A 72,089-nucleotide genomic window follows, 5' to 3' on the forward strand; every position below is an offset into this window, starting at 1 on the left:
ACCCTAACTGATAACGATATAGCCTCCCCACCATGCAGTTAAGAAGGTACTTTGTAATCTTCTCCCCCACCCTTAAAAAGGTACTTCATAATATTCTCCCCTGCCCTTAAGAATGTACTTTGTATGCCTATCCCAAACCTATAAGAACTAATGATAATCCCACCACCTTTTGCTGACTCCTTTTTCGGACTCAGCCCACCTGCACCCAGGTGAAATAAACAGCCTTTGCTCAAATAAAGCTTGTTTGGTGGACTGTCTTCACACAGACATGCGTGACAGTCTATTTACTCTGATGATGATTTCTTTTGCTGTACAGAAGCTTTTTAGTTAAATTAAGTCCCATTTATTTATTTTTATTGTATTTGCTTTTGGGGTCTTACTCATACTAATAATGATTTTTTTAGACCTCAAAAGGAAACTAAAAAATAGAATATTGGCTGGGTGTGGTGGCACATGCCTGTAATCCTAGCACCTTGGGAGGCTAAAGCAGGAGGATTGCATGAGGCCAGGAGTTTGAGTCCAGCCTGGACAACACAGCAAGACCCTGTCTACAAAAAAATGAAAAATTTAGCCAGGCATGGTGGCACTCACCTGTAGTCCTAGCTACTCAGAAGGCAGGCAGGAGGATCACTTGAGCCCATAAGTTTGAGGCTGCAGTGAGCCATATCATGCCACTGCACTCCAGCCTAGGTGACAGAGCAAGACCACATCTCTAAAAATTAAAAAAGTAAAAAATAAACAAAGAAAATAGAATCGTTTCTTTTAAAATCTTGATGCTATATCTCAAAATATTCCAAAATCAAATTCTGTTTGCTCTATGAGTTACCAGCATTTTGAATTTTGGGCTTAATGGTCTATAATAGTTTTCTATTTCTGCTATAACAAAGTACCCAAAGCTAAACGGCTTAAACAACACAAATTTTTTATCTTACAAGTCCAGGGGTCAAAAGTTTGACATGAGTCTCACTGGGTTACTATGAAGGTGTCTGCAGAGTTGCATTCTATTCTGGAGGCCCTACGGGATAATATATTCCCTTGCCTTTTCTAGCTTCTAGAGGTCACTGTATTCCTTGGCTTGTGGACGCCTTCTTCCATCTTCCAGGCAAACACTGTTAGGTCGATTCTTTTTACATTGCATTTATCTTACCCTTTCTCCATTGTTACGTTTCTCACCACAGCCAGAAATGTTCTCAGATTTTAAGAACTCATGTAATTACATTGGGTCCACCCAGATAATCTAGTATGATCTCCATATCTCAAGGTTCAAAACCCTAATTACATCTGCAAAGTCCCTTTTGTCATGTAATAAAGCACATTTACAGATTTCAAGAATTAGGACATAAACATTTCGAATAATGTGACTATTGTGGCTGGGCACAGTGGCTCACGCCTATAATCCCAGCACTTTAGGAGGCTGAGGCAGGTGGATCACGAGGTCAAGAGATCAAGAGCATCCTGGCCAAAATGGTGAAGCCTGTCTCTACTTAAAAAAAAAAAAAATACAAAAATTAGCCGGACGTGGTGGCAGGCACCTGTAAACCCAGCTACTCGGGAGGCTGAGGCAGGAGAATGGTGTGAACCCAGGAGGTGGAGGTTGCAGTGAGCCGAGATCACGCCACTGCACCCCAACCTGGTGACAGAGTGAGACTCTGCACTCCAGCCTGGTGACAGAGCAAGATTCTGTCTTAAAAAAAAAAAAAAAGAAGAAGAAGAAGAAGAATATGACTATTGTTTTCTACCTTCCAGAAGGACTTTCACTTAGAAGACTAGAAGGCCTCGGCTGGACAAACCCTGCTTTCTGCCATCTCACAGATGAACAAGTAGAGAGGTGAAGTGATTTACTCTGTGTCGCACTGCTAATTAAGTTTAGAGCTGAGATTGAATCCCAAGTCTCTTGGCTCTGAGTTCAGAGCCCTTTTTAGAATGCTGCGACCCAATATGTGGTCAGCACTGACATCATCTTGAGCTTGTTAGAAATGCAGACTCTCAGATCCCACCTTAGACCTAATGAATCAGGTTCCGCATTTTAGCAAGATTCCCAGGTAAATCTCGTACACATTCAGGGTTGAGAATCACTAGCTTATGACATCACGTGGGCTCTGAAAAGCCTCCAGGGAGGTTGCATAGGAATTGAATGGGTGACTATCTCAAGCAGTTCGGCCTCATCACTCTCTCTTGAGACCGACTGATTCTGATCTAGACTGATCAGACACCTAAAGATGCAGGCTTAGCACTATCATCATCAGTCTTTGCTGGTCTGGGGCATTCTCTGGATGCTGAGCTGACTGTTCCAATAATGTGCTATGCAGCTTTCTCTTCTAAGGAAAGAGGCAGTACAGCAGATCAGTTAAGCACCTGGACTCTGTAGACAGCCTGCCTGGCCTCAACTCCTGGCTCCACTTTAACAAATGTAAAGTTTGTGCGCTTGAATGACCTGCTCATCTTTTCTGTGCCTCAGTTTCCATATTTGTAAAATGGGGATGAAACTAACGGTACCCACTTCACAGGTGAGGATTAAATAAGTTAATAAATATATGGAAAGCACATAGATCAGTGTCTGCCACTAAGCAAAAGCAATGCAAATGGTAGTTATTTACCATTTTTCTGGGAACCCCCAGGCCTCCTCCAAGTGGCATCAAAATCCTAAATGAACTCGGTCTCTAGAATTTCTCCAGATTCTGTATCTGCAAGGGTCAGAGGCTCTGATTATGATCCTAGGTAACCAGAGTATCCACCGGTCTAGAACTATACTCTAGCCACCAAGGCATTGCGAGGAAGACCAGGGAGGAGGAGATATCCTTTTGGAAAGCATTAGTTCCCTGGCATGTGATGCTATATTGTCTGTTGCTAATATTTTTTCTAAGTAATCAAAGAACTTTAAAAAATGCCCATTGGTATAATTATAGTAAGTTTTAAAACTTTAAACCCAGATTACTACATGGCCATACTGCTTTTTTCTAATTTTTAGGCTTTCTTCAAGCCAAATGAATTTTAATTCTGATCATCTCTTAGAACCCTAAAGACTGTGGGCTTACTTGGGAATTTACAAATAAAAATTATGCTTTAAAAGCAATATTTTAAAGTTACAAATTGTGATTTGACCTTACTGAAGGACATTGAAGCAGAATTCATTCTCTTATTGAATGAGTATCTGTGGAGTTTGCAATATGGCCTTTCAAATTTTCTATTTCAGCCAGCAATGGAATCCTAAAGTTCAAAAATCTCTTAAAGTTCATTTTATCTACACCCCAAATGCATGCTTGACTCACCTTCATAACATCTTCACTGATTTTAAAATATGCTAGATCCTCACAACTTTAGAAAAATGGAGGAAGGTCAAGGATAACTTAGTAAATCCAAACTCATTATTTAAAAGATTTCTAATTTCAAATATAAGGTATGTCATAAACTAAGAAACAGCATAAATGAATACTAAAATGGAAATTACCCAACAAAAAATTTACCATCCTGCAATAATCCAACTATACAGGATATATCACAAACATTATAAGAGCTAATGGTAGAGCCTAATGGCAGGAACACATAAAAAAGATTATTTTCAGTGAACTCTTGGTTTGAAATCTACTCCTATGACCATTCTCTTGTACTGAACATAGCTTTAGTAATTCAAAAATGAATCTATTCCTAATGTTTTATTTAATAAGAGAAGGTTTATGAGATCATCTGTTGGTCCGAATTAGTGGAGTAAGAGTTATAGAATTGTAGCACTAAAAAGAGATGGTGCAAGTTATCTTTATTCCAATGAGGAATTGAAATCTTAGAGAGGCAAAATGGCATTACAATTTCAGGGTCTAAGGCAGTTTCTGAAGGATGACATCAGAAATAACAGGAAGCTCTAGGTCAGTGCCTGGCTGCCCTAGAAAAGCTTAGGCTGGGTCCCTTGACAACTGGGCCTGGTAACTGTCAATTAGCAGCATATTGCAGTGACTAAATCAAGTATGACACCGCTCAGCCCTGGCTGGCAATCAGGAGACACATTTTTCACGACAGCAGACAAACCATGTTTTACCTTGATTCAGTTCAGCAGTGGTGCCTGCTGTCAAGGTCCTCCTTATGGACTAGGAGATATTTGGTACTATGGGAAAAGGTTAGACCAAATGGCTACCTCTTCAATCCTCACTGACCACTGCTTGTGATATGTTTACTTACTGATTTTCCTCTTTAGCCTTAAAGAAATTCCAAGGCAAGGGTAGTGACATGTTTGTCATAGAGAGCCAAAGAAACAAAATTTCTAAAAGCATAAGCTCTATCTATGGTCACAGTCTTTGGCTCTACCAGTTAATAGCTGGGTGATTTTATTTAAGTTATGTAATCTCTGTATGCCTATTTTCTTAACTGTAAAATCCAGATAATTATACTATTGTCACAGTGGATTGTTATAACATTTAAGTGAGAAAATATACTGAGAGAGTAAAATTGAATACTGTTAGTAACCAGACTGCAGTATTTATAGCAGAACATCAATACAATATTTCTTTTTTTTTTTTTTTTTTTTTTTTTTTGAGATGGAGTCTTGCTCTGTCACCCAGGCTGGAGTGCAGTGGTGCAATCTCAGCTCACTGCAAACTCCGCCTCCTGGGTTCACACCATTCTCCTGCCTCAGCCTCCCGAGTAGCTGGGACTACAGGTGCCCGCCACCATGCCCAGCTAGTTTTGTTTTGTTTTGCTTTTTCCAGTAGAGATGGGGTTTCACTGTGTTAGCCAGGATGGTCTCGATCTCCTGACCTTGTGATCCACCTGCCTCGGCCTCCCAAAGTGCTGGGATTACAGGTGTGAGCCACCACGCCCAGCCCATCATTACAATATTTCCAATAGACCATACTGTGTATCACACCACTGCTGCAAAATGACTAACAGTTCCTTATTCTGAGTGATTGCTGCTTTCTTACAAACATTATGCCCACTTCCTCTCTGTTCTTCCTGTCTCTAGAACAAAGATTATCAAGATATCCAATTCCGAACTGTCCTTTCTTCGTGACAGCATCCATTCCAAAACAAGCTCCTGCTTCTCTGATGCCACCTTAAAATCACTCAGCCTTAAGTCCAAATTTCATTTCAAGCCCCTCGCAGGTCACTCTTTTGGAAACATCCTCAGACATATGCTGTCTTTTGCTGCATCAAGCTAATTAAACTCAACTTTGTATGCGTTCTTGTTTTCTCCTAGTAGTGTTGGTTGATGGGCTTCCACAATGCTGAGCACATACTCTAGCACATTACATGGATAAGAAATGTTAGTTATTGGCAGTAGCATAGAAGTCTTCTTATTCTCAACTTCTTGCATGTAGCACACCTGAAAACATGTTTGTTCAATGAAGAGCCATCCTTAAGTATCTGGGAGGCCAGGCAGCATGGCTAGAATGAAGAGATGTAGTTTTTCCTTCTAGGTTCAAAATAGTATTGAAAAGTGTCTAAGGTAACTGCAACAGCAATGAGTGGAATGAATGGACAAGCAAAGCAAAGTAAAGATTTTTTAGCCCACTAAAGTCCAAGTAGTGGCCAGAAATTGACCATTGTCTGGACCTGTTAAGCCAGGATAGCCAGATCTCTACTAAAAAGAGAAGGTTGAAATAGCTACACTTTAAAGTGCTTATTTCCAAATTTCTACAAACAGTAATCTGACAAATAAGGGAATTAGTAGAAGAATAAATGTCCTAGTCACATAGATGGTGATTAGGCTGTATCTGGAACCCAGGACAGGGGACTGTTTGTAGAGAAGGTGCATTAGCTATCTATTGCTGCATCACAAATTACCCTAAAGCTTAATGACTCCAAAAAACATTTATTTTCTCTGGCAATTTCTCCTGGTCAGGAATTCTTGAGTTGCCTGGCTGGGTGATTCAGGCTTAATGTCTTCACGAGTTGCAGCCTAGGGCTGGTGGATCCACTTCCTAGGTGGCTCAGTCATGGCTGGCTAGTTGGTTCCTCTTTCTATGTTCCTCACTGCAGAGCTGTTTGAGTGTATACAGGAAATGACGGCTAGCTTTCTCCATAGGGAGCAATCCAAGAGACAAAAACTGAAGTAACAATATGTTTTATGATCCAGCCCTGGAAGTCATACATCATTTCTATGGCTGTAGTCTATTGCTAACACATGCCAACCCTGTTTCAGTGCCAACTCTGCTCCTCTGCCAGATGTGTTGTTTTGGACCAGCCCTTAAATCCTGAGTCAGTTTCCTCATTTATAATACAAAAATAACTACTTCCTTTCAGGACCGTTTTTTATGATTAACAAATATAAGATTATCAAGCGCTGCTTAGCATAATGAGTTGTCCCACAACGGGCACTATATAGAAGTGTTTTCATTTTTCTTAGCGTCCTCAGGAAGTCTGTCCTTATTATTCTAAAGTTTAAACTCTGAACATCCCCTTTATTTTACCCCTGGAGAGGCGATTCAGTCCCCGCCCACCCGTACCTACTCCAACTCAGATCCAAAGCAGGACGACGGTGGAAGCGGAACTATAGTTTCCGGAGAGCGATTCCAGTGCCCGGAGTTCATTGTAAAACGCACCGGAAGTGGGTCCGGCGGCTTTCTTTCCGTCGCGGAGGGCAACGGCCGTAGACCATTCCGGCGACCCTTGCGACGACTTCCCCACGGCTGCTGCGTCCACGTGGCGGTGGCGTGGGGACGCTCTGAAAGCAGAGCGGCGGGGCGCCCGGAAGTCGTGAGTCGAGTCTTCCCGGGCTCATCCATGCCGGGTTGGAGGCTGCTGACCCAGCTCGGCGCCCAGGTGCTGGGTCGAGTCGGGGACGGCCTGAGTGCTGCCTTTGGCCCGGGGAACAGGTAGGAAGGTGTGAGGGTGTCCTGCCTGCACAGCCGCGTCCTGGAGCAGTGGAATGGCCTGGTGCAGTTGGGCCTCCCGTGGGTGCAGGAGGAAGGGGCTCTGTTCAAACGTGGGACACAGAAGAATAAGGGCCGTTAACCTAAGGAAGCACGTTGTAAGGGGATTAAAGTGGTTTTTTAAAAACGCTTATGAGCCAGCCCCTAGCAGCGAACGCTATTAACAGCAATGATATCTTACAATTAGTGAGCGTTTGCCAGGTACTGAGCGCTCTGCTAAGTGTATGAGGTGCCTTATGTAGCCTCACGGGAGCAAACTACTATCATAAAGATTACAGTTAAAACTGAAGGTTAGAGAGGTGAGTTAATTTGCCCAAAGTCACTCAACTAATAAGTAGAAAATTGGGAATCTAACCTGAATTTACCTGACTACAAAAGGAGAGTAGACTGCAGAAAGCTTTACTTCTGTTCTGACCCTCCATGCAAGAATTACACCCCTTCTTCCTGACCTCCACCCACTAAGGTCTTTCTTGGTACGTTCACCTGTTCAGAGATCATGCCTTTTGTGCATCTTTTAACTTTGCACACCCAGTTTCTTTACTTCTCTGAACCTAGGCCATGTCATTGCAGGGAGGAGGTGAGCTTATTAGACAAACATCAGCATGCCACCTTTTTTTTTTTTTTTGAGACGGAGTCCCGCTCTGTCGCCCAGACTGGAGTGCAGTGGCAGTGGCCGGATGTCAGCTCACTGCAAGCTCCGCCTCCCGGGTTTACGCTATTCTCCTGCCTCAGCCTCCCGAGTAGCTGGGACTACAGGCGCCAGCCACCTCGCCCGGCTAGTTTTTTGTATTTTTTTAGTAGAGACGGGGTTTCACCGTGTTAGCCAGGATGGTCTCGATCTCCTGACCTCGTGATCCGCCCGTCTCGGCCTCCCAAAGTGCTGGGATTACAGGCTTGAGCCACCGCGCCCGGCCAGCATGCCACCTTCTGCCACCTCCACTGAATGTGTAACTATTAAGGTACACGTCCAAATGGGTTAGTGGCTTCTCATGTCTATAGGTAGGATTGTTTTTTTGGGAATCTGTTTATCTGCGAGGAGAAAATGAATTTTTTTTTCTCCAGGGTAACGACAAACAGTTTAAATGTGAGCCTTATCCGAAGGAATGTGGGGATGAAGAAAAGGTTGGAGACATGAAAAAAAAGTATACAGAATCTAAGCCCTTTCCTAAGGCCCTGACTGCACTTTCCAATTTGTGACTTCCCTTTTCTATATTAAATGGAGGAAGTTTTAAAATTTGGTTTGGTTTTATTTTTTCTTTTTATAGAACACACATCTGGCTTTTTGTTAGAAGTATTCATGGAAAGAGTGGTACGTGGTGGGATGAGCATCTTTCTGAAGAAAATGTCCCATTCATTAAGCAGTTGGTCTCTGATGAAGATAAAGCCCAATTAGCAAGTAAACTATGTCCTCTGAAAGATGAACCATGGCCTATACATCCTTGGGAACCAGGTGATTATTTTGTATTTGATGAGCTCTCTTTTCCTAATTACTGTGTGGCTGGACACATTTAAAATCATAGTGACTGCTTGATAAATTTATCATTTCTTTAATTTATTTTTCATGTGCTGTGTCTGTCTGTTTTATTGTGGTTTGTTTTGCAAGTTTATTTCCAACCTCCTAGTCTAGTTTTAGTGAATGCCTGATGATAATAAAGACCTTCTTGAGAAGCTGTTTTATAGGTGAAGGGAGAATCATTCTGCATACATTCTCTTGTTTACTTCAGCTAAAAAGAATATAAGTCAGGAAAGAAAGGCTGGAAGAGTGTGATGTAAATTGTAATGTGTTGCATGGATGTTCAGTTGGGATGTTGTAGCACTGTAGATTTGGAAAGCATAACCCCTGAATCAGCTCTTGGTGTCTAGAAAGATGCTAAACCCATGTGTGGCCAGACCAAGAGGAATAAGGCCTTTTCTATTAAGTGTGTGGTCCCTGGTTAGGGTTCATTGTGACAGTTGAATTGGTTATCAGAACTTCTTAATGAGGCAACTTTACCAGTTTATGCAAAGAATCTAAGTGTCTTGTTGTAGACGTACATATTTTAGCAATATATGACCAGTTTTGACATCTCTATAGCCTCAGCTATCTTCTCAGAGTCTGAGTAATAGATGTTTTCTAATGAATAAAGTTGGGTAAGAATTGATACTAGGAAAGCAAAATGATGGATTTATCATGCCCTGTATGAATGCCATTATTTTAAAACCAGAATATATCTAACGTATGTATTTTCTTTATTTCATGTATTTATGTTTGTTCATTTTACAAATATTTATTGAGCACCAATATGTCATGCCAGGCATGGTTGAAGGCACTTAGGTCTGTAAAGAACAGTCCTATTTTACTCTGAATATATTGGCATATTTCTTTTGTGCCTGCTCCTCATACTGAAACCTGACTTTAGGAAAAACAATTTCATCATGTTGGCGAGCGTTGCAAAAGCTTTAATTCACATTGCTTTGGTTTTAATTGCCAGGTTCCTTTAGAGTTGGCCTTATTGCCTTGAAACTGGGCATGATGCCTTTATGGACCAAGGATGGTGAAAAGCACGTGGTCACATTACTTCAGGTAAGAAAGAAACAGAAGGTGTAAGAGATATCTATGTGTTTCAAGATCTGTTTGTGCAAACCTTAACAAGAACTATTCGTATCCTGAAACATGGAACTGTATGATGAAGAAAGGGGTAATGTTGAACATAAATAGTATTAAAGAACTTATGGTGGTTTCAGGAATGCCCTCACCCTTGCCTGAGCAATGGCCTTCTGATACTGGTATTTGGATAACCGGAACAAGGAATTTCTTTTTTTAAGTATAACCTGTCCTTTTACAGATCCCCTTGTTTACTTTATAATCGGAAAAACATCTCAGTCCCATTTTGTTTTCTTTTATGGAATTCTTTCAACTCCAAATTACAGTTTTGATCTTTTTGCTGACAGAATATAATACTCTTGTCTGGTGAGGCTGCATTTTGTTCACTAAGATAAGCTGTAGTCTAATGGGTAAGAATGTGGGTCCTGAGACCAGAATACCTGAGTTGCAGTCCTGATTCTGCCACTTACTAGTGTGTTCCTTGGAGCACTGTGCCTCATCTGTAAAAGATACTCTATTCTGTAAAAGAAATAATTGTGACCTACCTCAAAGGGTTATTGTGTAGATTGCACAAGATGATAAATGTCAGGCACTTGAAACAATGTTGTGTGTCCACTATAAGCTACTATTGTCTTTATCATTATTATTGGTGTTGTTATTATTATTATTATAGAAAGATACTGGTAAGTGATCATCACTCCCCAAATCACTTTGAACAACTCAGTTGATCCTTGGGGCTTAGTCTTAGGCAAGTAATGATACAGGTGATGTAAAGTACGAGCTCATGCATCTAAGTGCTTAGAGTGCTAATAAGGCACAAAGAGTCTATAGATCCTTTTCTCATTATTACTGGCTCTGAATGACCAAGTATAAGACAGTAGTTTTGTGAACTCTGAGGAAACTGGTGGGGCAGGGGACTTTCAGGAATGGCTGGTGGGATTGTAAATTGGTACAAAACCATTTTGGAAAACACTTAGCATTATGTGGCAAAATTAAGACGGGTAAGCCTTGTAGTCTAGCAATTCCGCTTCCAAGTATTACTAGAAAACTTGAGCAGCATCATCACACTTAATCCCAGCAAACTAGAAATAACCCAAGTCTCTGTCCACAGTAGAACAGGTAAACAAATCATGTTATTTTCACATAATGAAATGTTGTACAGCAATGAAAGTGAACAGAATAGAGCTACACACAATATAGATGAACCTTACAAATAAGTGAAGTAAGACATGGAAGAGTACCTAAAATCTGATTCCATTTATATAAAGTTTAAAGCAGGCAAATCTAAATACATTATTAAGCAATACTTTCCAAAATAGTAATTACAATGAAAAGTAAATGGCTACCATAAATGTCAACAGTTATTTCTAGGGCAGTGCTTCTCAAACTTTAGTGAACCTCAGAATCACTTAGAGGTCTTGTAAAACACAAAGATTCTGATTCAGTAGGTCTGGATTGAGGCCTGAATCTGCATCTGTATTAAGTTCCCAGGGGATCCTGACACTGCTTGGCTGGTGACAATACTTTCGAGTACTCCTGCTCTAGGGTAAAAAGATGAGGAGGTGACTGGGAAGAGACACACACGGGCTTTTGGGATTCTACTTTTGAGCTGGGTAGTGGTTGCATGTATGTTTTGTTTAAACTCATTTTATTTTTTATTTTTTTGAGATGGAGTCTCACTCTGTTGCCCAGGCTGGAGTGCAGTGGTGCAATCTTGGCTTACTGCAAGCTCCGCCTCCCAGCTTCTCACCATTCTCCTGCTTTAGCCTCCCAAGTTGCTGGGACTACAGGCGCCCCCCACCACGCCTGGCTAATTTTTTGTATTTTTAGTAGAGATGGGGTTTCACCGTGTTAGCCAGGATGGTCTCGATCTCCTGACCTCGTAATCCGCCTGCCTCGGCCTACCAAAGTGTGTATTTAATCATTTTTTAAACAAAATTTTATGTTTTTAAGATTGTGGTTGGTGTTAGAGGAAAGATGAGGTAAGTAACTGTAGGGAATTCCTGTTTGTCCTAAGGTCTCAATGTGGCTGGTTTGCAATGTTAAAATATGTATTGGCACATGCTTAGTTTTTTTATGTTTGTTTATTTAGGTACAAGACTGCCATGTCCTAAAGTATACTTCAAAGGAAAACCATAATGGAAAAACGGCAGCCCTGTCTGTAGGAGGAAAAACTGTATCACGTTTTCGTGTAAGGATGTATTTTCATAGCTAGAATACTGCATTTTTCATCAGTTTCAAATCTGGATGAGTTTATGTTTTGAGATTGTTCCACAGCCACAAACTTGCATTTGTTTGTGAGGAAAGTTGTGTATTTGGGGGAGGCAGTCTGGTACAACCATTTTGCCCAGGAGTCTTAGAGACTCTTGAGTTTGTTCTAATACCTCCCCCTGTATCTGGAATAAGTACTTTTACCTCTGTAAGCTGTAGTGTTTGTGTATCTATACAATGGGAATAAAAATACTACTTACCTAATAGGTTTATCACATGGATTAAATTAGGTTTTTCAAATGTGCCTGGAATATAACAGACACTCAGTAGATTTCGTTATTTTGTTATTGTTTTATGTTTCATTTCACTTTCTTCTTATGGAAAGTTGTCTTAACACTTGACACCAGGAGCACGTGGAAATTAATTTTGTGTATTCTAGGAGGAGCTTTCAGTGTTTAGGAGAAAGCTATATAAGAACCCAAATCACATTTTTTTAATAAAACATTTTTTTTTTTAAGTAGACTACTGAGTTTGTAGTTTGGAAAACTGCCTAGTGAGTATCTGTATTGAATAACTAAAACCAGAAAACCTTTCTCAAAATGGTGATAGCTTTCACTAAATATGTTTAGGTTTACTAGAACATATTACTTATCTCTAAGACAAACTTTTTTTCCATTGTAAATTGTTTATGAAATGAACAAGGCAGAAGTTAGGATACAACCTATAATCTCTGACTCTCAAAACTATCAGTTGTTTATTGTGTGCCTACTAACTACTCTATTTTCTTATCATAGTTAACTTTTATTGAACATTTATTACATGCCACATGCATAAGCATTACGCCTTTTTCATTTGTTACTTTATGTAAACTTTTCAGCCTCTGAGGCTAACGCAGTTAACTAACTCATTCAAAGTCACCCACTGGTAAGAGGTAGAGTGGCAGACTCCAGAGCCTTATTTAAGTGTGTCTTGATATCTACCCCCTGGGAGCGCATAAGCTAGTGAGAAAGTTACACAAATAAACCAGCCATCTCAGTACAATATTATAAATCCAAGGAGCACAGAACCAGAGACAGCCAATTCTGCCAGGGAAAATCCCAGGAGGTTTCACAAGGAGGAGAATAGAAAGGAAAACAGGTGTTAGAGGCATTCCAGAAAGAATGGCCTCTGCAGAAGCAGAGACAACATGGAAGAGCATGTGTTCTTGGGAAGAGAAGGGTAATGTGGCTGCATTTTAGTGTGCAGGCCAGGCCAGTGTGGGGAGGGTGGTGAAGCTGCAGCTATCAAGGTAGTATGAGGTTTAGACTTCATCCTATGGACTTTGAGGTGCTTTCTGAATTCTTTAGGTAACTTGTTCAAATTGTTAAATTAGTTATCTAAGATTTTAAAAATCTAGCACGAGGAAAGACTTTAGGAGATTGTTTTAAGAGATCAGGGGAGAGTTGATAAGAGCCTTTAGAAGCAAGACAGTTGCATTGAGATTGGAAGGGGCAGGAATTGGAAAGGACTGGGTGGGAGGACACAGCTAGGTCAGTGCTGATGACATACTCTGGGATAGGAACAAGGAAAAGGGAAGCTTTGGAGGAAAGAGATGTTTGAGATGTTCACAAAATCATAGTTCTATAAATGGTGAGAAATACTGATTAGTCAATAAGTGGTGGTGGATATCATTGAAATCTGTGACATGGTTTATTTTGTTTCGTGTTAGAGAAATTAGCTATTTTTGAGTATTATGGTAGCATAGACCATTTATTTTTCTTTACAACTTTGTAATAATATCTCTGCTGCTGTTCTTAACAATTTATTGACTAACAGATTCGGGCTTCAAATAACTCCATAGTAATTATAGCGTACAATGAGGTATTTATGGGAACTTTTTAAAAAAATCAAGTGTTTGACTTTTTAAAAATGTATTAATATGTACCAGCCTTCATATGAGTAAATCTTTGGTTTGATAGATGCCACTGTTTTCTACTTGATTGTACTTCTGGGTTTTTGTAATGACTAGCATCATCATCTTCATTTTCATTACGAGTTTTGTAAATTGATGACTTCATGGCCTTGATATTTGTAAATCAAGCATGTTAGGGTAATCCCTTCTGCCCCAGCAGGTCTGTGAAGATTGCTTCCCCTGAAATATGAGGTGGCGAGAGAGTAAGTGATGTGGGATCAGAAGAGTTGAGTTCTAATCCTGATTTCTACCTTTAGGTTCCCCTTACTCACCTTTTGAACATCTGTTTTCTTACCCATAAAAACAAGGAATAGTACTTGATGGTCTCTAAATTCTCTTCCAGTTCTGAAAGTCTCACATTGGTTCTCAGAATATTTTATTTCTCAAGAAAAAAAAAGTTTGGAGAAAAAAAGTACATGAGAGCTCAGTTTATTCTATTTTACTTAGTGATGAAGATGTGTTATAATCAAAATTTTATGAAAGTAATACTAATAGTATTAACTGTAACAGTACTAATAATTAAAAATATTACAGAAATGATAGGTACTGCATTTCATAGTCAAGGCTGTTCACACATTTTTTTCTCTTTAGTTTATTCTGATAGCTTTATTCTCTTCAGTGGTTACATAGCACAGCAGGGTGATTTGGATGTTATGTTCTAATGTTCTGGATTTTGACCCACTTAATTTACATAAACTTTGAAAACTTCACTTCTCTAGCATAGAAAGTACTGCAAAGGCACTTCTTTCTTCAAGATACAAAATTTCTTCAACATACAAAATTTCTAAGTCCAGATGACATTTATTACAATATCAAGAAAAAAGCTTTGTCTATAAACTGACCTTTCTTCAAAATGAAATGTGAAAATGAAGTTTTAGAATTATTTGTAAATACAGCATTTTTGTTTGAAAACAAAGATTTTTGAAACTAAAGGTATACAGACTTCATATTGTAGCTCTCAAGAAAAATTGCAAATAGATTGATTATAGAGGATTTTTTTAAAAACGAAGACCTATGAATATAGAATTTCATACATCTAAACATTTGGAAATTAATTAAATCACTTTTATTTATAATAATGTTAGAACTGTTTTCTTTTCATCTGTAAAGAATTTATGCCTCCAAGAAATTAGACTACGTTGCCTTTTTATTTTGTACCTTATTATAAATAAAAACTGATGTGGTACATAGTGTTTTTGAATGAGGAAGTTAAATGGCCTTCAACATTGATTAAATCAATTCGTCTTAGGAGGAGAGGTATTTTCATTGTGGGAAGGATAATTGCAGAGAACTTTGAAGTGGGGGAAAAGAATGCAACCTCATAGATGGGATTATCCAAGTGTGACAATACTGTCAGTCTTTTAAATTGCCTTTTGAAATCATTTACTTATTTAGAAGTTTGAAAAAAAAAAAAAAGTCTTTCACACTGCTTCTGGTTTTAAGTCTACTTGAGCATTTAATTTTCCTCCTGACTGAGACCTAATTTTATAATATTTTGATTTTTGATTTTAAAATAAAAAAGTGTTTATTAGTGAAATTGGATGATAAGAAGTATGTTTTACCTTGGTTCTATTTATGGTTTAGTCTAAAAAGTTACTTAGTTTGAGATGTTTATATTGTCTGTTTTGTATTACTAAAATAGTAAATGATTTTCCTCAGAAACTTCCAGGTATGCTTAAAAAACTGACATTAACAAAATAATACACTTTTAAAATCATGTGGAATATGTGAATGTCAAAAATAAACTTGATTCTAAAATTTAATAAATCTGAATTTTATACATCAGGAAAATAATTTCAGGGAGCCATACTGTTAAATGAAAATTTTGTGTTTGTAGTTGTTGTAGTTGTTGCAGAAGTGAGTATGATTGAAGATGAAAAGCAGGGTACTTGATAATAGTGGTGTTGGGTGTTAGTGTTAATTTCAGCATGTAGGAAATAAAATAATAGAGAATGATTGGAATGAATTTGTGGTATCACTCTTGTGGAGGAAAGGATAGCTTCTTGAGAGAACTCTATGAGGTATAAAACACTCTTCAGTGGACATCAAAGTAGAGCTTCTCAACATTTGTTGTATGGCTCTACTGGAGAGCCCCAGGGAGATTCCTGGTAAGTTGTAGACTGATCCAAAAATTAAACTTCTGTGCTTACAAGCCAGTGCCACCCAATTTCATGTCAGCTATAGGCAACTGAGTAAGTTATAAAGGGGTACTAACGGTTTACATTTTAAACTGAACAGGTAACTAAAGTTTGCTGAGTATTCACATATTCTACAAACAAGTCTGACTATGCAGGCACTTCATGGGAATTTCAGGGAAGGATACTTTGTTATTATCAGTGTCATCTTGAGTTGATTAGGGTTTTTCAGTTGCTGCTATTCTTGTTTTTTAAATTATAAGTTACTATTGGTTTGGTTTTATAGTAGTTTCTTGCCAATTTGTTCATCCTCAGAGCAAGTCATGATGTATCTTTCAGGCCTGTACTTTTACAGTAACTAGACTTGAAGATTGAGGCCACAAACACAGTAACGTTGTGTTCCAAGAACTGATGCAGCAGAAGAGTAGAAAAATGGGAGGAGTTAGACAAACTTTATATCCAGATGGATGCCTGTCCTTTGTCTTCTGTTTCTTTTCATTGTTCATTTAGCCCACTTCTTTATTGTCTAACCTGCCACTGTGCTTAGCTGTAAAGTTAGAGACACAGATGAATAAAAAACAGCGTTTACCATCCCGGTGCTCACAGGTCAGCATGCTGACCAACACATGAGTAGATAAGTGTGTGGTGATATGGACAATAATTGAAATATATTCCAGTGTCTAGTGTTGGTATAGACAAAGGAGCAATGTGCTCTGGTAAGGCTGCTCAGAGAGGGATCTGGATAGGAAATATAACTGAATTTAGTACTGGAGACATGTACTTGTATTTCCCAGTGTGAAGGGTGCGTCTTCACCAGAATAAAACCAACACGTATATGTCTACCTGCTGTTCCCTCTTCCTCAGCTTTGAAGCTTTAGAGATGCAGGGTAGGGAGGAGATCACAGCTGAAGAGAGTGGTGCAGACAGATACAGGTAAGCATACATAGAGTACAATAACCATTGGGGACCTGCAGGGTCTTCATTTATGGTTAGAAAGTTGAGGGAGAGGGAACAGCAGGAAAATAGATGTACTATGTTATATATTGTGATGAAAGAGGCCCTCTTCACATCAAGAAATAAAAAGTGGCATAACTTTTTTGTCAAGTCCTATAGCAATCTATATCGAGTCTTAAGAATTAAGGTTGGGAGGAAGACCCAGGAATTATAAGAAAATAAGATGCCCATAGGTTTTGTTTTTAATGACACTGGTTGTAGTGATGTTTACAATAGCAGGACAGAAGGCAGGAGTGGAGAGCAGACAGCAGGATCTACCAGGAGCTGGGGATATAGCAGCAACTAAAGCAAGTCTCTGCTTTCAGGAAGCTTACATTTGGGTAGGTTTGGGGGTGAAATGGGGAGGCCCTTATATAGAACAGGGATCCCCAACCCCCGGACTGTGGACTGCTCTGTGGCCTGTTAGGAACTGGACTGCACAGCAGGAGGTAAACGGCAGGAGAGTGAGCATTAGTTACCACCTGTGCTCTACCTCCTGTCAGTCAGATCAGTGGCAGCATTAGATTCTTACGGAGCACGAAACCTCTTGTGAGCTGTGCATGTGAGTGATTTAGGTTGCATGCTCCTTATGAGACTCTAATGCCTGATAATCTGAGGTGGAACAGTTTTCATTCTGAAACCGTCCCTCCTGCTGCCTCCACTGGTCTGTGGAAAAATGGTCTTCCGTGAAACCAGTCCCTGGTACGGAAAAGGTTAGGTACTATCATAGAAGACATAGAAACAGTAAAAAATGTGTATCATGACACATGGAGATAAATGCTTTGAAGGATAATACTAAAAATGTAAAGGATTTTTCTCGAAAGCTTCCTGGTATGCTTAAATAACTGGTATTAATGAAAATAATATACTTCAATAAAATAAAAGTAGGCTGAGGGGTTGATAAGTGACAAAAAAATGGTGCTATTTCAGATTGAGTAATTAGACAAGGTAAGTTGATATTCTTATCGATACCTGAATAAGTAAGGGAGCCAGTCATGCAAAAATATGGCAGAAAAGCATTGTAGACAGAGGCAATAGGATGTGCAAAGGTCTTGAGGCCAGTGTGTAATGTGTTCTTGGGCCAATAAGAGAGTGCATTTTTTTCTGAAGCAGGCTGAGTCAGGAGGAGAGTAAAAGATGAGGTCAGATTGTGTAGAACCTTTTAAACCATGGTAAGGATTTAGGACTGGATTCTACAAGAAGTAGAAGCCACTGTAGATATATGATATGACTTGAGTTTTAAAATGATAATGCCAGCCTGTGAATTGAAAACAGACTAGAGAGTCAGGAGTGTGGAAGGTTGGAGACCAGTTAGGAGGCTATTGAAATAATCCAGGCAGAAGATAGTGGATGAGGTTGACGTTGGGATGGGGTGGTAAGTGGTTGCTGTGGGCTGTATTTTTAAGTAGTCTGGAGGAATTGCTGATGAATGGGACGTGAAATGTGAAGAAGAAAAGAATCAAGGGTGACTATAAGATTTTTGGCCTAAACAGCAGCATTGTGGGAGTTACCTTTTTTATTGAGATTTGGACAAAGGCCAGGGAAGGGCAGGCTTGGTTAAGGGAGTTCAATTTTAGACACGTTAAGCTTGAGTTTCTATATGACATTGAAGTGGAGATAATGGCTTGGCAGTTGGACATAGGAATTTATAGTTCAGAGTAGAATTTGGAATTGAAGTTAGAAATGTGCAGTCATTCACATATATGAGAATCGAGGGAGTAGTAACTGGAAGCCAAGAGAAAGTCTTTTGTGGAGAGAGTGGTTACCTGTGTTAAGCATTGCTGGTAGATTCAGTAAAATGAGTATCAACCAGTGTGGTTGACTGTATGGAGATCCTTGGTGAATGACAAGCACTTTCCATTGAGTTCTAGGGGCTGAAAGTGCCTGATTAAACTGGGTTCACAGAATGGGAGGAGAGAAAGTAGACTTGGCAAGTCTTTCCAGGAGCTTTGCTGTAAGGGGGAACAGAAAAATTAGCTAAAGAATATGTGGTCAAGAAAAAGTTTGTTTTAATATGTGAATTATTGTGACATGTTATATATAGTGATAGGAAGTTCCAGTAGAACGGGGAGAAAAATGAAGATTTCTTATAAGAGAGTGGGGACAGTTTCAGGAGGGAACCATTGAATAGGTACGAAGGGTTGGGAATTGTTGCTTTTAATAAAAATATGGACAGCTTATCTATCAGCATGATTTCCAGCCCCAATTTGACATAGAAATCATGTGAGGTGCTTGAAAATTAGCAATGCCTAGACCCCGCACTAGACAGTGAAGTTACAATCTCTAAGCAGAGGGCCCTTGCCATTGGCATTTTCTAGAAGCTCTCCATGTGCATCTCATGGGTAACCTAGAGTGGAGTGGGAGGATACTACTGTTAATATACAAGTACTGGTATAGACAATTTGATTTGGTAAGAGCATGGAGAAGTTCTCTTGATTCTTTTATTTGATCAGCTCAAAGGGAGGAAGAGGAAACAGTGGTGAGGATTTTATAAAAGGATGTGACTTAGTTTCCTTATAGAGTGTGAAAATGATTTAACCAGAGATGTTTAGGTATCTGTAGATATAACCTGGCCACATTTAAGATTCTGAAGTTTGTGGTCAAAACATTTAAATGTAACATACTGTGTTTTCTTCAAGTTCAGAATAAGTGCAGAATAGGCAGAGAGTTGATTTTTCGGGGTTTGGGTTCTTAATTCGGACAGTCTCTGGTCAGAATTTAAAAATGAGCACAACTCTTTATTTTCCTGCAGAACAGAGGTCTTTCCCAGTGTACTATATGTGAACACTATGTACATGGTTGTAATCTTAAGTAGTAAGATTATTCACAGAGATGTGATAAAATATAGCTATAAATCTCACCTCCCTTAAATAAGGGGAATTGGGTGCCCTTTGTTCATTAAGGAATAAGGTATGCTTTGATTTATTTTCTGGGGTGCTAATAACTTGGTTTAGATCTCTATGCATTCAGTTCCACTTTGAGTATTCAATGTATTACTTATATGTGCTGTTTTTCGTCTAGAAAGCTACACCTGTATTGGAATTTTACCGAGAACTTGGATTGCCGCCAAAACAGACAGTTAAAATCTTTAATATAACAGATAATGCTGCAATTAAACCAGGTAATTTGAGGTCGGGGAGAGGAGGGAGGTAAAAATATCCAAATATGCAATTTGTTTAATGTCAGCCCTTTCAATAAAGCTACATCTAAAATGCAAAGTCTCACTTACTTTTAAATACAAAACTGTATCTGATTTAATCGCTAGGAACAAACAAGCCTTTTTTTTTTTTTTTTAAAGTGGAAAAACCTGTAGAGAACTCTTTGCTTTGCGTGAGAGGGAGGAACACTTTTGTTTTTAATATAGAGAGAGTTTAACATTTGAAAAAGCCACCTCAAAGAAATACAGTAACTTTTAAAATTCAAAGATCATTGGTCATAGACTGGCATTCATGAAAAATAGCCAGGCTCTTGCTTCGATAGAAGAACTGGAGAAAATACAACAATGGAAGGGACTGACCATAGCACCTCAATGTAAAGATTCTTACTTAAAAATTCCAAGATATTTTGCCTAATCCATGAAATGTCAGAGTAAAGATTTGGCATATGATTATATTGGCTCATATGGTTAGCAAAATACAACATTTTGATGTCTGAACTTCAGAAAAGCTCCCTGATCTCTGAACTTGAGTTCTGACAAGAAGACAGTAGAATGCCATTTTAAGATTTGGTATTTAATGTCTGAACTAAACTGCTTTAAGTAAAATACAGATGCAGTAGGCTTTTATTGGTGTGACAGGGTCAGCCTTGATATAAGGTAGAATTAAAAGTATTCTTTGAAGTTAAAATTTTGCAATTTTAAGGCAAGGTAAATGGAATTAAATATAAAAATTAGTAGAAGTACTTGGGTCATTGTGTATTAGAATGGTTTATAATGGAACTACTTTAAATATAAAGGGATAGTTCTAAAATACTTGTATAGACAGTTCTGAAGCACTTTTTAATATTCTCTTTGGTATTAACGCATCTGACTTTCTTAAACTCTAATAAAGATAAAATTAAGCCCACATTAACTTTTGCTGTAGCTCAAATCATATAAAATTGTTTTTTGGGATCCAAATGGTCAAAAATCAGCAGTTCAACCTCATAAAGGTCACTTTTAATTTCTTTTTAAAAAATTAATACTATTTTGATTGACATCATAATTATATACATTTATGGGGTGCAGTGTGATGTTTTGATAGTATGTAGACAGTGTGGAATGATTAAATCTCTATTTTCTTCATTCAACGTTTTTCTCTGCCTATATAAATCCAGGTTGGGTTGTAACTTAAAGGAGGTCCCCCCCGAAATCGTACAGCACTTTGCTGCTTGTATTAAATAAACTATAACTATAATCAACTTTCAGTCACATTCTCTACTACAGTGGTTTCTGCCATTTAAAAAAGTGTATCTTACTTGATGATGTTAATGTTTATTCTTCACCAAGATAATAAATGTCTTGCTGTCAGGGGCAGTGTCTTACATTCTTGAATTTCTAGCTGCACGTATTTGTAAGTGCCCTGTAAATGTTTGCTAATTAATTGCCAAATAGTTCTCATAAATGTTAGTTTCAGGTTTATGTAAACAATATTATGAAGGGCTTTGATTCATCACAAAATTTAAAAACTTTTTAAATAACATTTCTGAAGTACATTTAAAGTAAGACTTTATTTACATACAACTGGTTTTGTAAACATTTCTATATAAAATTAAGAGTATCTATAAAGGCAATTTTTTGCTATTCTAAATATCTAAGCATGAACTGGAGAACTGTATTTTATTGGTACAATGAGGAGTTCACCTAAAATCTGATATGTAGAGGCTTTATATAGATGTCATACATACCCACGATATGAGGGACTTGGGTTCAAGTAATTGTTTCCTGTTTGTCCAGTGGGTACAAGATATTTAATGAAGCCCCAACAATTTTTAGTTATTCTTGTTTTTGTTTTCCCAATGTGAAAACAAGAAATATATCTTAATTTAATATACTATTCACTAAAACAACCAAGAATCATCAAATTTATGTGTTTGACAGCAAGAACACTGTGTTGTCATTGGGATCTCTCATTTCAAACAGCACCACTTTTGGTCTCTGTGAAGTCAGTCAAAAGACACGTTTGTTGAATAATTTCATTGTTTGGATGTTTCTAATTGCAGAAGAGAATCTCTTACCATTTTGAAATCAGATAGCTCGAAGCCTTCCTGGATATAGTTTATATTGCATAAAGTTGTTTCTGTGCTGTCAAATTTCATATTGATTTTTCATTTTCTTTTCATAAAGGCACTCCTCTTTATGCTGCTCACTTTCGTCCAGGACAGTATGTGGATGTCACAGCCAAAACGTAGGTCCTCATAGCGAGTTCTCTTTTCCTTTTGTTTTCATCTATTAAAAGAGAACAGAGTAAGTGAAAGAAGTACAGTCTTTCAAGTCAGTGAATAAAGGATAAATATATTTCTCATTCTGAATTCAAATCTTTAATGCTACCTACGATACTGGTTTTTAAATTGTGCCAAATTAATTGTATGTAAACTGTTCATATCAGGTTATAGCTTTTTATTTGTTTGTTTTTTTATTATACTTTTAAGTTCTAGGGTACATGTGCACAACATGCAGGTTTGATACATAGGTATACATGTTCCATGTTGGTTTGCTGCACCCATCAACTCATCATTTACATTAGATATTTCTTCTAATGCTATCCCTCCCCCAGCCCCCCACCCCTAACAGGGTGTGGTGTGTGACGTTCCCCGCCCTGTGTCCAAGTGTTCTCATTGTTCAGTTCCCACCTATGAGTGAGAACATGCAGTGTTTGGTTTTTTGTCCTTGTGATAGTTTGCTGAGAATGATGGTTTCCAGCTTCCATGTCCCTGCAAAGGACATGAACTCATCCTTTTTTATGGCTGCTGCATAGTATTCCATGGTGTATATGTAACACATTTTCTTAATGCAGTCTGTCATTGATGGAAATTTGGGTTGGTTGCACATCTTTGCTATTGTGAATAGTGCCGCAATAAACGTATGTGTGCATGTGTCTTTATAGTAGCATGATTTATAATCCTTTGGATATATATCCAGTAATGGGATTGCTGGGTCAAATGGTATTTCTAGTTCTAGATCCTTGAGGAGTCACCACACTGTCTTCTACAATGGTTGAACTAGTTTACACTCCTACCAATAGTGTAAAAGTGTTCCTATTTCTCCACATCCTCTCCAGCATCTGTTGTTTCCTGACTTTTTAATGATCGCCATTCTAACTGGTGTGAGATGGTATCTCATTGTGGTTTTGATTGCATTTCTCTGATGACCAGTGATGATGAGCATTTTTTCATGTGTCTGTTGGCTGCATAAATGTCTTCTTTTGAGAAGTGTCTGTTCATATCCTTTGCCCACTTTTTGATGGGGTTGTTTTTCTTTTGTAAATTTGTTTGAGTTCTTTGTAGATTCTGGATATTAGCCCTTTGTCAGATGGGTAGATTGCAAAAATTTTTTTCCATTCTGTAGGTTGCCTGTTCACTCTGGTGGTAGTTTCTTTTGCCATGCCGAAGCTCTTTAGTTTAATTAGATTCCATTTGTCTGTTTTGGCTTTTGTTGCCATTGCTTTTGGTGTTTTAGTCATGAAGTCCTTGCCCATGCCTATGTCCTGAATGGTATCGCCTAGGTTTTCTTCTAGAGTTTTTATGGTTTTAGGTCTAACATTTAAGTCTTTAATCCATCTTGAATTAATTTTTGTATAAGGTGTAAGGAAGGGATCCAGTTTCAGCTTTCTACATATGGCTAGCCAGTTTTCCCAGCACCATTTATTAAATAGGGAATCCTTTCCCCATTTCTTGTTTTTGTCAGGTTTGTCAAAGATCAGATGTTTGTTTCTTCAACATAAATGATAATTTCGTTTCTTTTGATGCCCCAGTTTTCTCCTTTTTGTTGTATGATAATTCTGCAGGGATTATTCTGACTAGAAACCCTCTGAAAAATATGCCATTGTTTACAGGTGCTCTGAGATAGGTTTGTAATCACAGAGACTGAACCAGAGCACCTTTTATCAAAAGCAACTGGGCAAGAGCTAATATCACTTTCCTTCACACAATTAAGATGCAGTCTTCCTAGTTTCAAATATAGGCCATTGCAGAAGCTGCTGGCTGCTTTAATAACCTTCATTTCGCTATTTAGAAATGAAATGTGGGATGGATTGGTGGTAAGGTGAGCCTTCTTTTTAGAGAGATTGTAAACCTGTCCTCATTTTTTTTCCTGCTTCCTGATTATCATGAACTTGTTCCTAGTTACAAGAACCCCTGAAATCGCTGGTTCCTTGGTAACTCTGTTTGCTTTCCTTTGGCAAGAACTCAAAATATTGGAGCTTTAAAAGCTTTGATTTGGTTACTTGGAGAAATATGTGTTGTAAATCAGATTATTTTGCTTGTTAATTTTTGAATTATTGCATATAAAATGCCACATAGTAATTTTGTTAATTTATACACAGTTAATGTTGTGTGAATTCCATTATGTATTTCATACAATATATGGAATATTCTTAGAAACCATGCAAAGTCAGAGGCCTTTGTTAACATTTGCCTTGTGGCTGGACTTGTGACTAACTTGGCTTAGAGCCTGGCTTTTCAAATGCCTATCTTCAGTAAATGCTTTCATCTCATATGCTTCTGTTTGGTTTCCTTGGCTTCTTTAAAGTGATTTTTAAAACTTTAGCTGCCTTCTTGTAAGCATAAAGTAAAAGAGGAAAACTTTTTTTTGTTTTTCATAAGATCATTTTCATAGAAAACAAGATTGTGTATAGCCATGCACCAACTTCAGGATTAAACAGCTTATAAGAGTTGGGGGAATAACCAGCCCTGGAATTTAGAGTAGTGACAGTCAGCTCTGGAGAAGTGAGGACCTCCATTTGAGAAGATCACCACTGTTATATGGGCTACAGTACAAAAAGTTTAACTTTTACTGTATTAACAGTGGGGCAGGGTTTTCCTTGCTTGTGTGTGTGCATACCTTCATGAGGTATTTATTACTTACATGAGAATGAATTGGACTTTATTTGACCTTTTGCTAAATGTTACCAGTAACTATAGCTCTTGTAGCTGACATGTTATTATTGCTGTAAGGTGCTTTTAATTTTAAATGCTTGTAAATTTATAGGATTCGTTGTCCTTCTCATCTGAAACTGTTTTGAATTTCCTTTGAGTGCAGCATTGTATTCCCAGCTGCATACAGCCCTAGTTGCCGTTGCCTCTTCTCTCTTCTCTCTGCCACTGACTTCCCTGTGTTATATGTGTGTACATGTACGCATGCATGTGCATGCATTTGCTTAACTTTTTTTTTCCTTTTTAAACTCCTCTATCTTCTTTCCTTAATGCATTTTGGAACTTTTGGGCACTATCTTCTGGATATTAATCCTGTTACAAGTGTGAACACGAGGGGAAAATACGTGCAGTGTCATGGTTAAGGGAGTGATGAAAGGACGTGGATTTATAGGCTGGAGCAATGGTTCTGATGCTTGAGTGGGCTTTATAATCTCCTGGAGGTTTAGTTGAGCACAGATTGATGGACCCTACCCACGGAGCTTCTGATTCTGTCGGTCTGGGGTTAATACCTGAGAATTTGCATTTCTACCAAGTTTCCAGGTGATATAGATGCTGCTGGTCCAGGAACACACATTGAGAACCGCTGGACTGGAAAATAGAAGCTCATCAGTTAACCCACTTTTCCTCCTCATTCTTCTACCTAGCACAGAATTCAGATTGCCTTTCTTTCCTTAATTCTGCTTGAATTATAACATATAAACATCTGTTTAAAAGCAAGCTAGTTTAATGTAATTAAAATAACATTGCCAATGAAAGTGGGCCTGTTACATTTTAGTTAGCATAAAACTGAAAACTAGTCTGTTTAGTAATTAGCTTCATTATCTTTTCATTAGAAAAGAGAAAAATCTCAATCCCTAATTTTTTAATGTTTCTCGTTGTAATAATTAATTATATTTTAATTATTAATCTTCACTTATATTTTTAGTACTAGATTTCAATGTTTTTTACCTTATACCTTCAACTTTAATTGCTGAGTTAAATGTACTTTAGAAATAACGAAGAAAATTTTTTAAAGGAACAAACACTACATTTCAAGAAAATAGTGTTAGTAGAATCTGTCTACCTCAGGAATGAAATTGTCTGCAGACAGTTTTCTAAAAAGTGGCCAGTAACCAACAGTAAAGCTTCTTGAAGATATACTTACAATTTTTAAATGTTCCTTTTAAAATAAAATTGCATTAGGAAACTTGCTTACTTGAAAGATACATTGTGTTTACCTATACTAATGTTGGTTATAATTCTCTAGATAAATAGGTAAATTTACCAGTGTCACGTTAGGGTGTGAGGTGAATATATAATTTACCAGAATTCGTTTTAATTTTTACTTTTTTTTTTTTATTATACTTTAAGTTCTAGGGTACATGTACATAACATGTAGGTTTGTTACATATGTATACTTGTGCCATGTTGGCGTGCTGCACCCATCAACTCGTCATTTACATCAGGTATAACTCCTAATGCAATCCCTCTCCCCTCCCCTTCCCCATGATAGGCGCCAGTGTATGATGTTCCCCTTCCCGAGTCCACGTGATCTCATTGTTCAGTTCCCACCTGTGAGTGAGAACATGCGGTGTTTGGTTTTCTGTTCTTGCGATAGTTTGCTGAGAATGATGGTTTCCAGCTGCATCCATGTCCCTACAAGGGACACAAATTCATCCTTTTTTATGGCTGCATAGTATTCCATGGTGTATATGTGCCACATTTTCTTAATCCAGTCTGTCACTGATGGACATTTGGGTTGATTCCAAGTCTTTGCTATTGTGAATAGTGCCGCAATAAACACGTGTGCATGTGTCTTTATAGCAGCATGATTTATAATCCTTTGGGTATATACCCAGTAATGGGATGGCTGGGTCATATGGTACTTCTAGTTCTAGATCCTTGAGGAATCGCCATACTGTTTTCCATAATGGTTGAACTAGTTTACAATCCCACCAACACCAGAAGTAGTTCTTCATCAAAAGGATGGTAGAAGACAAATTTATTTAGATTGTATGAGGAAGATTTTTACATCTAAAAATAAAACTCCCTAGCAGAACATTTTTACATAGTTTTATTATACTATCAATAGATAATGAAGCCCAGTCTTTGAAATATGGCAGTTTATGTAATTCATTCCAAATAAAATCTTTAAAAGAGCATGTATCATGATGTCTTTTCTCCCTGCCCCTACCCTGGGTACATTTTTAAAGTTTATGTTCTTGTTCTATGGTAGCAATTATATTCCATTGTAACTTTTAATAGATGATGGTTTAGAGTCTAACATTTTCCCATTCTTTCAGTCTCAGTTTTGAAGAGGGAACTATAGATAATGTATAGATAGTGAGTAAGCTGAGGTATGACTGTTAATTCTACCCTCAGCATAGGATGTTTAGCCCATTTTTTTTCTGTTGAATTCTAGTGGTGCTTATTATAACTTGTTAAAAAAAAAAAAAAAAGGAGAATGAGAGAAGAATGAAACAAAGAACAAATAAAAAGAAAACTAAAGATACATTCTGCTGTGTTTAGGGAGCAGTGTTAGTATCTGCCTGAAATGACTTGAAGGACAGAGATGGTAGTGATGCAGTCATAATAGCATGGAGAGACACTTCCTGCTAGGTGTCGTGTTGATCTTTGAATTCATGACAGTGCATACCTGAAGTAATTTTTCTTCTGGTTATCTGTAATTTATTTATTTACTTAAAATTTGAAATCAGATGACTTCAGGTACTTAAAATACCTTTTTCTTTCTGAAAGGATAATTTAAAAATCTTGTCTACAAGTCTGGGCTGATTAAAACAACTCATATTTTCAGGAATAATCTTACTACTTTAAAGTTGTCATTGCCCTTTTAAATTCTCATTACCTTCTGCTCTCAAAACAGAAAAATAACTACTTGATAATGTTATCATTAGTAATAAATTTTGGTTTTTTGTTTTTTTTTTTCTTGAGACGGAGTCTTGCTCTGTTGCCCAGGCTGGAGTGCAGTGGCGTGATCTCAGCTCACTGCAAGCTCCGCCTCCCGGGTTCATGCCATTTTCCTGCCTCAGCCTCCCGAGGAGCTGGGACTACAGGCGCCCGCCACCATGCCTGGCTAATTTTTTGTATTTTTAGTAGAGACGGAGTTTCACCGTTTTAGCCAGGATGGTCTCGATCTCCTGACCTCGTGATCCGCTTGCCTCAGCCTCCCAAAGTGCTGGGATTACAGGTGTGAGCCATCGCACCTGGCCAGTAATAAAAATTAAGGGGAGTGGGGTGGAGGAGATTAGGTATTGGAGCACCTTGGCACATTTACTGAGATTCAGTTAGTTTGGATTCTTTCATTCAGATACCAAAACGTGTAAAGAAGTATGTTGCCTATCAAAGTCTTAAAAGTGTTTAAACTGTCAACATGGGTTCTTAAAAGAGTAAGGACTTTGTGGGCTCTATACCTAGCCCAGTACACTGTTGAGTGGAGTGTCTACACACTGTCAGAAACTCTGCCCACAAGCTCATTGTTCTAACTGATAGATGTTGGTTGTAAACTCTGGAAGGAGAAAGCAAGGTATGTGCTGCCTTCAGGATACAATTGCTGTGCTGTCCTGTGTATTTTCAATTTTATTTCATTTTTAACAAATAACTTTATGTACAAGTTATTCAAAGCAGTGTGTTTTTAATGTATTAGTGAAACAGTTTCCAAGATGAGTGATTAAACTATAGAGAGAAATAATCTTTGTAAAAATTAATCCCCCTTAAATCAGTCAGAATGAATGTGTGGTTGGAGAGTGGTGTCTTGGGGTTTTATTTAGTTGTTTTGTTGGGTTAAAAATTTTATTAGTGGTCATCTATAATTGCCTCCCTATTTACAAAGCAGCACGTTTTTACTCAAGCTCAGCCAAATTAAGGCCTAATAAGAGACAATCTAGGGTGGTGGCTAAAAGCATGGGCCTTTCAGTAGCTCTGTGACCTAGATAACTTTCTTAATCTCTTTGCTGCTTCATTTTTCACATAAGAATAATTGTAAATGTACTTCATAGCCATATTACAAAGATTGAATGACAGTGCATAGAAAGCTCTTAGATCAAAGCCTGGCACATAATAAGTAAATGCTCAGAAGTATTAGCTACTATCACTATTATTAATGTTGCTGCTTTGTAATTTGTTTCAATTTTAAAAAGAAAGATCTGTGTTTTCCTGAATAGAAAATATCTTTCGAAATGAATAGAAAACATGACATTATTAGGAATTCAATTCTCGTGTTTTCTAATACATTAAGTTTTGCCTTACTTTATATTTTATGTAACGAAGTAGTAGCTTTACAAAACACTCTAGATAATTTTAAGATCACATACTATCTGTTGTATCTGGAATTTACAGAGTAATGAGGATGCCCTTGAAATGGCTTCATGCCTCTCTGATTTGCTGGAATATTTTAATATTTTTCTTCTAATCTATTTCTTGAGAGGCACTATGACCTGGGTTGAAAGCGTGGCTGGATGCTTCCATTTACCAGCAATTTGATTTTGGGCAAGTGGCTTAACTTGTGGGGATTTTGTTATCTTTAACCTGAGGGTCTGAGACTAAATGGTTTCTAAGGTTTCTTTCAATTCTAAAAATCTATTTCCAAAAAATAATTCCTCAGTTTTCGAAATGGCATAACTCACCCTTATCTGCACTAATGAAGAAATAATACACGACAGTAGATTCATAGCTCATGACAATATGGCTTTCTAATCTGTTGAAGAACATTATATGGCTGAAGACTTTCAGAAAATATATGTCCTTTCATGATATTGTAGAATTGTTTATTTGTGTTTTCTTTTATGAGAAGAACAAATATGCCCAGGACAGAAATGTGGTGTTCTGGGTTTATTTAGTGCAGTTGGGAAATTGAAGGAATCACTGCACATGTGGCTGTTTGTACTATTAAATGAGCTAGATTTGATGTCAGAAAAGCCATAAGCAGTGCACTGCTCGCACTCTTGTTGATAAAAATGTTCCCAGATATTGATGGGAGGTTTATGGTTTTTAGACAGAAATCATATACCTGCATTTCAGGTCATGCTGTCACAAATTTGTCCTCAAGAGTTACAGCTATACCGATATTCCATGCCACTTTCTAACTATATGTGAATGGAACACAAAGCAACTGGAACTGACTTGTGGGCTCAGCAGCTGTTCATCACTAATCAAGTAGGTTTAGACAGCAACACTGAATTGGGTAGAAATTGACTCCCACACTTTACAGGGATCTTCAGTAAAGATGCTATGTGGAAATGGAAGTAAGTAGGAAACATCTGGGGAAGTTTGCTGAAATGAGGAGAAGCTATAGTAAAAGATTAAAATGTTTGTGCCATATTAGTTCATCATGAGTTAAAAGCTAATTCTGAGGGAGATTGTCAACTAGCTAATAAGCCTTTTATATACGTGTAATATATTTTGGCAAAAATTGTTCTTTTTTGTTTATTGGAATTTTTTGTTTTAAAACTAAGAACATTTGGACAGTTTGAATCTAAAGCATAATAAAGTATTATAGCCTACCAGAATTTCTTTTGATGTTGATTTAGACATTTTGCTTTTATATTCAGTAATACTGTATCACAGTTAAAAGATTTCGTCTTAATTCTGATCTGTTTTAGTGGTTCATTTCAGCTCAGTCTTGATTTTAGCTAGAAACGCAGGTGAATCTCCATTTTCTTGTGAATCTCCATTTTACCATAACAGAGAAGCTGATTTTTAAACCAGTAATTTCTTCACCTTCCCACCCCCACTTCTATTTATTAAATTTTAAAAATGTAGCCTGATTTTGGTGTATTCTTAAAGAAGTCAAGTGTCCTTTTTCCATTTGGTACACAGTTACTGGTGTTTTGAGTGATATATGTACAAGTCTCTTAAACATCTTACAGCATAAAGAGAGAAAGTTAATTTGGAGGGCATACTAGTAGACCTTGCCTGACTGTGCTCATGGCCAGGCAGGGGGGACAGTGTATGCTAGAATAATTTGGAGTTCCTGCCAGCTCTAACCAGCTTCATCAGTGGCTGGATAAATTGCAGGACTCTAAACATTTCCCTGAAGAAGAAAAGAAAACTTAATTTGGAAATGGTTCTAATTGAAAAACCTCTGCTTAGAGTATGGATTTTGATTTTTAAAAAATAAAAATCAGATATTTTGGGCTGGGCATAGTGGCTTACACCTGTAATCCCAGCACTTTGGGAAGCCAGAGTGGACAGATCACTCGAGGCCAGGAGTTTGAGACCAGCCTGACCAACATAGTGAAACTTCATCTCTACTAAAAAGACAAAAAATTGGCCATGGTAGCAGGTGCTGCTTGGGAGGCTGAGGCATGAGAATTGCTTGAACCTGGGAGGCGGGGGTTGCAGTGAGCCAAGATCACACCACTGTACTCCATCCAGCCTGGTAAACAGAGTGAGAGTCTGTCTCAAAAAAAAAAAACAAACAAAAAAAACTGAATGTTTTACAGGTGATGCAACTTGATAATAAATACTTGGTGGTTTTTTCATGGCAATAGTGGAAAGATGGACAACGTAGTACAAAGGGTATTTGAGGCAGAGGGAACAAAATGAACAAAGGCATGGAAGAGTGGCTTATTTAGGGACTTATGGAGTAATCTGCTATGACTAAGATTTTTCAGTGTTTGGAAGTCAGGTTGGATCCAGTTATAAAAAGCCTTATATATTCTAACCTAAAAATATTACTGGGGAACCATCTAAGTTTGTTTGCTTGTTTTTGTTTCTTAAAGCAGAGTACAAATTTATTTGATTAGATTACCACCTTGGGAATTTTGCTCTAGTGGCTGTGAAGGATAACTTGAAGAAAGAGGGATGTTTGGTTTGTTTTGGAAACACTGTAAGTGAATGGCTGAGGTACTTCCAGTTGGATATGGTTGGTACATCTGTAGAATGGGATCGTAGCAGAATTCTTGCCAGAGTGCAAGGTTGTGGAGCTCCAGCTTATTACTAATAGCTTTAGGGGTCAACAAACTTTTTCTCAAAGAATGGGAAGTAAGTATCTTAGGTTTGCAGACATTATGTTCTCTCTTGCATGTGAGAGAACTAACTTATTCTGCCATTGCAGCTCTAAATTAGAGATAGGCAATATGTAAATTAGTGTGCATGACTCTATCCCAATAAAACTTTATTTATAAAAACATACAGCCAGCACAGGCCATTTTGCCAATCCCTCTTTTTAAACCTTAGTGAGAAGAGAATCAGAGGCAGCAAGAGGAAAGAAATTTCTCAAAGAATATTATGGAAGCAGGAAAATAGGGAGGAAATGATGACAATGGAAAGGGATGGGATGTTAAGGGGTAGAGGAAAACCCTGTGGAGAGATTCTATTTTAAAAGAGCCTATGGAAATCTAAACACTAATGTTAAGAAATTACTAAATTTTTTAGGTCATGATAATGGTATTGTGGTTTGGTTCTTTAAAAGTATTCTTATCTTTTAGAGATCTGTACTGAAATATTTGTGAATGAAATGATAGGGTATCTGGAGTTTGCCTCACAATAATCTATTGGAGTTGTCAGGAGAGAGAAACAGATGAAAAAAAATAGGCCTTGAGTCAATAATTGTTTGACACTGGGTGATGGATACATAGGGATTTATTGAGTTAATCTCTCTGCTCCTGAATATTCCTTAAAACTTCCAAAATAAAAAGCTGTTTTAGTAAAAGACTTGGATTTGGGATTTGGGGATTAACCTCAGAGTGAATTCCAAAGAGTAATTGGAGAGAAAGATGGATTGCAGAGAGTGAATGGTAGATGACAGAAGGAGAAGCAGTTTGTGTTCCATTGAAGAGGAGGAAGGATATGAAGGGAAAAGAAGGTAGGAGAATCCAGTGACTTCTCAAGGGAGAGACTTAGGGGATGGGAATTTTAGAGGAAGTTCTCAGAGGGCACAGAATGGATGGGTTTAAAAGCAGGTATATGGTCACTGTTTACCTTATGGACATTTCATTTTATCCCCATGGACAAGTATATCTAGAATCATGCAAGGAAAGGCAGTTTCCCACAAAGTAAAGAAATACATGACAGATTTATATTAAAACCTGTGTGTCTGCTGGTAGACGTTTGGGCATTTGTCACAGTATAGCAAGGGAATGCAATTTTCATAGTAAGAATCTCTAGAGATTTATAGAATTCAGTGGGAAGCATTAAATTGTGCATTCCCTTCTGCAGGATTATTAGCCATACCTTTAAGCTTCTCCTCTTTTCTTCAAACCATCTTTTCAAACTAAAAGGCATGCCCATTATACAATAATCGGAAACTATAGGACATAAGAAAGGAGACTTAATCCCCTGTCTTCCCAGGACACAGCTATAGCCAGTAACAAATTTTACTCTGACGTCTCTAGACAGGGCACTAGGGCTAAATAATACACAGTTTCTACCCTTCGTGCACTGAAAGTGTACTAAGGGGAAATGGACTGAGAAGCAAGGACAATAATGTTTCCTGGATTAAATGATACATCTGAATTTCTGTATTTTAGTGTAGATACTCTAAATAAAATACATCTTTTGTGTCTTTTTAATTTTCAAATATATCTCACTAAAATTGGGATCTCTATGTTCTTTCCACTTTAAGCTTTCCTTTATTTGATTTTTTTCTGCTATCATTAATTAAAAACTACAGAAAAGGGGTAAGGGATATAAAACATAAAGTATATTGTATATTATTTTTAGTAAAATGAAGATTTTATTTTGTATGACCTATGAAAACCTTATATTTGAAATGTGTCTGGCTATGCTAAGGATAGATTAATTCATTTCTTGCTTTTGTTTTATTTTTGTTCTCAAGTTGAGTGACAACTGAGAGTAGTATAAATACCTGTACCTCCCATGGATCAACAGGTACACTCTGTTCTCCCTAATCTGAATTCAGCCAATAATTTGTCCTGTTATTTGTGTTCTATTCTTTTGTTTAAAAGTTACTGAAGAGGTTCTCATTGTACACAGTATAACCACATGATGTATTCTAGAGCTGGATTGAAAAGCAATCTGTAATTAGCCAACAGATAATTAGCACTTTCAGGATACCACTTTTATCTTACAATTATTTACTCTTAAAATGAGCTAAATTATCTTCTGTAGTTCACCTGGCATGTGTTCTATTGGTGCATGCCTTCACACTCTCTTTTTAAGTAAGAGATCATCAGTTTAAGAACACAAAAGTACCAGTAAACTTTCTACCAAGAATGGCCAATGTAACATGTTCATTTAGATTAGTGTTGCCAGCCTCTCTCTCCTTTTTTCTTTGAAGTGTTGTTTGCCAAATGATATGGTACGTTCAGATTACTCTTTAGGTATTTCCTTTTCACTTTTAAATTGCCAAGCACTGTACTTTTCAATTATATTCTAAAATTCAATGTTAAATGGAAACATTTGTTAAATTTCTGAAGCATAATTTCAGTTAAGTATTTGATTATTCTCTTCTTAGATGTTAATCAGTTTACATAACTAAATAGTGGGTTTTTTATTTTTAATATGTGTTATGTTTTAGCTCTTTGATCAGATATACACATTATTTTGAGTTTTCACATAAAAAAATTATATACACACTGTTCATGGGCTTAATGTGAAGAATGTGGTGTAAGCTACTTTTAACTTATAAAAGTAACTTTTGACCTATGATTTGATAGTATTCACCTGTTAAGTTGTACATATAATGTATCATTTTTGTTTTTAAGTTTGAGGTCTCACTATGTTAGCCAGGCTGGCCTCCCCTGACCCCAAGCAGCCCTCTCACCTCAGCTTTCCAAAGTGCTGGGATTACAGGCATGTACCACCGCACCCAGCCTTATCCTTATTTTTAGAGTGCATTTTTGATGTATCGAAAACAAACTGTATTATTCGTGTAGGCTTTCTTCAATCCAGTGCTCTCTGATAATTGCTTGTTCATAGCAAAGTCCTTGTGGAAATAAGTTTGTTTTTATAATCTTTTTCTCTTTGTCCTCTTTGTAAATGACCTGAACAGTACACTATATAATAATAGCTAACATTGGTGGAGTTAGGGAATACTCTGTTAAAAATATGTTGATGTTTTATCTAGTGAAAGGTGAAAAAAAATCTTCATTTTAAGAGTATATAAAAATATGTCACATGCCTGGCATGGTGGCTCACACCTGTAATCCCAATACTTTGGGAGGCCCAGCTGGGAGGATCACTCAAGACTAGAAGTTTGAGACCAGCCTAAGCAACAAAGCAAGACCCCTCTATCTACCAAAAAAATTAAAAATTAGTTGAGTGTGCTGGCATGCACCTGTAGTCTGTAGTCCTAGCCACTCACAAGGCTGAGACAGGAGGATTGCTTGAGCCCAGAAGTTTAAGACTGCAGTGAGTTATCACTGTACCACTGCACTCCAGCCTGGTTGGCAGAGTAAGACCCTGTCTCTTTAAAAAAAAAAAAAAAAATTTAAAGTCTAGTACAGTCTTACAGTTTTTTTCTAGTCTTTTCATTGTGTCCTTTGTACTGATATATTCAAAGACAAATTTTATTTTTAATTGACACATTGCAGTTGTATTTATGGGGTACAAGTTGATGTTTTAATATGTGTGTATATTGTGTAATGATCAAATTAGGGTAGTTACGGTACCTGTTACTTCATGCATTTATCATTTTTTGTGGTGAGAACATTTAAAAACCTTCCTAGCTATTTTGTAATATATAATAATTTACTGTTAACCATAGATACCCTAGTGTACCATAGAACACCAGAACTTAATCCTTCTATCTAATTGTAGCTTGGTACCTATTAACCAACCTTTCCCCATCCTCCTCATTCCCATCCTCATCCTCTCCCCAGCCTCTGGGTAATCACTGTTACACTCTATTTCTATGATAGCAACATTTTTTAGAGTCCACATGTGAGTGAGATCAACATTATTTATCTTTCTGTGTCTGGTATATTTCACTTAATATAATGTCCTCCAGTTTCATTAACATTGTTGCCAATGGCAGGATTTTATTTTTTATGACAGAATCATGTTCCATTGTGTATATGTGCCACATTTTCTTTATCCATTTGTCTGTTGTTGGACACTTAGATTGATTCTGTATCTTGGCTCTTGTGATTAGTGCTCAATAAATATAAGATATCTCTTCAACATACTGATTTCATGTCCTTTGGATATCTACCCCATAGTGGGATTGCTCGATCATATGGTCTTCGTATTTTTAATGTTTTGAGGGATGCTTCCGTACTGTTTTCCATAGGCACTATACTAATTTATATCCCCACTAACAGTGTATGTGTTCTCTTGTCCACATTCTCACCAATGCTTCGTTTTCTTTTGTCTTTTTGACAGTAGCCATTCTAACTGGAATAAGATGGTATCTCATTGTGATTTTGATTTGCATTTCCCTGATAATTAGTGGTTTTGAACATTTTCATATACCTGTTGGCCATTTCTTTGTCTCCTTTTGAGAAATGTATTAAGATATTTTGCTCATTTTTTAATTGGGTTATTTGGGTTTTTTTAGTTGAGTTCCTTTGCAGTTATTTTAGTTGTTTTTTTGTTTTGTTTTGTTTTGTTTTGCAGTTCTTTTAGTATGTATTTTAGATATCTCTTGTCAGATGTAGTTTGCAGATGTTTTCTCCCATTCCGTAGGTTGTCTCTTTGCTTTGTTTCTTTTGCTGTGCAAAAAACTTTTGAGTTTGATGTAATGTGTCTTTTCTTTTGCTGCCTGTGCTTTGAGGTCTCATTTAAAAATACTTGCCCAGCCCAGTATTGTGAAGCATTTCCCCTATATTTTCTTCTAGTAGTTTCATACTTTTTTTTTTCATTACGTCTTTAATCCATTTTGAATTGATTTTTGCATATGGTGAGAGAGAGGGGTCTAACCTCATTACATATGGGTATTCAAGTTTTCCAGCACCATTTATAGAACAGACTGTCTTTCCCCAATGCATTCCCCAATTCATTTTGACCTTTGTCAAAAATGAATTGACCATGATGTGTGAATTTATTTCTGGGTCCTCTGTTCTATTCCATTGTTCTGTGTGTCTGTTTTTATGCCAGTAGCATGCTCTTTGGGCTCCTATAGCTTTGTGTAGTATGTTTTGAAGTCAAGTAGTGTGATGTCTCCAGCTTTTTTATTCTTACTCAGGATTGCTTTGGCTATTCAGTGTCTTTTGTGGTTCCATATGAATTCTAGGATTATTTTTTCTATTTCCATGAAGAGTGTCATTGGTATTTTGATAGAGGTTGCATTAAATCTGTAGACCACTTTCTATAGTATGGCCATTTTAGCAATTCTTCCAGTTCATGAACAGGGGATATCTTTCCATTTACCCACATCCTCTGCAGTTTCTTTCATCATTATTTTATCATTTTCAGTGTAGAAATCTTTCATTTCCATTATTAAGTTTATTCCTGGTTATTTATTTTTTCGTAGCTATTGGAAATGGAATTGATTTCTTGATTTTTTTTTTCAAATAGTTCACTATTAGTATATAGAAACACTACCAATTTTATACTTTAATTTTATATCCTGCAACTTTACTGAATTTATTCTAACACTTTTTTGGTGGAGTCTAGGATTTCCTATATATACCATCTGCAAATGGGACAACTTTACTTTCTCCTTTACAATTTGGATACCTTTTATTTCTTTATCTTGCCTAATTGCTGTAAGACTTCTAGCAGTGTTGAATGGAAGTGGTGAAAGTGGGCATACTTGTCTTGTTCCTGATCTTAGGGGAATAGCTGAAAGCATAACATCAGTATGTTTGTCATATGGCCTTTGTTGTTTCAAGCTACATACCTTCTATACCTAATATATTGAGCATTTCAGAAACAAACTTTAATAATGCTTGAGCTTTAGTTTTGTTTGCTTTCTACCTGGATCATGGGGTGTTCTTCTAAGTTAACAGAATTTGAAAATAGAGTGATTTCATTTTAAAAGGAGATTTTAGATAGTAAGAAATTATTACTCTCTGATTTTATTTCTCCATTTGTTTCTTCTCAACCCTGAGATGAAGATCCTTCTGATATCTTCTAAAATAAAATTTGTTCAGCATTTAGAGCATTATTTTTTTCTATTTAGTCCTCTATTATACTAGTACTTTTTACTGCCTAACACATTATCCTAAAACTTAATAGCTTAAAGTAAAAAAACATTTATTATCTCAGTTTTCTGTGCTCAGCAATCCCATTATAACTTAGCTGGATGCCTCTGACTTGGGGTCTCTCCCAAGGCTGCAGTCAAGTATCACCCAGGGCTGTAGTCATGTCAGGGTTCTAATTGGGGAGAATCTGTCTTCATACCCACTAATAGGCCATTGGTGGACCTCAGCTCCTTCGTTAATAGCTGGAGACATCCTTGCGGCTTGTCTCTCTATAGGACAGTTTACACTAACTGTGGAAGTTGGCTTCCTTCAGAGCCTGGCAAGCAAGAGAGTACCAAGATGGAAGCTACAGTCTCTTTGTAACCAAATCTCAGAAGTGACATCTCATCACTTTTGCCATATTTTATTTATTAGAAGCAAGGGACTAGGTTCACCCAAATTCAAGGGGAGGGAATTAAGCAAGAGCATGAGTACCAGGAGGTGGTGATCTTTGGGTTCCATCTTAATGGCTGCTTGCCATATCTGTTATAAGTACTTTGAAACTTCTAGAGCTTTTCCATTTTTACTGTGTCATCTTCACAGGATTAGGATGATAAAACTCCTGTTCAGATAAAATTCCCTGTGCTTAGCTCGCTGGTGTCTCACAATCTTGAATTAATCATTTTATATAGAATTAGACTCCAGGAAGGGATGCAGACCAGGACAGAGATAAAGGAATGTTTATTTGCAGTTTTACTTGTTTAGCCTTTTCTAGTTATTTAGATAAGAAGCTTTGTTAAAACTCTAACAAGAAACTGTACAGTTGGTACTAGAAAGTGTACAATTGGGAATAGTCTATGCTCTTTTCATTATGTAAATTCTAACGTTTGTTTTGTTCAGTATTGGTAAAGGTTTTCAAGGAGTCATGAAAAGATGGGGATTTAAAGGCCAGCCTGCTACGCATGGTCAAACGAAAACCCACAGGAGACCTGGAGCTATTTCAACTGGTGTGAGTATAACTAGTGAAGCTCTTTTTAATGCTAAATATTCAACTTCTGCACATGTAGTCCTCAGTCCATCCTTGATATGAAGTCACATAATTTTAGTCTGACACCAGGGGGCTCCAAGTACTTGTCACACTTTTATGGATCCTTGCCCCTCACTCATTTCCCAGAGCCAGACTAGAATTAGTTATATTCCACAAGGTTAGCTGAGCATCTGTAGTTTGACTGTATATACCCTGAGTCTAAATTTAAAAGGTACTTTGTGCAAATGTTGAATTCAGTTTGTCTTTTGAATTAGTATCAGTTAGCAATTCTGAAATAATTTTCTGTGAATTGTAGGATTGAGCAGATAAGTAAATATATTGATAATGGAGCTAGGTTTCTCACTATTGAAAAAGGGCATTAAAGTTTGAAAATGGGAAAATTAAAATGAACCCTATAGTGTTGAATTCAAACTATAAGTATGCATATACTGCTTGGTGGGGGAGGGGAATGCCTGCATGCACACAAGGGAAAATGTAACACAGAGAAATAGAGGGATGTGTGTGTGTGTATATGCCTTACTTCTGTCTACTGGAACATTGTAGTCGTGTATAATGGAATATATTTGTAGAATGAATAAGAGTGATACTTAGTCTATAATACCCAGAATTGTCTTTTAAGCCTATTGGTTACATATTAAACATATCTAATGCCATGATGAGGTATTTATCTAATGCCATGTTGATAAGTAACCAATATGTTGGTTACATATTAAACATATCTAATGCCATGATGAAGTTTCACCTGTTATTGTGAGAGCAGCTGATGGAAAAGTGTTTATATTCTGAGAATTCATGTATTGTAAGAAGCTGTTCCATTTTAGTCGTAATTCAGATTTGCTTCTTTAGATACAGAACTATCATCCATTATCAGAGCCAAAATCAGAGACTGTGTGAAGCTGTTAGATTTATATAAATCAGAGAAAACCAGGGCTAGACAAACCGAGTATTCCGATAACTAACTCTGTCCTTTAATATTTTGATCAAGGAAAGTAACATCTAATGCAAAGAGGAGTAGGACCATCCCAGCACCAGTGATATGGATGAAGTCCATTAAGTCAGTTAATGCAGAAGATGAGTTCAAAACAGGCCTGGCAGTCCATTTTTTTCTTTGAATGATGTGTCGGTGTGTCTGTGTGCCCTTGTCCTTTTTTAATTCTTACCCAGTATTAGGTCAGTTGTTACTGAGTTTTTCTCCTAAATCTGTTTCTTAGTCTGTATTTATTTTGTCAGTCTAGTCTCATTTAGAAAAGAAATCCTCTAGGAGTAAATATGTCTAAATCCATATTTAGTTCCTTACTGGTACCTAGCCGAATAGGGGAAAAATAAAACATTTTAATAATTTATATTTTTAGTTTGCATTGTGGTTTGATCAGTTCTGTTTAAAATTGATAGTACTTAAAAGTGTTAACTTTAGTTTTCTCATTTAGGATATTGGCAGAGTCTGGCCTGGAACTAAAATGCCTGGAAAAATGGGAAACATATATAGGACAGCGTTTGGACTGAAAGTAAGTTTTACAAGTGGTTCTTTTTAGGAGCAGCTAAATTGTCTAAATGCAAAGGCAGCAGAATATGTATTTAATCTGTGTCTATGTACCATTGTTCTAATAGGCTTTAAAATTATTGAGGAAAAGAGGATACATGAATTGTGTGTGTGTGTGTACACTCTAGTTGTAGTCATAGTGGTAGTAATGGTAGTGTATATTTCAAGCCATGAAAAGTGCAGTCATTAAAGAGACAAAATTAGTAGTCCTCTCTTGGACCTGGAAGATTTTTACAAGATATTGTTGCATGAAAAAAATAAGTTTCAGAGCATTCACTATAATACTCTTTATTGATTAAAAGATTGAACAAAAGCTCTGTACATATGTATGTTGCTGTGCCATCATATAATCACAGAAGAGTGGAAGGGTATATACCAGGTTCTTGGATTATATATCAGATGTGTGTGTGTGGAAGTGGATGTAGGTAAGGAGAAGGAGAGTGGGAGACAATCAAAATAGGAGGAAACAATAGCACTACAAAAGAATTGTGATATACGTCCGTTTTTATAAAAAATATTTATGTGTATTTAAGAGAAGTTGGATTCAATCTCTACCAATGAGAAATGTATCTAAGTAAAACTGAGTTATACTATAATGGATGCTGTATAACTATATTTCTGTTAAGCAACTAATGTTTGTATTTGTTTGCCTATGTTTTAAAGTGTGGAAAGTACAAAGAAGAAAATAAGCCACCCATGAGAACAGTACCCAAAGACAATTACTGGAAACATTTTGGTGCATATCCTCCCAGTCTCTATTCTGGATACGTTTTATGTATAAATTTTGACCAGGAGAAGTTTTCAAATTTTGTATAATTAAACCTAAGATTTTTTTACCCCTTCTATTACAATTATACCCATCAGAGACCATCTATTTGCTATATTTTCATCGTGTGTGTGATTTCAATTTCTGTAATATTTAATATTTATTCATTATTAGATAGGAGCCATGGGTCAAACTTGATTTCTTCTCCAAATATTTTATTTTCTCAGTACCATTTTTTGACCAATCATTCTCTCCCATTTATTAAGCTTTTTCTCCACATGAAGGTCTTTTGAGGACCATCTACTCAGTCTCCTTACTTTAGAAATTAGAATCAGTGAGGTCGCAGCTTCTCCAGCCTGTAGGTACAGCAAGCTAGTATTAACTAAAAATTAAATTAAAATTCCACTTGTTATTGTTAATGGTGCCAACAGAGTCCTTTGAGATATCCAAATAGTCTTGATCATTCAGTCACAGAGATCTCTATTTAAAATGAGAGTTTTCTACTACTTCCATAAGATATATCTGCTGTGGTCTTCTATTACAAGTCATCCATAGGACTTGAAGTTTTTCAATTCTTATTCAACATTCTGAAGTACTGATAAGATTATTTACTTTATAAGCAACTTCCATCCTTAGCTTTTAATAACATTGTTTGTTTTAATACAAGTATATCCTAAAATTTTTGGTTTTATTTCATGCTTTAGGTGTGGAGAATAAACACAAAGCACAACATAATCTATGTAAATGGCTCTGTACCTGGACATAAAAATTGCTTAGTAAAGGTAAGTATAAGTGTCTTCTTTTTTTTTCCTTTTTTTTTTGTTTCTTACTTGCAAGCTGACAAGTTACTGTCTTTATGTTCTATTGTTTATGTGTGTGGATATTTGCCGTAAAGTCTCCTTTGACTCATATATGTGACTTATAAATAAATGGCTGTTTTTTCACATGTTCTCTACTGAATCTTTCTGCTTTTTAGTAGCACCTGAGTGAAAAAAATGCACAAGATAACCTGTATTCTATTTCTGTAAAACCAAGAACCTGTAAAAAGGGTAAAGCTGTGTATTAGTCCATCCTAATAGAATGGATGGACTCATAAAGAAATACCTGAGATTGGGTAATGTATAAATAAAAGAGGTTTAATTGGCTCGTGGTTCCACAGGCTGTACAGGAGGCATGGCTAGGGAGGCTTCAGGAAACTTACAATCATGGCAAACGGGGAAGGAGAGACAGACATGTCTTACATGGCTGGAGCAGGAGGAAGAGAGGGAAGGGGGAGGTGCTACATATTTTTAAACAAGATCTTGTGAGAACTCACTGTCACGAGAACAGTAAGGGGGAAGTCTGCCCCCATGATCCAGTCGCTTCCCACCAGGCCCCTCTTCCAACATTGGGGATTACAATTTGACATGAGATTTGGGCGGAGACAAAAATCCAAACCGTATCAGGCCAGTAAGCAGAAAGATCTTCAGGAGTATGAGAAGGATATTTGGATAACTATTGCCAAAATAGCAGTATATCTTTGTCCTTCCCAAAGGAACATGTTAGGTTTTTTAAAGTGCCCCATCTACAAATGAATGGATAAAGAAAGAGTGTGTGTGTGTGTGTGTGTGTGTGTGTATGGCTGAAGAATATTCTAGAGAATACATACACACACTAAAATATTCTTCAGCCATAAAACAGAATAAATTGCTATTGTTTGTGGTGACGCGGATAAACCTGGAGGACATTATGTTAAGTGTAATAAACTAGGCACAGAAAGACAAATATTGTATCTCACTTTTATGTGGAATCTGAAAAAGTTGATTTCATAGAAGTAGAGAGCAGAATGGTTTTACCAGAGGCTGGGGGAAAATAGTGGGGAGGAGAGCTGGGGGAGGTGGTCTACAAGCACAGTTAGTTAAGAAGAATACATTCCGGTGTTCTGTTATATAGTAAGGTGACTGACTATAGCTAATAGTAATGTATATTTCAATATAGCTAGAAGACAGGATTTTGAATGTTATCACCACAAAGAAATGATACATGTTTAAAGTAATAGATTTGCTAGTTATCCTGATTTGATCATTATACAATGTATATATGTATTGAGACATCACACCATATCCCATATATATGTACAATTATGTGTCAATTATAAGTAAACCCTGCCCCCACTCCCCCCAAAAATGTTTTTTGACTTTTAAAAGAGTTACTTTGACAAACCAGGAAATACATGAGGTAAAAATTGGAATCATCAAAAGTGGTTAAAGGTAGCCATTTGAGGAGGAGCTTTTTTATCATTACTAGCACCATGCTCTGATTACATCTTTAAGTGTTTTTCTTTAAAAAAAAAAAAAGTAAAAAATTTGTACGGATAGATACATTTTAAGAAAAACTCTTTAAGTTCTCAGAGACTTACTTCCATAAAATACAAAATAAATATTCTGCGTGGGGTTTATTCCAACATAATACAAATTTTCTTACCTCTGAGTTTTGAATCTTCCATGCTGAAGATAAGTTTGTATTAGACATGATGTCAACTCTTCTCCAGAGTATATTCTTCATTGATTTTCCAATGATAGCAGCAAAGAAATAGTGAAACTTAAACCTCTGATTTTTTAAACTCATTTCCTTATATATATTTTTTTCATTTCTAGGTTCCATTACTAGTATAAGGAATAATTTTTTGAAATCTTACAAGGAATAAGAGTTTTGCTTTTTAAAATTACCTTTCTGGGACACTTCACTTTACTGGCTGGATTATTCTCATTTTTCTTAAAGAAAAAAATGCATTTAAGCCAGGCCTGGTGGCTTGCATCTGTAATTCCAGCTACTCAGGAGGCTGAAGTGGGAGGATAGGAAAACGTAGCCTCAGGAATTGGAGGCTGCAGTGAGCTATGATCACACCACTGCTTTCTAGCCTGGGCAACAGAGTAGGACCTAGCTTCTTTAAAAAAAAAAAAAAAAAAAAGGAAAGAAAAATGCATTTGATGAACTTTTGTAAGTTTTGTTTTTTTCCTTAAGTTTGTGGGTTTTTAAGTTTAAGTAGATTTCTAGTCCCCAAGTAAGGCAGTCATACTTACAATGACAGGCAGTTGAAGCCAGAGGATTGTCATTGTACTTCCCATAGTATTTTGTCTTCATAATTCATATGAAGACATATCTTCATATCCCTGGCCCTACATTTCAGATCACAGGTTATAAATAGCACAGTCTAATAAAGGAGAAGGATTATTTTTTGTAATAAAAGTATACTGGTCACCAGATTAATTTTTAAATGTCAAATCCTCCTTTTCTGCCCATTTTTCTACATACATGATTCTAGCCTGGTTTTCTAGCCGAACCTTACCATTGATTGCTGTGACTTCTCACGTACTACTACAACATCTTCTCAAGTACTTCTACAATATCCCTGCCACCAGCAGAGATGAATGGTCAATTATCTTGAAAAACCATAGTACATACAATGACACTCTGATGTAGTTGTATAAATAAATAGTTGATAACCAGTAACATTTATTACTCAGATTTATCGCCTACTTCAATAAAAGGTTGCTTCCAAAAACTCCATTCACTCTCATAATTGATAATAGTTTGCCATCACTGAAGATACTCAGAAGATACACCAAAGAGTTCTGAAAGAGGAGTCTAAATACATTTTGAAAAATTGTGGCATCAAAACAATGTCCAGTCCCCTTTGAACTATTAACACACTAGTGAATATATTTTTAGCAAGTGTATTTATATAATAAAAGAACTCATCCTTTAAAAAAAATCTTTGAAATATGGTGCTTAAATAACTTTCTTTTGTAACCTTAAAGAATCTGCCCAGGCATTAATTAAAGTATGAATTTGGGGAACATTTCGTAGGTTTGTGTTTTAAATGATAAAACTTGCTGTGTCCTTTCACTCCATTATTTCTGTTCTTCCATTGATTCCATAGCAGGTAAAGTAGTCCTTCCTTGCCCACGGGTTTTGAGCCATTTCCTAGTGGGCAGCCAACTTTGTTAACATCCACTCACGTCTTGGGAGCTTTTGTTTCCTCAGAGTACAGGGTTACCAATAACTTTTTTTTTAAGATCCTAAAGTTTTTAAAGATAGTCTTAGAGATGACCAACCTGTTTAATTGTCTTGAGCTTTTTGTTTTGCTGTTCAGATTCACTAAATGTATTAATGAAGGCTAGAGAACTATTGTTTACAGCGTAATAAGTATAAATATGTTATAAAATACTGTTCATTCATGTTCATTCCTATGTCCTGTATATAATTTATTTTCAGATTTGCCTGGTTTTTGTCTGCCCTTCCCCCATATTTTCTTAGAAGATTTAGACTGGTTTGCTGATAGACATAAAAAGAATGAGGTAGATAATTGAGGAAGTCCTGGTGCAGGCAGGGAAATAGTAAACCTGGGGTAAGATTAAATACACAAAAATACATACGGACTGCAGACCTTTGGCCCTCAACTTTTGCACCACCGAGACAAAAATGGTTGAGATGAGATGTCATTAACGTTTCAGATCCATGAATTATAATACTTAGGTTTTATAAACAGTGCTTCTATTATCTAAAATATGTATCAGGTGTAATAGTTCTATAAAAGTGTGAAAGCAGCTGAGAAGTATCTCTTTGGGTCATTGATGACAATTTTTATTTCTCAAATTAGCACAGAAAGTTTTGTTGTAATTGGTTTTATTGGATTTTTTGCTTGGGATTTATTTTCAACCCTAAATACTGAGCAAATTTAAATTGGTAAGAATATGACTTTTTTCCCTTCTTAAAGTTCAACCCAAGATTAATGGATTGGGGGACAAAACTAAGCAAGTTTACTTTCTTCTGGGTAATTTACTCATAATTTCTTGAAACAATTTTAATAAGAGGAATTAAAGTAGATCTGTTTTTCTGTACCAGGCTGTTCCTAGCAGCTGTGTACCTTATTTCAACCAAATTATTCATTTCTTATTGCTAAAGTAATTATGCCTCATTTTACTCTGTGTATACAATTACATGTAAATTTTTTAAAATTTACTTATGAATGAAGGCTGTAGAATGAGTCAGAAGTTCTGAATAATCCAATATTTTCCAAAAATAAACTCAACGTTTTAGATCACATCAATACCTATATTAAAATTGTTCAGTCTATGAATTCACAGATATAATTAGAATTTTTGAGAATATATAGAGTTAACAGACCTCTTACAGAGATTCATAGGTCTGTTATTGTTTTTGTTAAATATTATTCTGTCTTTAACTTCTCAATAAGAATGTATGCTCTGACATACATCATGCCGCATTTATTGTATATGAAGATAGGATTGATTCTTGTTGCTCACACCTATAAGCAGAAAATGCACTAAGGCCTTGGGAATATTCAGTACTAAATCAAGGATGATATAAAATAGTTTCAACTTGATATATAAAATAATCTCAACTTAAAGGCCCTCACCCAAATTTGAAAATGCTGAAGAATTATCTTTAAATCTTCCATCATACAAGACTTTTTTTTTTTCTGACCATGTGACACAGAAATACAATCTTGTTTATTTGTTTTATTTGCTGGAGAAATGACTCTTTTGGTAGGGGAAGAAAAATGTAAGCTAATTTCCTTAATAAGAAGTGATATTTTTGATTATGTGCTCTTAGAGTTAAGACTAACAAAAATGCTAGTTTGTCAGGTCATTATATTTGAAAATGAATCCATATAAATGAAATTCAAGTAGTAATTTTAGAGTGTGATTTTATCCTGTGGGACAGTCCTAGAGATTCTTATAAGCTAAGATATAAATAATAATTGATGATTTTATCCTTATAGCTTGAGTTTCTGTTACTGGGTTAGTCAGATTTTTTAGAATTAAAGGAAAGCATTGACTGAGTTCTTTTTATTCTATATACGTAACAGTCATGTTACTCACATTAGAAAATGTAGTAGCAGGTATTTCTTTGATTATGAATAATCGCTGAAAAGGCTACCTTTAAAGAACTTAATTCGTATCACTTACTACGATTTTTGCCTTCTCTCAGGTCAGAGATTCTAAACTACCTGCATATAAGGATCTTGGTAAAAATCTACCATTCCCTACATATTTTCCTGATGGAGATGAAGAGGAACTGCCGGAAGATTTGTATGATGAAAATGTGTGTCAGCCTGGTGCACCTTCTATTACATTTGCCTAACATCTTTGGATGTGGCAGAACCTTACACATTCTGTGAGCTTTGATGAGCCAGAGTGATATAATCACCACCAGAAATCATATTCTCCTTTCTTAGTCACAACAAAATCAAACATGTCGTCTTTGTCAAGGGCATAAATACATCATTCATACACCCATTAAATTTTGTTGGAAAATTTGCCACATTAAGGCCGGGCGCGGTGGCTCACACCTGTAATCCCAGCACTTTGGGAGGCCGAGACAGGCAAATCACAAGGTCAGGAGATCGAGACCATCCTGGCTAACACAGTGAAACCCTGTCTCTACTAAAATACAAAAAAAATTAGTTGGGCGTGGTGGCGGGCACCTGTTGTCCCAACTACTCGGGAGGCTGGGGCAGGAGAAGGGCGTGAACCTGGGAGGCGGAGCTTGTAGTGAGCTGAGATCGCGCCACTGCACTCCAGCCCTCCAGCCCGGGCGACAGAGCGAGACTCCGTCTCAAAAAAAAAAAAAGAAAGAAAATTTGCCACATTAAACATATGAGTTAGGTAGATTGGATTTGCTGAAATTGGTGTTTGACATATTGGTAAAATATTCATAATTTGTGGACTCGATTCTTTTTTACTGCATATTTCCCAAGTTATCTTAAGATGTCTATAAATTTAACTTTTATTAAAGTTTTGTCAATCTTTGTGAAATAGTGGTTGTGGAACAGTAGAAAACCATATGGGGACTATGGTGCAACCTATTTGGGTAAAGAAACCATTTGCTAAAATGGAGAAAGTAAATAGATTTTTATTTAAATTACAGAAACATATATGTTAAAGCCCAGTCGAAGGAAAGACAATCAAATCATAAATTATGGGTCCTGTTTACATTTTTGTTAGGAGAGGTGATTACTTTTTAGTTTTATCACTCAATTATAAGATTAATGTTGTTGTTGTTTTGTTTGTTTGTTTTTTAGAAAGGGTTTTGCTCTGTTGCCCAGGCTGGAGTGATCTTGGCTCACTGCAGCCACGACTTTGTGATCTCAAGTGATCCTTCCACCTCAGCCTCCCAAGTAGCTGGGACTATAGGTGCCCACCACCATGCCTGGCTAATATTTGTAATTTTTTGTAAAAATGGGGTCCCACTATGTTGCCTAGGGTAGTCTTGAACTTCTGAGTTCAAGCTTTTTACCTTCCATGGCCTCCCAATTTGTTAGGATTACAGGTGTGAGCCACTGCATCCAGCCTACGTTTCAAAAAGAATTTATAATGATCTAAGATTGTATGTTCAGACTTTTATTAATCATGTATTAATCAAAATGCTAATGGTTTGTGGGTTTCTTTTTAATTGTATGAAATTAACATGTATTTACTAATGACTACTCATGACAAATAAGCTTAACCATGTGTATAAGCAGACCTCAGCTTAAATACTTGATTTCCTCTGAACCAAATTCTTAATTCACATCACCCAATAGGTTTGTTAGTCATAGTGTTAGATCTCCATGTGATATACTATCCTGGTTGTATCACATTTTTCATTTTAAATCCAAAGATAGCCACATTTTTAAAACATTTTTATTTATACTTTATCTTATTTCATTAAAAATATATGGCAATTGATATGAAATCCACTCAGTAAAATAGAAAAACAAGAGAAAAATATTTAGGATAATGTAAGTTAGAATAGGCGGTATTTGGGGGAAGGAATAGCGTCAATGTCATATAGATGAGCAGGCTATGCTGTGCAGAGTTGTTATATTCAGATCGTTTGGTTTTGAGCTTCCTGGGTGCTAAAGTAAAACATTATTTGTTACATACTGTTCGTTATTCATGAGTTTGAATAGTGATAATAATATAGACTGTCATAGTCTTTAACTGGAGTAGATTACATTTAAAACCACCACACCATATTTGGTTAAAATATATCAAACTAGAAATTTGTTGACTTATTAAAAGCTATCTCTAGTAATCATCATATACAAGGGTAAAATGCTAGAAGAATTCTTTTCAGGGATCAAACAAGGATACCCTCTACAACTTCTATTCCATAGTATTCTTGGGTGCCCTAGCCAGTGCAGTAAGACAAGTAAAGGTAATGAGATAAATTGGAAAGTAGGAGCAAATCTCATTATTTGTAAGAAATATTTACCTAGAAGATGAAAGGTAGACAACTGACAAGCTATCAGAACCAATAGAGTTGAAAAAAGTAACAGTACAAGATTAATATACAAACATATAGCAATATTTTATGGGAAAATGGATATTATTTATAATAACAATTAAAAATCACCTAGGAAAAGCCTAACAAGAAATATGCTAGGGTCTTATGTCCTTTTTTGAAAGATAAGAAAACCTCAGTAATGGAGAAGAATATCACGGCCATGAATGGGAAGGTTATATTGTAAATAATTCATTTCAATCCTGTTTTAAAACTCTCAGCAGGACTTAGAGCTGGTCAAACTGATTCTAAAATTCACGTGAAAGTGTAAATTCAAGAATAGCCACTACTTCAAATGTTACACATTAGTTAGATATGCCCCCATACTATGCTTAGGAACTTATACAGACATACCTTAGAGATATTGTGGGTTTGGTTTCAGACCACAGCAATAAATCAAATATCACAATAAAGCAAATTACAAAATTTTTAGTTTCCTGATGCATATATAAGTTACACTGAAGTCTATAATGTGTTTCAATAGCATTGTATCTTTAAAAATATACATAACTTAATTTTAAAATATTGTCAGAAAATGCCAAAGATCTTCTGAGCCCTTAGCAAGTTGTAATCTTTTTAGTGGTAGAGGGTCTTGCCTCAAAGTTGATGCTGACTGATCAGGATGGTAGTTTCTGGAAGGTTGGGTGACTGTGGCAGTTTCTTAGCATAAGGCAATGGACTTTGCCACTTGATTGACTCTTCCTGTCACAAAAGATTTCCCTGTGGCATGGAGTGCTGCTTGGTAGCATTTTGCCCACAGTAGAACTTTGTTCAAAGTTTGAGTCAGTCCTCATACCCTGCTGCTGCTTCACAACTAAATTTATGGAATTTTCTAAATCCTTTGTTGTCATTTCAACAGCGTTCACAGCATCTTCACCCTAAGTAGATCCCATCTCAAGAAACCACTTTCTTTACTCATCCATAAGAAGCACCTCTTTATCTGTTCAAGTTTTAGCATGAGATTACAGCAATTCAGTCACATCTTCAGGCTCCACTTCTGCAGTTCATTCCTCCACTGGAGCCTTGAACCCCTCAGAGCCACTCTTGAGAGTTGGAATCAACTTCCAAACACCTGTTAATGTTGATATTTTTACTTTCTCCCATGAATCGTGAATGTTCTTAATGGCATCTAAAATGGCGAATCCTTTCCTGAAGGATTATAGCAACTTTATATATTAAGGACTATGTCTACTGTAACCTTACAAAACATGTTTCTTAAATGATTAGAGTTTGAAAGTCACAATTACACGTTTATGCATGGACTACAGAATAGATGTGTTAGGCATGGAAACATTATTCTTGTAAATCTTCATCAGAGCTCTTGACTAACTTAGGTGCATTGTCAGTGAGCTGTTATCTTGTGAGACAAATGGACAGTTATTTCTGGGAGAACATAAAATCTTTTTCCTGCATTATTTGTGAAAAATGAATCAGTATATGAAAGTAGCCAGTTGCCCAGACATAAGATGTTTTGACGAAGGCAGGGAACCTTCTGCACTTAAAGAGCCTGCCCCAAACTTACCACCTTCTTTCACTATAGTTGGTGGTCTGTAGATCTGTTTTTGAGTTTTAAAGTAACAATTCTGATCACCTTCTGGGATTACAAATATGATCCCTGTCTTCTAGAATAAGGGAACAAAACTTTCACTCTCATCCGCCAACCCCAACCAGTCCCCATTGCCAGCAGCTTCTACAGATACATATCCTTTGAAGAGGATCCGGACTCCATTCTGACAAACTGAGTGGCCCAGATGGACTGGGTCCTTCTCTTCAGTTGTGGAATACCTAAACCAGTCTGCCTAGTCCAACACTACAAAATGTGATTTCCCAAGAACTTTAGGGTTACCATTTCTGGCTACAGCACAGGCATTTTGCCTCAGCAGCTGTCCTCAAATGTTCAGCTGAGAAATGGAAATCTGCCTACTGTAGATAGGGAGTACATGGTTCCAATACTCTCCTGCTCAACTCTGTGCATCCCAGGCAGTACTAGAAGCCTGCTCTTGAGCAGTGCTGACTGCTGGACAGATATAATGGCAATTCAGTTCTCAGCAGTGGAGCCATCCTGGGCCTGAGTTGAGCTTAAGTTTGATTTACTATTTTAGATTTTGTCTTGAAATGGAGAACCTTTTTGTAATTAAACTTCATTCAAACTAGACATTTGTTCCAGCATCCTTGGTACTAGCTATTTGGAATAAAATATGGAAATACTGAACTTTGTATAATTCTGTAAGCCTTAGAGAGGCCTACAGATTAAGGGATACTTTAAGAGTTACACTACTGGTCATCCTTCCTCTCCAAGACCTTTATCCTACCTGCTAGGGTAGCCGAAGCTGAAATGCAAATGTTAATTAGTCCTATTTCCACAGTGGCCCCTGGCATGGATAATTGGATGATGCCAGTTGTCACAAACATTAAGCTATAAATGAAAGTATTTCTTACAGCAAGTATAAGGATATACTTTACAAGAGTATTAAGCATTTCAGAGTCAGTAGTGCTTTCGCAGTCTTTAATGGTGAGGTACAAATCTGCTTTTCACCTTTCCTCAAGGGATGGAATATAAGGATGACCTTTATAGCTGATTTACAAAGGTAAATTTTTAGATGGGACGTGACCATGTTTCAGCACATATGGAGAAATGTGTATAGAACTATAGCCTGTTTTTCTAGTGTAAAGAGTGTTAGAACACAGTCACACACACGGAAGTTGAATTCGTACTTAGGGTTCCTCATATGCAGAATGAATTCTGTTAGTCTGTAGGCTTACTTGCCTTACATCCGGTAGCTTATTTTGTTTTACTACTACGACTACTACTACTACTAATAAAAACCCTCTTTGAGAAAGAATGTGTCAGAGTGAAGTCTCTCCTGATTCCAGCAAGATTGAACCTACGCCCTAAACCATTGCCCGGAGAGAGAGAGACTGTTGGCTGTGTCACAGTGAAAACCCATTATGGGAAAAGAGTAGCATTCAGATTGCTGACTCTGAACCTGGTATTTGGACCTCTGGGATGAATACCTTCAAATGTTTGTGATATTCCTCATTTTTGTCAGAGTAGAAACACATTGTGGGCTTCCTGTGGCATTGAGTCTTGCAAAATTGTTTTCTAGCCTGGAGTGTGATGTGCTTCTACTAGCTACATTATTTTTCTATGGCTGATTCTTTTCCCTTGGTAGGATGTGTGTGATTCTAAAAATGCCTTTTACTGCTGGTTTTGCCTGAAGGTCACCACTTGGGAAGTTTTCTCCACTTTTGCAGGAACTATGGCAAGAAGAATGTTATGTTTCTATTATGGTACTTACCATGATACTGCTTATCATGCTTTTATGAATAGTTTTATAGTGGAGCCTTTTCATAATGAGGTAGGGCATGTTGCTGATAACTTTTACTGAACTGCTGAACCAAGAGAGTGAAGACAGGCAGACAGAAGCAAGTCACTATGCTATGAGGCCACCTTGGGCAAACATCTTCAATAGCTTTATTTTATTTTTATTTTTATTTATTTATTTATTGAGGCAGAGTTTTGCTCTTGTTGCCCAGACTGGAGTGCAAGGGCATCATCTCAGCTCACCACAACCTCCACCTCCCGGGTTCAAGCAATTCTGCTGCCTCAGCCTCCCGAGTAGCTGGGATTACAGGCATGCGCCACCACGTCCGGCTAATTTTTCTATTTTTAGTAGAGATGGGGTTTCTCCATGTTGGTCAGGCTGGTCTCGAACTCCTGACCTCAGGTGATCTGCCCACCTTAGCATCCCAAAGTGTTGGGATTAAAGGCTTGAGCCAACATGCCTGGCCTTCAATAGCTTTATAATCATGTGTTACTTCATAGCTACCTGTTTTCTAAATGGGAAGAAGTTCTTCACATGAGAGTTTATTTTACTAGTGATAGATAAAGTTTCTACTCTCTTCAGGGACTTTCCTTAAAGTTGACTTTACTGTAACAACAGACATTTCTTCAGTTTTCAGTTTTATTGCTATTTCTGCTAGAACACCTCATCCACCACCTTGGCCCCATAAATGATAGTGGTCTCTCAAAGCATGCCCTACCAGACAAATGAAGACTGCCATTCAGACTTTGCCTCCAGCAATTACCTAGGATTCCCTGGAATGAGAGGACTCAGTGTCATTATCCCCTCCAGAAAACAGTCAGTCCTGAGCATGCAGGGTTGCCAGCCTCAATTTCATCATTTGCTTTTCTGCTTTTAAATGTTTGCAAAGAACCGCAGTCCACGTCACATGTTTTATTCTTTTTAGATTAATGAGGTGGCTTGTTCCAGTTAGACAGGCCATATTAATCTCAGTGAATGTGGTCCTTAGCACCACAGAAGCAAACAAATGATTTTAACTGGACAAAGTCTTGGCATAGTAGGTGCATAATTGTTGCTTTTTGAATTTGACTGGAGAGAGTGAGTTGTGATTTTGATTCTCCAAAAGCAGACTCTATGAGCACCAAGTATATTTTAGGTCATTTAGAAAGTTTGTTGTTTGAACAGATGAGGATAAGACATCAATTTTTGACACTGCACCAAATCTGCTTTATTTCAAAAGGAACTAACTAAACACTTCATCACAGAAGTCCTGACAAAGATGCATGGATGGCTATATTAACAAGATTGTGTCAGGATGAATAATAATACATGGCTGTACTGAGAATCCAACGTAAATTTCCTTATGTAAAATAGTGATTTGTTTAAATGATGAAGCAAAGATAGCATTGGAGCTGTTAGCTGACTGTCCCTTTTTTTCTGTTAACTGCAGAAGCACTGAATCTGGTGCCCTATCTTGTGGGGTAATGGTGTGCTTATCTCCCCCTCTTCAAACAGTTTGGCACGTTGCTAATAACAGCCAACCTACTGCTAAAATATCAATGACAGAACAGAAGAAACGAATATTTAGGAAAACATAAAGCTGAGGAAGTAGGCAAAAAAAAAAAAAATGCACTGATAGAAAGCAAATAAAGGAAAGATGTATAATATTGGGACAGGCAGCATCTCCCTACTTGCAGGGTAATTTTATTTAGCTGGTAACCAACAAGGACGCCTGCCATGGGAAGAAGGTGTGATTTTGTGATTTAATGATCCAAAGCCCATTTTTAGACACCACTTAGCCATAAAGAGAGGCCCAAAGGTTCTGTGGCCCAGGAGTCGTTGAGATAAGTATTTATGACAAGGTCCACCCAAACAAGGGGACACAAGAAGGGAGCATGTCAGGCACAGGGAATTTTCACAGTGGCTTACAAAGGCAAGTCTTCCCCTCACCTAACACAGTAGTTCTCCACACTGTCTGCATGTTAGATCCCCACAGAAGAGCTTTTAAAATTCCCAGTCCAATATTATCGGAATTTGGAGGGCAGGAGAGAGTAGGAGACCCAGTCATCAGTGGTATTTAAAGCTCCCCAGTTAAATATTTAACTCCCCTGTTTGAAGAGGGGCAGATGGGCCGAGATTAAGAACTACTGACCTAAAGCAACATGATGTATAGACAGGCAAATCATTTATGGAACTCAGGCCAGTGAATTGGCCATCTCCCTAAAACAATTCAAATTGGAGAAAATTCTGTACAAATGTAATAATAGTGATGTTTTATATGTGTATAGTATTTTATATTTTAAGGTGTTTTTATGTTCATGTGAGGGTGCTCTCAGGAAAATGCCTAGCATCTTGTAAAACTGCAAATGTTAGATATCATCAACCCAGTATTATAATTGAGAAAACAAGCAGAGTGCAAGTGCAGGACTTATTTGGAATCTCACTAAAGAAGTGACTGGCAGAGCCTAAAATTGGGGCACTGGACACTTTCGTATATTCTTCTATCCTGGGAATCATGATTTCCTTTGAAGAATGCTGTAAAATGTTGACCGTATTTTTGTCTGTTATGAACTGTGATTGGCCTCACACAGAAATAATGAATTCTTTTAGGTTGCTTTTGGAATGTGTTACTTTGGTATCTCAAATCAATAATATAATCACAAGTGAAGCAAGCTGTCAGTCTTGTCTAAAGTTTTTAAGTTAGGGTTGTCCTGCATCTACACCAAGTATCAAAGGTTTAAGAAAGAGTACTGAGAGGGAAAATTGAGAATGAAGAAAATTATATCCATTAACTTAGTTTCTGTTTTTATAAACTGGGATAGATTGAGATTGTTATTTTCTTTTTATGGCTGAATGTTTTGGTACAACTCCAGATTAACTGGTGTGGAGATGGATAATCTTGAGTATAGGATGATACTGCACCAGCAGATTCCTAATGGTTGACTTAGTAATCAATGAATCCTTCTTCCCAGGCCTCATCAGCGCCCCTCTGCCTTAATACTTGAAGTTTTGAGTCAAAACTACCTGGCATTTATTGAACACCCACTGTCAGATGTTTTATACATGGTCTCTCATTTAATCCTCAGCCACCCTGCCAGATAGTTGTTATCTTTGCTTCATAGATAAAGTGAGACTCAGAGATTCTGTAACTTTTCTGAATCAAATATCTAGTGAGTGGCTAACTAAGACTAAGCGCTAAAGGTTGCCTCTGCACTTCAAGTCATTCGTTCTGGGAAGAGCCCCAGCTTCCAGTCGCCCAAGTTAACTAGCCATTCTGGTGAATGCTGCTGCATAAGCCCTCTCTTAAGCTTTGGGTAGAGATGAATCCCCTCCCCCGTGTCATACCCGAAGACATGGCATAGACAAATTTTCTGGGAGGCAGTTTCTGTCATGTATCTAAAAGAAAAGAAAGTGTGCATTGTGTCCTTTAAGTTCTCCACCTCCCTTTTCTCCCATTACCTGAGCCAGGAAGAGAGTTGAAAGAAGATTGCCAGAGCTTGAATGAGGGTGGGCCAGTTCACCTACTGGACTGCAGAACTCAGGGTGATGCCATTCCTATTTATATTTGAGTGAAATTACGTATTTTTCAGGGCTGTCTTCACCATCCTCAAAGGGGAAAAGGGTTGAGTATGTATTGGAGGGGTTGAGTGCTGTTGAGGATAAATTAAAAATAAGGAAAACATTTACCCATTCACTCCAGGTTGCTGGTCAAGATGGTCATATGTACCCTCTCAACCAACTCCAAAATTAGACTTGAGCAAGAGTCCTGGGCCTAACAGTTATTGATTAGACCTGGAAATAGCTCTGAGCAGTAAAAGGTGAAACTTTTTTGTTTGTTTTTTTAATCTTGGAAATTTTTCCTTATTAGTACTACAGAGCTACGTCTGAAGGCTCTAGGGGAGAATTCTTTTTGCCTCTTTCAGCTTTGTGGAGACTCCAGTCTTTCCTTGGCTTGTGGCTGCTTCTGTTTTCACATGGCCTTCTCGAAACTTTCTTTAAGAAGACAAATTCTTAGTTTCTGGAATATCAAAGAAGTCATATAAGCCACAACTGCTGAGTCATCTAAGGATTGATTCAAAATTTAATTCAAGAGAGTTCTTACAGCTTTTTCAGGACGATGTTCCAATTTTCTCTCCACCTAACAAAGTGGTAAGGTACATTGGACAGGACAGAGAGGCACTCTTGACTTCTGCATGTCTCTTCGTGGACAGGCAGACCTAGGAAGAATATCCATGGATGACTCATTTCTCCTCTTGATAAATTAGGTTGATCTGACCAACTTTAAGAAATCCTGTAGTGATCCTTTTCTCTTACTTTAAGCAGAAAGTGTCTGAATGTCGTGTTGCCCTTAAAGCATAACATTACTTATGTATTTCCCAGCTGAGAATGCATAACCTGGATCTAATCATTGAGAGATATTAAATTCCGCCAAAAGAAAAAAAATGTATTTCTCCACACTCCTTGGTGGCCTCACATGTACACATCCCCAGGGTTCACCCACCCCCTGACCTTGACCCTTCCTTGTGAGCTCAAAAAAAAATAGAGAAGAGGATGTATTCCTCAGAATGTCAAATGTGTGTCTTTTATGGCAAATCAAACCACCTTTCAAAAGAGAGGAAAGGCAGACTTGGTAGCGCGCCTTTGACCCTCTCTCAAAGAAAAAAAAAAAAGACAGGAAGGAAGAAAGGGAGATCAACTGGAGGCTTTTGCGAGTGGCTGATTTGAAACTGGAACTGTAATTCTTAGGTTCCACTTTAGTTTACTTAAATTTATTCCCTCCCATTTATCCAGAAGGAGTTGGACATAACAAATGTGCATTGAACTCTTGTTTACCAAAGATTTAACCTCAGGAAGATAGGAAAATACTTGAGGTCATGTTTCCCAATACTTCCTTGTGGGAAGGAAGGATGAAGAAAAGAAGGAGAAATAAATTATGGCCTGGGAACATCTCTTTAAACTACAGATAGAGCCTAGAGCTAGAATTAGCACTGCAGAGCAGTTATGCCCCCCATTTCTCCCTGCTATGAATGATGCTTCCATCTGAGGGTTCAAGCCTAGTCTGATAGACAAGTGATCTAGGCCACATCCCAGGGTCTCTGATTCTGCCAGTGCTTCTAGTAACACAAACTGATGCTTCTAAACAGAGATGACAGACTCCTTAGAGATGGTGAAAAGCTGTTAAAGGCTAAAGAAGGAGCAGCATGCACGCTGAACCCATTCATTGTAATTTTCACTGGTGTCTGATAATCTTAATTGCTTATTGCAGAACACAGAAAGCCAAGGTCTGCATGCTTTCAATTGATGCCATGGAAGTCCCTGGCTTTTCCAGGTAGTTCTGTCCTATGGGGCAGAATATAGAGAGTGGAACTCTGAGAAAAGTCTCCAGATTTTAAATTACATTTTTCTCAAGAGAATTTTTTGTAAATGTATGACATACTGGCATTTCCTTTTTGTGTATAGTTTTCCTAGACTGTAAATTAGCAAATTATGAATTAATCATACAACATTAAATCTCATCAAACTATTAATAATTTTCCAACAAGCACTTTACTACCTGCTGTGTTAAGCAGGGCTTCCTATTATTATTTCATCCACCTAATTATTTTACTTGCTTTTTCTGGTCTGGTTTCCCTTCTGCATCTCCATGTCTAGTACAGTGCGTGGCAAATGAAATCTAGAACTTCTAGAAGGTTTATTTGGTAAATGGATGAAATGAACATAGAATCTTCTTCCTCTTCATCTTTTTATTTCTTTGATTATTTTGTTTGATTTTCTCTTGGTTGACTTCAACACCATGGTGATACTCTTGTAAAAGTTTAAGGTCATTCTAGAATCTTACAGGCCAATAGCACATCCACGTACCCTATGCGTATTACAGAAGATATGTCCATTAGAAATGTTGGTCAGATTAAAACTTTAATAAATGGAGAGCAGACCTGTTGCTGATGAAGAGACTGCATACCACAAAATTCCCTGTTATTTCTAGGCTAATTTGTAGGTTCAGCACATTGCCATCTTCCACCAGCATTGAGGAGAGCCATGAGTAGAAAAGGCATGGGGGGTATAATTTTGTAAAAGTGGTTCTAAAATTCACCCAGAATAATATGTAATAGGAGCAAGATGTATCTAAACCATAGACTCTGTCTTAAGAATGAACAAAGTGCATGTGGTACTGGCACAACAATAAGTAGATTTTAAAAATAGAACAAGTACAGAAAAATACTTTTAAAGGTCAGCTTACTAATTTTAAACTTGGAAAACAGGAATCCAGAGTTCATGTAAATAATAATAAATAAACAGGAGAAAAGGGAGGACTGTCCATTACAGTAGAATGTTGAGTACCAACTAGTAAATATAGTAGGGGTGTTAGAGTTGGAAAATCCAACTTTATTATTAACTTTATTATCATTTTGCAACCATCATGAGAAAGATTGGTTCAGATAAGAATCATCAGTGGATACTACACCTAGGATTAGGGAGGGATAGATTTTGTTGGGGAGCAGGATATGTATATGGTCTTAAAGTGTCTCCCCACAGCTTGCTTATTAGTTGAAAGAGGAAAATCATAACTATTACAATGATTAGTAAGTGAACAAAATTAATATGTCAGATGAGGGACATATGAACATCATGTGTCACCAGATGTGAGACACCAAAGATATAACATCACTTATGTAATATCCCAGCTGGAAATGCATAACCCAGATCTAATCATTAAGAAGTATCAGGCAAATCCCACCAAAAGAAAAAAAGAGAATTTCTTCAAAAATGTTAAGTGTCATAAAAGACCAAACAAAAGACTATAAGTCTATAAGTGTCATAAAAGACCAAACAAAAGACTATATATAACAGATGAAAAGAGATTAGAGAGCTATGACAACTAAATGTAATACCTGATGCTAGACCGAATCCTGTATTGGATCAATTGGTAAATCCAGAATATGTACTTTAGATAAAAATATGTTACCAATGTTTACTTGATAACCCTCCTGTGGTTATATAAGAGAAACTCTTATTTTTAGAAAATGCACACTGAAGGTATATAGAGGTAAACAGCTATGGGATATACAACTTAGTTACTCTCAAATGTTCAAGAAGAGGCTCAGAAAAAAATATTTAGGTAGATGATAGAGATATAAAGGTAGGTAGTAAAGTAAATAATAAAGCAAATAGAGGCAAAATATTACCAATACATAAATCTGGGCAAAGGGCATATGAATGCACTCTACTATGATTGCAACTTGTGTGTAAGTTTGAAATTATTTCTAAAGTTTAGGAATACATACAGTTACGGTTCCATTTATATGAAGTTCAAGAATAGGCAAAACTAATATTTTATATGAAGTTCAAGAACGGGCAAAACTAATATGTAATACTAGAGATCAGAATTGAAATTGGCAAGTTACTTCCACAGAAGAGAGGATATTGACTGGGAAGGAGCTCACAGGAGCCATCTGTGATTTTTGAAATGCTCTGTATCTCTATCTGGGTAATGACTACATGAGTGTATATGTTTATATGTAAAATTGTATTGTGTTCACTTAAAACTTATGCACTTATATATGCTATACCTCAATTCAAAATGAATTTAAAATATTTTTTATTAATTGTCTGTTAAGAGCAAGTCGTGTATGGAAGGGTGGAAATGGAATGTGAGGGGTATAATGAAGGGCTGTCAGATGGGCTCAAAGTGAGTAATAGAATGGTGCCAAAGAAAAACTTCAAAATTTGCTTCAGAACTTTATAAATGAAGCAACTATTTTAAAGTACCATAGAACCATGCATAATAGAATAATAATAATATACCTTTACCCACCATTGCTGAAGGGATTCTAAGTCAGAGAAGGATTGTCAGAAGAGTTGGTTAGGAAAGATATCCAGGAGACTTGAGCTAGGATTTGAAAGGAAGTTTAGAAGTTGGAGGGAAAGGGAAATATACAGCATACTTCTTCCAAATTTATCTTCTTTGACCATTTATGTAAGCTTTTAGGTTTGTGAGGACTTCGTTTGAGACTAGTTTGGTGTTCTTTTTAATGCACGAATATAGAACTAAAACATTACACCTATAAGATAAAGAAATGAATGAACATCTCTCTCTGAGAAGAGGCTTTTAAAAAGGACTGTAGTGATAGATTCTCAAAACATGAGGCTTCGAGATAAGGCTGGCACCTACCAAGTCAACATACTCAAATCAGCATTTATGGAGGACCCTCTCCCATGTCCTGGACATTATAATAACTCTGGGGAGATCATGATGTGGAGCTCATAGCCCCTGCCCTCCAGGAGCTTATATACTCATAGGGTTATGTAACAGAATAATGCTAAGAATGGCAAGTTGGGACTTCTGGTAAACAAAGTGAAATGAGATCATGTTTTTTTGCACCTCCTCTGCTTCAAAACATAGCAGTGATAAATTAAGTATAAAAATAGACATAGCCATGTTTCACAACAAGATAAACCATAAAAGGAAAAAAATAAAACATAAAGCAGAGAATAAACTGAAGCACAAGACTCTTAGGGCATAGGTAAGAAGAAAAATGGTACCAGTGGGATTTAAGGGGACCAAAATGCTTCACCCAAGAGGAGAGACCAAAGCCAAACTTGTTGCATGAAGCCAGAGGTTCAGAAGGAATTTAATCACTCCGGTATCTGCATCAAATTGAAGACAAAAAAGAAAAACTGTACTGTTGCCTATCGCATTTGCTTGCCTGGGGATGTGGGAGATGACCTTTGAAATTTTATGACCCCTAAGAGATAAACTAAGTTTTCATTGGCTCAGTAACAGGAATTGCAAAGTCTTCAGTATCACCAAAGGTCAGGATTCCTTGAGGCCATTTTGTACTGCGGCTCAGAAGCCAGATGGAAGCAACTATGCAAACATCAAATAAGGACAGATGTGCATTGAAATATAAAGACAAATAGAAAATACTTTTTTTTTTTTTTTTTTTTGAGACGGAATCTTGCTCTATCGCCCAGGCTGGAGTACAGTGGCACAATCTTGGCCCACTGCAACCTCCACCTCCTGGGTTCAAGCAGAGCTCCTGCCTCAGCCTCCTGAGTAGCTGGGACTACAGGCACATGCCACCATGCCTGGCTAATTTGTGGTTTTTTTAGTAGAGACGGGGTTTCACCATTTTAGCCAGGATGGTCTCGATCTCCTGACCTCGTGATCCACCTGCCTCGGCCTCCCAAAGTGCTGGGATTACAGGCATGAGCCACCGTGCCCAGCTCAGAAAATACATTTTTCAAGAGGAAATAAAATCCCTCCCATTCAAAATCCAAATTCTAAAACATAAAAAATCAATGCAAAGAAAGAGCCAATATGGGCCAGGAGTGGTGGCTCATGCCTATAATCCCAGCACTTTGGGAGGCCAAGACAGATGGATCACTTGAGGTCAGGAGCTCGAGACCAGCCTGGCCAAAACGGTGAAACCCTGTCTTTACTAAAAATACAAAAATTAGCTGGGCATGGTGGAGGGCACCTATAATCTCAGCTACTCAGGAGGTTGAAGCAGGAGAATAACTTGAACCCAGAAGGCAGAGGTTGCAGTGAGTCAAGATTGCACCATTGCACTGACAGCAAGACTCTGTCTCAAAAAGAAAAAAAGCCAGTATGATCAACAGAACAAATGTCTTTCATATAAAATTAATTTATGCAAGAGTTCAACAAAAATCTTAATATGTTTAGGATGCTGCTATGGTCTAAATATGTCTTCCTAAAATTAATATGTTAAAACTTAACTGCCGATATGATAATAATAAGAGGTGGTACCTTTAGAAGGTGATTAAATGATGAGGACAAGCCCTCATGAACAAGATTAACACCCTTATAAAAGAGGATCCAGGGAGCTGATTGCCCATTTTTCCATGTGAAGACACAGAAAGAAGTGATATCTTGGAAGCAGAGAGCAGCCCTCACCAGACACCAAATCTGCCAGCACCTTGATTTTTAACTGTTCAGCCTGCAGAACTGTGAATAAAAATAAATTTCTATTCTTTATAAATTACCCAATCTTAGATATTTTTATAGCAGTAGGAGTGAACTAAAACAGATGCTCAAGGAGATAAATAAAAGTAAATTTTATTCAACATAGCAAGAAATTACAAAATAAAAATAGGCAGATAGGAAACAAGAATGGATTTCTATGAAGAATTTTAAATGCTAGAAATGAAAAAACTCAATATCTAATACAAACTTTAGATGACTAAAAGGAGAATTAAGAAAAAAGATAGTACTGAGACAGTCATACAAACTATAATAAATGTAAATGGATTAAATTTACCTATAAAATATAGAGATTGTGAGATTAAAGAAATACCAGCTGAATGTCATTAATGAGAGATCTCCTAAAACCACAAAGAAAGGTTTAAAGTATTTTGAAAGGAAAACTATGTGTACCAAGAAAATATTAACAAAAAGAAAGCTGATTGTAGCAACACTGACATCAGACTATGTCAAATTTAAACAAAAACTGTTAGTAGAGATAAACAGGAACACTAAATAAATAATACAAAGAAAAAAATGGGCTGGGTGCGATGGCTTATGCCTGTAATTCCAGTACCTTTGGAGGCCAAGGTGGGAGGATAACTTGAGCCCAGAAGCTTGGGACCAGCATGAGCAACACAGCAAGACCCCCATCTCTACCAAAAAAAAAAAAAAAAATTAGCTGGTCATGGTGGCATGCACCTGTAGTCCTAGCTTCTTGGGCGGCTAGGTGGGAGGATCACTTAAGCCCAAGAGTTCAAGGTTACAGTGAGCTATGATCACGTCACCATACTCCATCCTGAGCAACAGAGTTAGACCCTGTTCCTTTAAAAAAAAAAAAAAAAGTGAAATATTTTATCAACAGCTTTTATAGTTATTACATGTTGGACACAGACAATTTCATGTACACCAGCGCAGACTAGGCTACTCTGACCATGATGTAGCAAGACAAAAACAAGGTCTCTCTAAAGTTGTGTCCAAACACAGAAAAAACAAGAACAATCCAACCCATTAAAAATGACCAAATATCCCCCTCATTTAGCTAATATGAGTGACTACTTGTTTACAAATTACAGCCTTTAATTTGCTTTATTCCTCTCATCTCCTATATAAAAATTATTAAGGCGTAATAGAATTGTTCCCACTTCTAGACAGCACTCAATTCAGAGCAAAACAACACTTTGAATTCTCTCCCACATGACCTAACACAAGTTCATAGCCTGTAAACAACCTTACTCTAACACATTGTTTCTGAAATGACTCATGGCCTCTTTTGGTGTGGTATTTTCCTTACTGCAGCAAGCCACTGAAGGAACTGTTTAATTATGGTATATTCCTTATGGTCTTTGGCTAGAGGATATTGGTAGCTCCATTTAACACATAAGAAAACAGGCACAGAAAGGTTAAGTAACTCAGTTACACAGGATATTGGGCTACAAACAGTGGTCCTCAATCCTGACTGAACATCGAATTCTTTAGAGATAGGGCAAAGGTATTCATATATTTTAAAAGCTCCTTACAGTGATATGCAGCCATGATTAGAAAACATGGATGATGTCTATAGCAGTACCTCTCAAACTTTCACCTCCCTGTTTATCACTTGAGAACTAGTTAAATAAAATGCAGATTCAGATTCAGTAATTTTGGGTGGAGCCTGAGATTCCACTTTTCTAACAATTTAGCAGGTGATGCTGGTGCTGCTGGCCAACAGAGCATATTTTCAATAACAAGGTCTAAAGTACCTTACAACTCCAAATCACTGACTTTCTAGAAAAGTGTTTTGTTTGCCAGGGGCGGTGGCTTACGCCTATAATCCTAGCACTTTGGGAGGCCAAGCAGGTGGATCACCTGAGGTCAGGAGTTCGAGACCAGCCTGACCAACATGGAGAAACCCCGTCTCTACTAACAATACAAAAATTAGCCGGGCATGGTGGCAGGTGCCTGTAATCCCAGCTACTCAAGAAGGCTGAGGCAGACGAATCGCTTGAACCCAGGAGGCGGAGGTTACAGTGAGCCAAGATTGCGCCATTGCACTCCAACCTGGGCAACAAGAGCCAAACTCCATCTTAAAAAAAAAGAAAAGCACTTTGTTTATCAAAAATTTTTATGTATTCATTTATTGAGACCTTATAATTTATCCAGCAACATCCTAGGCAGTGGAAATCCAGCAGTTACTAGACAGAAAATGTCTCTGCCCACCCAAGTATCAGGCTATCCAACTAAAGCAAGGATTCCAGCAACCTAGGATCAGCTTTTTGTGCTTCCACTCTAGCTTGGTGACTGTGACGATGGTTGGGATCCTGATACCTTCCTTCTAGCATTAACTTTTTATTTTATTTTTTCCCTGAATAGTATGATTTGGGGAATCATATGTTGTTTCTAGATGCATTTGTTTGCTAAAATAGCAGGAATCGTGTTGGGGGAGGAAGGAAAACCAATATACAAGTCATGAAAATACAAAGTATTTGTTATTTTAAAACCACAGCAACTATAATGGAATTTAAAAGTAAATTATTTCGTGTCCATGAGCTAATCCCCCAAAGATGATCACAGTTTTAAAGTAGGTCAGACTCTGAGACTATGTGTTTCTAGACTGTATCTATAATAAGTAAAACTCTCATGTTTTCATTGCTCTTGCATTCAAATAGTTTGAATGCAAATTTTATTAGTTTTGAATTCAAATTTTAATTTGTCTTCAAAAGCATTCTACTGTTGGGAGCTTGAGGAACATGTTAACCCTGCCTTTTGTGTTTCTCCTGAATGTCAGACTAGTAAAGCCAGTGTATTTAAAACTGGAATTTTCTTTCTTTTAATGTGTGGTTAGTTCTAAGGGGTGACAAAAGAGAAAAGCAGTCCTTGACACCTGGAAGCTGGCCCGGTACTATCAGCTGGGCCTTGGTGTTCTCCTGTCGAACACAACACTTTCACAGAAAAACAACATCAGAGAAGGCCACTCAGTGACCCTGATGGATCCAAACAAAACAAGACCACTCTGTAATCATGTCTGAACACGAAGCATGAACATTGTCCAAATCACAAAAATGACCAAACATCCCACATTCTAGCTAATGTGAGTGACTTCTGCTTCTTTGACACTTCCAACTTTAGCCTTGGTCTATTCTCTCCTCCTTCTAGACAAGATTCACACATTAACTTAATCCTAAAATTCTCCTGGCACGTACTAGCCACTCACGATAGAATTGTGGTATAAAACTCCAAATTCTTGATTTCATACACTCCTTTCTCTCACCACTATCTTCTGTTCTAGCTCATCTGCCTTATCTCACATGCACTGATCTTATTGAAAGCAAAGCCTGGCTTTTCATCTTCTCCAGGCCTGGCCTCAGCAGCTGAACATTGCTGCAGAAAAATCACAACGCTTTAGGTTCATGAACTTGGGCAGTATCAGACTGCTCACACATATTGTGGGGCTTGTAGGACAGATGATGCAGGATATTTTCCTGGTGGTAATGTTGAGCAGTGTTAAAATCCGGGGAAGGGAAGAGAAGTTTGAGATGGAACTGAAGGTGTGATGGAGAAAGCAAAACTTCCAGTATTCCGTTAGGCAAACATGACAGCCTAGGGCTGGCGGCAGAGGAAGGCCAGGTAAGTTGACACTACTGCTGTTTGTGTAGAAGTGGCTGGAAACACCAGGGGCTGAAACCTTTGCAGAAAACCCTTTTATTTTCTGAAATGATCACTCAGTTCACACAATTCCAGTGTTCCCATTGCAATGTTTAGCTCTCACTTAAAAGTGTACCCAATATTTAGCTCTCACTTATAAGTGAGAATATCCAGTATTTGCTTTTCTGTTCCTGCATTAATTTGCTTAGGCCTAGTTGAGAGGAGAGCTCAGTGGAGCTCAGCTAAAGTTTGGTCAAGCAGGGAGTCTTGATCAGAGCTAAGAAAGAGTTTAAGAGGGAAACGCGCTCGGGTCCCCTTCCACGCTGTGGAAGCCTGGTCCTTTCGCTCTTCACAATAAATCTTGCTGCTGCTAAAAAAAAAAGAAAAAGAAAAAAGAAAGAGTTTAAGTATGTCTGCTGATATCATGGATGATAGTATAGAAACTTCATACTGCTGATATCCAGGTTTCGTTTATGTGAAAGAAAAGTCCAATCCCTAATTTGTTTTGAGGGAAATGGTCTCCAATGTGAGCTGAATACAGTTGCTAACTGATACATCCCTAATAACTGACCTCCCTTGAATACTTACCGTGGGTTCAGTTTTGCTACACCAAAAACTGCTTCACTTCCTAAAACCATTTTGATGAGTTATCTGTGTTCTGGAGTGCCCTGTGGGGTTGGTCAAAGGTTTGTCAGTCCCTGTGTCAGAGTTCACCTTCCACTGCCTCATGCTTCTTGCTCCCTACCTCTTCTGCAGGTATTGATTTCTAAAAATCATCCTGTGCCCCAAACTCCGTCTCAGCCTCTGCTTCAGGAGACCTAACCAGATATACACTCTGTGATTTGGACTTGCTAGGGCATATCTGGTTCTAATGGTCAGTGTGGAAATAAAGAGGGAGAGCAATAATGCAGAGAGCAAGGACATGGGCAAGTCTGGTTTAAATCCTGTGCTTCCTAGCCATGTGATCTTGAAGTAATGATTGGAGTTTCACATCTTTGAGAGACAGATAATATTCTCTCCTTTAGAGAGTTATTATGTGAATTAAAATGAGTTAAGGCCAGGCATGGTGGCTCACACCTGTAATCCCAGCATTTTGGGAGGCCAAGGTGGGTGGATCACTTGAGGTCAGGGGTTTGAGACCAGCTTGGCCAACATGGCAAAACTCCATCTCTACTAAAAATACAAAAATTAGCTGGGTGTGGTAGCACACGCCTATAGTCCCAGCTACTTGGGAGGCTGAGGCAGGAGAATTGCTTGAACCTGGGAGACAAAGGTTGCAGTGAGCTAAGATCGCTCCATTGCACTCTAGCCTGGGTGACAAAGTAAGACTGTGTCTCAAAAAAAAGTTAATGTGCCAGGCACAAGGTTCATCCCTGTAATCCCAGTGCTTTTGGAGGCTGAAGTGGGAGGATTACTTGAGGCCAGGAGTTCAAGGCCAGCCTGGGCAACACAGCAAGACCCTATCTCTAAAAATTAGCCAGACATGGTAGTGCACACTTGTAGTCCTACCTGTTCGGGAGGCTGAGGCAGGAGGATCACTTGAGCTCAGAAATTAGAGGCTGCAGTGAGCCATGATCATGCCACTGTACTCCAGCCTGGGTGTCTCTTACAAAAAATTAAAGTTTAAAAAGTTAAAAGATAAAATAAAATGAACTAATACATGTAAAGTGCCTGACATATATAATGGTATTTGCTAATAACATTATTATAACTATTCTTTTGGCAAAACCTTGTTGTCGTCTCTGCTTCATACAGTGACCTACATGAAAGAGCTACATATCAAATGCTCATTAAGCAGCAAACACTGGGATTTATATGTATTTTCTCATTTAATGCTCATGGGAATCCTATAAGGTGGTAGTTGTTGATACCTCCATTTTACAGGTGAGGAAGTTGAAGCCCAGAGAAGTTGAGTAACTTGCCCAAGGTCACGTAGCAAATAAGTATTGTAGCCAAGATTCATATCTGGGTCTCTCTGTGTCTGGAAGTTAAAGGCATAACTATTTTGCTACACACCCTTCTGTCCCGTGGCTCATTCCCCACCATGAAACCCTTACACGGGTAGTGGGAGCTAAAATAATGATTGTTAGTTTAATATTAGGCATTAGAAAATCTCAGGGAGAATAGATATAAAAATATTTACTTATATGCATTTATATTTGTATTTTAAAAAGATTTTTTTGTGTGTGGAAAGATAACCCTCAACACATGCCCTGGATCAAAGTAGGAACATGACTGAAGCATAAAATTGCTCCACCTGTAAAGATGGGAGAATATTGAGCTCTGTGGGAGCTCCCCACAGCGTGAGGAAATGAAGGGGTTGAAACCAGAGAGAAGCTGAGTGGAGACCAACCAAGAAGGCAAGAAAGCGAGACCCAGGAAGAGACAGTGAGTACAAGGTACAGGTGGGAGGGTTGGCTGAGAAACTTCTGAAAACAGGGATCCCTGATATCTGATATTAACTGACCTGCTGTGTTTACCCACAGGGACTCCCAACCTCAGAACTATGGTTGTACCCAGAGACTGAGTAGCAAAGGCTCCACACGAGCGTGAGGTATATTTGGAGAAGGCAGGGAAAGAAAGTTGGATCCAATGTCTGGGTGGATGCAAGGCAGAAAGAAGGAAGTGGCTGCAAGGGACAGCAATCTACAGAAACAGGAAGTCAGAGCAAGCAATAACTACAAGAAACATGTGCCTTCAAGAATCCCCTCAAATATAGGGGAGGCCAGGATTCTGGAGGACTTGAGACAGTCCAGTGGTGCTAAGTCGGACTGATTAAAAGCCAGCTGGGTGGCTTCCGCCTGGTGTCTACTGCACCTGCACTGGCGGATTCAGGGCCTAGGATGTTCCCACCAAGCCCTTTTTAAAGGATACTATTGGGGGCAGGGGGAGAGAGAGAGATGCTGTCCCACCCCCGGTTACCTAGAAGCATGTAGGGGACAGGGAGGAGGGTTTTCTAAGACTGGGGCTGGCACTTCCTTGGTCTCCCCTTGGGCTCCTGCTCTCACAGTTCTCCAGTGCCTTTGAGATCCTGAAGAAGGGAGAACCTCAGAAAGGGTTGCTGAGGGCTGCAGGGAGTCATGCTATGAATGGGTCCTGCAAAGACCTAACATTTTCACTCCTCTAACCACAGTAAAAATAAATGCCTCTAATATCAATACTTAATAAGGTTAAGTTTTGCAAGCTAATGGAAATCACTGAAGAGAAGCCACCTGGAGGGAGAAAAACAAGGAGGACATTAACAGCTATCAACTAGTGAGACCCAAGTAAATTAGACTCATAAGATATTGGCTCCCTACAAAAGCAAAAGATGACATCTTGACATATGTTCTTGAGTTACTTTTTCCCAACAGATGGAAAATGTTGACCACCATCAAGTAGACATCAGTTAAGAAGGAACTGAGGACTACATTCTGACCATTGTTCTTTGTTCTAAATTTCTTCCTGAGGGGCCTGGAAAAGATCATGCCCACAGACCAGACCTTAACATTTCTTTCTGCTGACCCCAAGTTTTTAGCAAAAGCCTTGCTTCCTTGACTAGTTACAAAATCAAAGAATCTCCAAATCCACCTATGACTTGTAAGCTCCCACTTCAAGATATCCTACCTTTTTGGGCCACACCAATATATAACTTCCATGTATTCACCTATGATTTTACCTGTAACTTCTGCTTTCTTAAAATATATCCCTGCCTTTCAGAACCCTTGCTTGTAAGCCATCAGACAGTTCAGGTCTTAAGCATTAGCTGCCTGATTCTCCTTGCTTGGCACCCTCCAATAAATGCAATAATTTCTCTTACTGCAAATGTTAATATTAGTGTTTGGCTTTTTTCTGCACACAGGGCAAGTAGACGCAAGTTCAGTTTGGTAACCCAGCCAAATCAATCTCAGTTTCCTAACCCATGGAACTGTGAGAGATTAATAAATTACTACCTTTGCTTTAAGGTACTAAGTTTTAGGGAGATTTGTTACACAGCAATAGAAAACCAACATACTGCATTATGTATCTGAATTTCAAGTAAATTTTTATTTGAAAAACTCTTGCTTAAAACAAAACAAAAACAAAAAGTTGTAAAGTAATAGTCTAATCCAACTTTCTTAATTCATTGATGGAGAAACAAGCCATGAAAGGTCAAGACAGTGACATAACCAAGTCATGGCAGAGCCAAGACTAGCACATAACCTTGATTTCTACTTCATTCCAAAATCTATGGCCTGTGCATCTATTACTTTCTATCGTTCACTGGTGTCATTTCAACAGAGGTGTTCCTAGTCGTTTTCCAGACGGGAAGTGTCATAGCGAGACTATCTTTCCAGGCTATCTTTCTACTTTCCTGAAAGTAGAAAGTATTCAAGGAGATTAGATATTCAGGGAAGAAAGTACTAAGAGTGTTGTTTGAAAAGACTGATTTATCCAACCTAGTTATTAAGACAAGTACCAAGATATTCTTAAGTTTAGATAAATACGTTCTTCAGTGTTGATTTGACAGGAAGAGTTGAAGTAAATGGTGAAAGAACTTACTGTTAATCACTACCTTGAATATAATGAATGATGAGTTGGAACTTTATGGGCCTTTTAAAAAATACATATATTTTATAAACAAGTTTAGAACTCCTCAATCCATTAACTAAAAAGCTTTGCTGCCCAAACATGACAATTTCCTATACACCAAATCAGTGATTTGCTGCATAAATAAAGCAATCAGAGTGATGAAAATAGAAGGCTTCAGCAAAATCCACTTCTGAAAGCTGCTGCCAAAGTGAAAAGCAAAAGCATTTTCAAGCTAAAATTTTGACTGAAAATGACCTAGAATATGCTGAAAATTATCACCTCTCCCTGAAACCTACCGGTTAATTATGCTGTTTCACAGCAAGGTAGGTACAGATGCAGCTGGGATAAAAGAGAAATAAACGCACATTCAGAGAGAATTCAAACCACAATTCCGTTGATGGTATATTACACACCTTTTTTTCTTTTTCTGATGTAGGCCAGGTTGCAAATGTTATGCTGATTTCAGTAGTAGTTGTGAAATTGCTAGAAAATGGCTACAAGTCTTTGCTCTGTCTTTTCAAATGACCTGTTATTAGATCTCTCATTTCAACACTCCCTTTTCATTGCTTATTTATGTTCCCATCTGGGAGCATATGGCAGTGATATGAGAGAAGCCCCAGAACTTGCTGAAGTTCTGGTTGCTTCCTCCAATTTTATAGCAAAAACTAGAATGTCTCATACGTGCAACTGCTGGGGTCACTCTGCAACTCTAGAGGACCATTCTTTCCCCTCAACTGACTCAAGATATGCTTGATGGTATTACTTAATTTTTATATAAATGTCATCTACTTGTTGAAGATAGACATTAATAGGACTGTTAGAACAATTCGAGTAATCATATTAACTCATGCAGCAGGATCATTTACTGAGAAATCAATTTGTAGATTTCCACAACCCTCTCTCCTCAAGTCCTAAACTGGCATACAGTAATCACATCAGGATAAATGAGGTATCCATTGCTTCAAGCACTCATCTTTTCTTTGTGTTAAAAATGATTGAATTATACTCTTTTAGTTATTTATAAATGTACAATAAATTACTGTTGTC

General features: G+C 37.5%; 1 protein-coding gene and 1 non-coding gene across 4 annotated transcripts; both read left to right on the forward strand.

Annotated features, from left to right (window-relative positions):
• The first annotated feature begins 6,522 nt into the window (after positions 1–6,522).
• MRPL3 (mitochondrial ribosomal protein L3) lies at positions 6,523–47,626 on the forward strand. 3 transcript variants are annotated; one of them, XM_025375467.1, is made up of 11 exons: positions 6,550–6,803; positions 7,923–8,002; positions 8,126–8,310; positions 9,332–9,423; positions 11,537–11,635; positions 19,756–19,855; positions 22,058–22,118; positions 38,790–38,898; positions 40,365–40,442; positions 41,948–42,025; positions 47,241–47,573. In XM_025375467.1, the coding sequence occupies exons 2-11, from the start codon at positions 7,992–7,994 to the stop codon at positions 47,391–47,393; spliced, it is 966 nt and encodes a 321-aa protein (XP_025231252.1). In that variant the 5' UTR covers positions 6,550–6,803; positions 7,923–7,991; the 3' UTR covers positions 47,394–47,573. The 3 variants fall into 3 exon arrangements, with proteins under 3 accessions (XP_025231250.1, XP_025231251.1, XP_025231252.1); XM_025375465.1 differs by lacking the exon at positions 7,923–8,002 and having other exon boundaries at positions 6,523–6,803; positions 41,948–42,029; positions 47,246–47,626; XM_025375466.1 differs by lacking the exon at positions 7,923–8,002 and having other exon boundaries at positions 6,523–6,803.
• Positions 30,754–30,890, forward strand: LOC112619929. The gene has a single exon (XR_003118406.1). It is a non-coding gene; the product is annotated as a small nucleolar RNA SNORA58 (small nucleolar RNA).
• Positions 47,627–72,089: the final 24,463 nt, after the last annotated feature.

This window comes from Theropithecus gelada, chromosome 2 (assembly GCF_003255815.1).
Source record: "Theropithecus gelada isolate Dixy chromosome 2, Tgel_1.0, whole genome shotgun sequence".
Lineage (NCBI taxonomy): Eukaryota > Metazoa > Chordata > Mammalia > Primates > Cercopithecidae > Theropithecus > Theropithecus gelada.

Excerpts from the sequence above, each read along its gene's own strand:
- MRPL3 (XM_025375465.1), top strand. The coding sequence starts at position 6,712 with ATGCCGGGTTGGAGGCTGCTGACCCAGCTCGGCGCCCAGGTGCTGGGT. Across the intron at positions 11,636-19,755 it reads AAACTGTATCACGTTTTCGT|AAAGCTACACCTGTATTGGA; the intron begins GTAAGGATGTAT and ends TTTTTCGTCTAG. Across the intron at positions 22,119-38,789 it reads GTGGATGTCACAGCCAAAAC|TATTGGTAAAGGTTTTCAAG; the intron begins GTAGGTCCTCAT and ends TGTTTTGTTCAG.